Genomic DNA, 72,089 nt, shown 5'->3' on the forward strand with positions numbered 1-72,089 from the left:
GCTGTATAACAAGAAGACTGAGCCTGTTCATCCTTGGCTCAGCCTGAGGCCTTGAGTGAGTTTGTATGGTAGATCCAGGACAAGTCCAGTATGTTATTTAATATATTCTTTGCTTTATTTCTTTTGTTAATTTAAATTGTATTTTTGTAAGCTGTTCTGAGATCCCATTGAGGAGAAACATGGGAGTCAAAATCAGCCTCCAAAGTATTCATTATCCCATATGTATTGAGAACCCCCTGAAACATTCTTCAGGCTTTGAGAAACCCCACAAGTGGTGCAATCATGAAGAATATGTTTGGGAAGCATAGCTGTGTTCATGCCCCCCATCCCGCTCCATCCAGGCCCATCATTGGCCATTTTGGGAGAGGGGGGCAGATTGACATGACCATACATGGTCATATCATGATTAATGTTTAACAAATGTAAAAATATATATTAAAAATTAATTAATTCCTACCCATTCAGTAAACCCTTCAGGAAAACCCAATATTTCATGAAACCCGGTTAACAAAGCCTGACATAGGGTCAAAAAACTGAATGTTTTAGCTTTTTGTATACACAGCTTGCAGTCCAGAGCAATAAGTTTTAAAGAAGAAAAATTTAATTTTATACACACCAGAAAATGAAGAATTGGCATGGAAAAACAAAGAACAAGCGCTTTTATATCATGAAAGCCAATATCTGTAGTTGTGTTACTTAAAGCTAAATACCCAGTTAAAATTATATTTATTCCATATTATGTCTCTTCTACTTGGTTGTCCAGAGCAAACCAATCCAGAGAAAGGAGATAAGTGAGTGGCTGCCCAAATTGGGAACAAAAGATGAAGCAGAATCAACAGCAACAGAATTTAGGGCAAAGAGAAGGGTACCATCATGGGATCACTTGGAGGTGGGGAGATTGGGACCATCACTCCCAATGAGAAAAAGAGCTCTTGATCACTAATTGGACAGGGGGTGGAGGGAGGGATGAGAACTTTTGTATTTCAATCTTGCTGTGTTTAGTTAATGTTATGGTTAAGGTTTTTAAGTAATTTTAGGGGTTTGCTGGCTTTTACTGTTTTTATTGTGAACTGCCATGAGTTCAAATAGAGAGTGGTGGTATACAAATTTGAAAATAAATAACATAAAATAATCAAGATACAGAAAGCTAACAGACTGTAAAACAAGCCAGTCCTGAGTGGGAAATGAAGAAGATAAATTAGATGTACATGATTAATCACAAGAAGGGAAGGAGAGAAGGAGGGAAGAAATCATAATCTGTCTTGAAGAGGAAGGATCATGCAAGATGATTCTGATGGAGCATTATCTACTAAATTTGAGGACTGAAGATACCCTTCTTATGCACTAGGGCATCAATGGAGAGAGCCCACTATTGGATTGTTTGGCGCAAACTAAAAGCAATGTTGGCATTGGACCGAAACTTTAGAACCTAGCTGCCTATTGATCACCTTTGGTTTCTGCTGTGATTAGTAGATTTTTGGATATGGGATCCTATTCATGCAAATTTAAGATCTGAGCTGTGATAGGATATCATAATCCACATATAGCATAAAGGGCACTTGAATATGCACATGGGGCATGTGTCTATGATAGGTGAAATCCCTGACACAGATTTGCTGATAATAACCAGGAGATGGGCAAGTAGTCCTTAGCTTTATGATTGTATCATCTAGAAATATCATTTGCGAAGGAAATTTCAAAGTTTTGATTATTTATACTGCAAATTTGGGTTTGCGTTTTAAAGCCAAAGAGGAGTTAGGATGAGGAATCAAGCACTGCATTCTTAGTACATTCAAGAATCCAAGCTACTTCCTGTTGGGAATGCTTCTTTTACTGCAAAAATAGAGATATTTCTCTCATCCCTAATATCTTAACACAAAGAGTTTCTGGGGCATATTTCCCTCACTCACAGCATCCTAGTGCTTCTAGTCTTAGTGTGAGCTAAAGGCTCATGTGGTTGCACGTGTAACAGGTTTCAGTTGGAGTTAATATACCATGCAACATTCCTTGAATGAAGGGCTCATCTCATCCATTTTTTTCACCCTTGTTCAGGCAAATGTACACAGGAAAGGCCAGGACCAGCATGCTTACTCCTGCTTTCCTACCTGCATGCATTAGCTCTGTACATTATATCATGTATACAGAGTTACTACTTTCTCTCAGTCAGCTATTCCCAAATTCTGACTTTATTCTAGTTTATAACCTTGCTGATGTCCAAGGACATAGCTATATTGCTTCTGCACAAATTATAACATTCAGTAACTGAAGACCACTATGAAATGTGCAGATGATTGATGTCTGTAAGCCATAAATCCCCTTTATTAAAAATACAGAAGACTATTAAATCCATGCTTTTCATATATACATATTAGTTCTAGGGATATATAGGTATAACTTGGTGAGGAAAAGTAAAATCTGTAGTTATTGAAGAATGCCTGTGTTAGTGTGATAATGACTCTAGATGCGTCACTGTCATTGGAAGCCCTAGTCAAAAGAATAGCTCAGCTGGCATTTCTTCACCAAGCTACGCTATTAGCACCCTACCTGTCTCCAGATCACCTAGCCACCATGATCCATGTAATGGTCACCTCTAGACTAGATTACTGTAACTCACTCTATGCAGACCTTTCCTTATCCTTGCTCTAGAAACTGCAATAGGTCCAAAACCTGGCTGTCTGTGTCCTCACTCAAACACCATGAAAGACCCATATAACGCTGGCCTCTGAATTCTGAAACTCACAACTACCTCACAAGAGAGCCAACTACCACACAAAAGAGCCATCTTGGTATAGTGGTTAGGAACCAGGTTTGACTCCCCACTCCTCCTCCACATGCAGCCAGCTGGGTGACCTTGGGCTCACTACAGCACTGATAAAGCTGTTCTGACCAAGCAGTAATATCAGGGCTCTCTCAGCCTCTTCTACCTCACAGGGTGTCTGTTGTGGGGAGATGAAAGGGAAGGCAACTGTCAGGAATTTCTTCCAGATGTTTAGACAAAATAGCTTTGAATTAATTTCAACCGATTAGTTCTGGTCTGAAAACAACTTTACTCCACCTTATATATGATAGCTCTTTAAGGTCTGGGTCCAGGGACCACCTAAATGAATATGTCCCCTGAAGGGCTTTACGCTCTGCCAATGCCAATAGGCTAATGATCCCCAGACCCAAAGAAGTACATGTGGCCTTGACCAGGACCAGGGCTTTTTCAGCCTGGCCTCGGCTTGGTGGAATAATCTCCCAAGTGAGATCAGGGCTCTGTTGGCCCTTGGTTGTGGCTAGCATAGATATAAACAGGTAATAATGGGCCTCCCCCCATACACTCTCACCTTTTTTCATTCTGTTATTAAGTACTGCTCCATCAATTAGTGGACACTCAAATAATGGGCAGAAGTACTAATCCTAGTGTATGGATCATTAAGTTTTTAATAATCATGTTTATAATTTTTATGATGTTTTACTAATGTTTTACCTCACTGTTAGCCACCCCAAGACTTTGAGTGTGGGACTGGATCCAAATTATATCATCATCAACATCATTAGTATTATCATTATATAATAACTTGAATTGTGTAACTTTATTTAGAACTGAACTGTTTATTAATTTAACCATTGCCACCAAAAGCCCAATAAAATGTGATTTCCACATTATATAATGATAACAATGGATACCAGGACTGAAGACAACAAAAATTATAACATCTTATCCATTTGGTGCCTCTTAATAATTGTGAAACAGCATTGGGGGATGAACGGTCCGGCCTCTTCAGGGCCAATCAGGGTGCAGCCAGCCCCTACAGCTCCCACCCTCCCTGTCCGAGTTGGAATAGGGCCAATCAGGGTGCAGCCAGTTTGCCGTCAAGCTAGATGGGTGGCAATCTGATAAATGACTTTGATACTCAGGGCACCAGACAGATTAACTTGTCTTCCTCTAATGGTGTCTTCCACCAATGAGTGAAGGCATTTTTGTTTCATTTGGCATACTCATGATAATTGGCTTTATCCACTAATGCTACTGGTATTGACAGTTGAGGGTGTGAATCCAAGAAACATATTACATATTACAGCTATGGAATACACTTCCCTTAAAAATTTTCTATACTCATATATTCTTTTAAAATATCTATTTATTTATGTTTATTTAAAAAAATAAGCATTATCTGAAAATAACATATTCCCATTAGATCCCACAGACAGATACCAAGAGTATAAAATAGATTTAGACAGATACCAGAAGTATAAAACATGCTTGTTAGAAGTAGATAAAGCTACTGCCATTTATTTTTCCCTTTTCAAATGGATTAGAAGTGCAGTTGCTGCTGTATTAGAAACAACAAGCTTAAAATCCAAAAATGGCTTCCTGATCAGTGATTGAGAAAGAAACTCCTGATGTTGCTTCTGGTTAGAATGCTTGGACCTCAAAGGTTTGTTATTATCCTCATGTTAAAGCTTTGGACCTCAAAGGTCCATTTTCTCTTCAGTGCTCACATGCAGGATAATTTTCCATTAATGTCACTAGGGGATCATGGCCTTACTGGGAGCCAAGTTTACCTTCAGTGTGAAAATGATCAATTGCCATTAGGACTTGGGGAATAGGCAGGAATTTGAAACTCAGGAAATGTGGCAGAAGTGTAGGGCTATTTATCTGCTGAATAACTTAATGCATGAACAGAAATTGCTTTTTATGTGAGACTCAAGTGTTTGACTTAAGCAGTTAACAAGATGTATTAATAATATTTAAGTGGCATAATGGTTCTTGATGCCTCCTCACACCAGCAAAACTTAATAGGTCAAGGGACATTTGTGGAAAATACTGCATCTGCAGAATGACAAGGCTGCCTCTCCAAGGTCTTGATTTTTATAGACTATTTTGCAATTCCAGAGGATCCACAATCATTTATCTCTCGCTGGTAAATGATCTAAAATTCCCAGTGCATATCACAGAGTGAGTTCTGCAATAAATTAATTATATGTTTTCCTGATCAATGTTTTTAATGAGTGGACCAATTCTGTAGTTCAGAAAAAAACAATAACAGATGTGAGTTTATTCTCTTCTATAGCCTTTCCATGTCAGAAGTGATTTATATGAGTAACAAAGTATAATTTTAAAAAATCTCATAACAGAGTGCATCGTTGTAAGGCAGAGGTCACAATCAAACTTTAAAATGGTTATGTGGAAGCTTCTTCCTCTCAAGTAAGCTAGCATTTGAACTCAGATGCCTCACAAATAGACAGTTATATATGTCCATAACTTAACCATGGTTTTGGCTGAGCAATTATCAGGAAGGAAGGAAGAAGTCATGAGACCGACCATCAGACTGTCACACTAGGTTTACTGGAAAAGGGTTTTTATTTAAAAGAGGATTTAAACGGTAAAACACAAACATAGTGAAAACTCCTATAAGGCTAGCTAAGAAGAAATCAGGGAAGAGTGGGAGACTGCAATTTCGGGAAAGGCTTTCAGTCTCAAAGATAGATGTCTGCGGAGGCAGCAGCAAAATTACCGTTTCATGAGAAGAAAAGGCCCACAAACAAATGGGAGTGTGTGGAGGCTCCAAGAATACACACATAGCTATTTCGATTTTATTATTACATTTTATACCTCCATTTCGAAAAGCTCAGAATAAAGCAGGATGCCATATTTTATAGGGCAAAATGCTTCCTGACCAGTGCCTTGATGTGAACAACAATCTGGGATAAGCTTGAAGTGAACTACAGATTTATATGGTGTTTGATGACTTTGTCATTACTGGATGAGAAAAACGACAAGGTTTGATGAATAGCATTAAATTAGGGTAAATGAGTGGGGGTATATTAGGGTATATGGGTGAAGAAAAGTGAGGCTGGGTGTTGTTGAGATTAATAGGTGAGGTTTTCTCAACAATTTTACCACTGAGAAACCACTGAAACATTCTTAAGGATTTTAGAAACCCCAGAAGTGGCACAATCAAGCAGAATATAGTTAGGACGCATAGTGGAGTACATGCCACCTGGGACCCTTCCCTTTCCCATCCCCTTCAAGCCCATCATTGGCCATTTTAGGAGGAGTGGGTGAGTCAACATGAGCATATAAGGTCCCAATAAATGTTTAACAAATTTAAAACAGAGAAATAAAATGAGTTCAAATGGTATCAAATGGTAGAGGAACCCACAAGAGGTTCAGCCATACTGGACTTAATACTGACCAACAGGCAAGAGATGGTGGATGAGGTGAAGGAGGTGGGGACCCTAAGGGGAAGTGACCATGTCCTCATAGAATTCCTTTTGAGATGGGGAGCCAAGGAAGCTTGTAGCCAGACGCGGATGTTGGATTTTCGTAGGGCAAACTTTAATAAACTCAGAGACATGATGAGTGTCATACCATGGACGAGAATGCTGGAAGGGAAGGGAGCATGTGAAGGGTGGGCGCTACTCAAACAGGAGCTATTGCATGCTCAATCAATGACTATCCCAGAAAGACGAAAACACTGCAGGAGCTCTAAGAAGCCTATTTGGATGAACAGAGAACTTCAAGAGGAACTAAGAAAGAAAAGGAAAATGTTCAGGAAATGCTTGGCCCGGTACTTTTTAACATATTTATTAATGATCTAGATGAGGGGGTGGAGGGACTACTCATCAAGTTTGCAGATGACACCAAATTGGGAGGACTGGCAAATACTCCGGAAGATAGAGACAGAGTTCAACGAGATCTGAACACAATGGAAAAATGGGCAAATGAGAACAAGATGCAATTTAATAAAGATAAGTGTAAAGTTCTGCATCTGGGTCAGAAAAATGAAAAGCATGCCTACTGGATGGGGGATATGCTTCTAGGTAACACTGTGTGTGAACGAGACCTTGGGGTACTTGTGGATTGTAAACTAAACATGAGCAGGCAGTGTGATGCAGTGGTAAAAAAGGCAAATGCCATTTTGGCATCACATCAAAATCACAAGATGTCATAGTCCCATTGTATACGGCACTGGTCAGACCACACTTGGAGTACTGTGTGCAGTTCTGGAGGCCTCACTTCAAGAAGGACGTAGATAAAATTGAAAGGATACAGAGGAGAGCGACGAGGATAATCTGGGGCCAAGGGACCAAGCCCTATGAAGATAGGTTGAGGGACTTGGGAATGTTCAGCCTGGAGAAAAGGAGGTTGAGAGGGGACATGATAGCCCTCTTTAAGTATTTGAAAGGTTGTCATTTGGAGGAGGGCAGGATGCTGTTTCTGTTGGCTGCAGAGGAGAGGACACGCAGTAATGGGTTTAAACTTCAAGTACAACGATATAGGCTAGATATCAGGAAAAAATTTTCACAGTCAGAGTAGTTCAGCAGTGGAATAGGCTGCCTAAGGAGGTGGTGAGCTCCCCCTCACTGGCAGTCTTCAAGCAAAGGTTGGATACACACTTTTCTTGGATGCTCTAGGATGCTTTGGGCTAATCCTGCGTTGAGCAGGGAGTTGGACGAGATGGCCTGTATGGCCCCTTCCAACTCTATGATTATATGATTCTATGATTCTGTGAGTTAACTCCTACCTGTTTGGGAAACCCTTCCAGGGCCATCAGGAAACCCCAGGGTTTCATGAAACCTGGTTGAGAAACTCAGTTTTAGATACCTGGTATGCCCTAGTCCTAATTATGCAACTCCCTGATGTGGGGAGGAGGTTTTTAGTTGGTTAATAGCTCTTTCCCAAACTATATGTCTAGTCTTGTCTCTGGCTGACATCCATTTTAGTGTCATTTTGAGCCAGGCAGTATGTTGTTTGTGATATTTGAAATGATATTAAAGGAAGGATGTTTATGGTTTTCTATCTATAAATTGCCCCTTAGTGAGAGGGAGGGAGGTCTGATTGATAAAACTATGCTGATAATGTTACCAAACTCTAGATGGGGTCTGGAATTGTCCTGAAATTACAACTGACCTCTTGACTATAGACATGATTTCCCTAGAGAAAGCAGCATCTTTTAAGGTAGAGTCAATGGTATTCTATGTAAATAGTGTTCTATGTCAGTGGTCCCCAACCTTTTTATCACCGGGGACCACTCAACACCGAGGACCACTCACCAGGGACCACTCAACGCCTTTTACTAAGGCCCGGTGGGGGGGGAAGTTTACTCCTCTACTCTCAACCACTGCCCTAACGCTCTCTGATCACTATGGTAATGTTTAAACATTCCTTCAAAATAAGATACAGACACGCCACAACAATGAAGTGTGTTGTAAAGGGCTGGGGGGGATGAAGTAAAGGTCCAGGGGGGGGAGAAGGCGTCCTTCGGGGCCCACCTCCAATTAGTCGAAGGACCACATGTGGTCCACGGCCCACAGGTTGGGGATCGCTATTCTTTGTAAATGTTCCAAAATGTTTTATGTAAACCGTCTAGAGCCGTAGGGAAGGGCGGTATAAATAAATAAATAAATAAATAAATAAATAAATAAATAAAGATAGATAGATAGATAGATAGATAGATAGATAGATAGATAGATAGATAGATAGATAGATAGATAGATAGATAGATAGATAGATAGATAGATAGATAGATAGATAGATAGATAGATAGATAGATAGATAGATAGATAGATAGATAGACTGGAAAGGGAAATTGCTTACTTGCACGTTATTACAGCACTCAAAACAAAGAATCTGCAGGACTCAACAGGATTCTTATCTCACTACATATGCTAACAATCCCCCAGAAGGACCATATATCCTATTAATTTTTATTTCTTATTTGAGGTTGAAATAAAATAATTGAATTGTTATTATAATGTAACATGATTTATAGTAGGATGCAATGTAATTCAGAATGGGAGATTGAAATTTAATTCTCAGGTCTGGGGACAGAACATAGGGACAGGAAGGCATTTGTCCATTAATCTTAAAATTTTTATTCCCTTACAATGTTTCTCTCACCCAGAGCTGAACCCAAATGTAAGATGACCTAATGAACCAAGTTTGTTATTCCTGTTTGTGGTAAACATCTTCATTATGCTATGTGCTAATCCAAGGCTATGGTCTTCCCAGTTGCAATGTATGGCTCTGAAAGTTGGACCATAAGGAAGGCCGAGCATCAAAGAATTGAGGCTTTTGAACTCTGGTGCTGGAGAGGACTCTTGTGAGTCCCTTGGACTGCAAGGCGAACAAAGCAGTCAGTCCTAGAGGAGATCAGCCCTGACTGCTCCTTAGAAGGCCAGATCCTGAAGATGAAACTGAAATACTTTGGCCACCTCATGAGAAGGAAGGACTCCCTGGAGAAGAGCCTAATGCTGGGAGCGATCGAGGGCAAAAGAAGATGGGGACGACAGAGAATGAGGTGGCTGGATGGAGTCACTGAAGCAGTAGGTGCAAACTTAAATGGACTCCGGGGAATGGTAGAGGACAGGAAGGCCTGGAGGATCATTGTCCATGGGGTCGCGTTGGGTCGGACACGACTTCGCACCTAACAACAACAAAATCTGCGGTGTTCAAAATGTTTCATGTGTATCGCAGCAAAATTCAACAAATAGAAAAAGAGTCACCTATTAAAGTGCTTTTAGGCAATGATTTAAGGCAAACTCCACACACATACACACAAGTTCTACAGTACAAGACACCCTAGTATTGTTTTTCTCAGACAATTACACATGCATTTTAGTTACACATAGAGAGAAGTCCTTACTCAGCCTGAGGCTCTAGAAAACCACTACCAGTTAAAATAGATAGTGCTGAGTTAACTGGAACATTGACCTGATGTCTTCATATTTCAAGCTACATGGAGTACAACTACATTTAAAATAAGTAAATTGAATAATGTGGTCAACAGGCATATTGAAAAGGGATCTTGTAAGTCAAAAAAGACGTAACTTTTTAAAAATCTGTCAAACATTCCAATTAATAAGCAGTGAAGTCATTGGGTCAATTAGTGTAAACCAACACTACTATATTCTTCTTCTAATCATACACAGAGCCAATAAATCCAGCCATGATTGCAGAGATGGATTGTAAGCACTAATTATTGTGTCCCTTTTTCCTTTAATTATGTGCCATATCAAGTCAAGATTAGGGTACAAGCTAATTTTTTGCCCTGTGATGTTAATTCTAAAAATAAAAGTGGCTGCAGTTAAAAAAGCAATAGGCCATTCTGAGGTGAAAAGGGATGCTGATACAAAACTGTTCTTAGCACTAATAATACTGGCAACTTGCTAACTCATAAAAGTGTAGAATTATTTGCATAAATTTTCTTGGAGTAGTGCAGATTTAAATTCAGGATCCTCATTGCTTTATAATATTTTTTCTAATGTATTTGGACTAGTAATCTATTTTATTGTTTTGCATAAAATTTAGATGTGACTGCAATATATAAAAAGGAGTCTATATTTTACACTTTTAAACAATATTATGAAGTTAATTGCTTTGCCCCAATGCCAGAAAATTAGCCTAAATAATAGTGCCATCTATTGAATAGCTATAGTGACTTCCAGGAAAAATTTAAGACTTTCCTACTGGATTAAGTAAATAAAAATATTTGAAAAATATTAACCATTGCCTAGCAGGGTGGCATTATGTGCTAGAAGAAAGACATGAGTTTGAATGAAACAGGCCACAGTTTATTAATTCTCCAACAGGAGCGTTGGCAGGGCATGAAACTGATCATCTTCCTGCAGGAAGCCTCCTGTTGGGCAACATAGATACCATTGGTGCCTTGGGGATACCATTAGCTCCCCTTCTGTTAGTAAACCCATATGGAGAGTTGCCATCTGGTAATCCACTGGGCTTAAGCCTCTGCCTGGATCACCCCGGCCACCTGTCAATGTGAGCCACCCTTGCTTCCTCAGCCGCACTGGCACTGGCTCGCAAAAGTGCCATCCCATTAATGAGACTCCACCCCAGGCAAATCCAATGCGCAGACCGGACAACAAAACCTGATCAATTCTGTGCCTAAGCAATAAAAAATATTTTGAATAATATTTAATAATAAATTTAATAAGTTTAATATTTAATAATTAAAAGGTATTATTTTGAATAATATTTTACAACCTTTCATAATGTGCCACAACATTAACAACAGCTATTATTGATTCTTAGGATATTCATAAGATACTTGTGTATATCCAGCCTTTCTGACTCCATCTTTAAATATGTGGGGTGCTGATTCTGCCTTTCTGCATTTTGCATTAGTTGTGTTCTTTCATCTTGCAGTTGTTTTTCTCATACTGCTCTGGAGATATCTATTGTTATCATCAATATTTTCTCTTCAGCTTTTCTGGATCTTTTTTGGTTTTTTAACAACCATTAGTTTTGTCTTTCACCCTTCTGTTCGCATACAGCATGGTCCTTCTATATTATATTGATCTCCTATTGATCTCATATGTGAATTCAGAACAAGGCAATGATAGTTATACTAAGTTAACAGGGTTTTAATTTGCATGTGATGCCAAGATAATGCTATTCTATATTATTTGTTTGTTTTTTTGTTTACTTATTTAGATAATTATATTCCACTTTTCTCTCCAATGGGAATCCAAAGAAGTTTACAGCATCATTTTCCCTACTGGTTTTATCTTCACAACAGCTGCCATGTGAACCAGGGTAGACTGAGAGATAATGACTGAGTCAAACAGATAGCTCCCATTATACAGTGGGGAGTTGAATCTGGGTGTCCCAGATCCTAGTCTGATGGTCTAACCACAAAACCACACTGGTTATCAGGTATGTGTCATTTATATATGTCAAAACCATGCTGTTGAACATACATGAAGATATCAGAGACAGAAAATAATATTATCTTGACTGTAAACTAAACTAGTTTGTAATTATGTTTCCGGAAGTCTGGAGACCCTCATATATAGTACCTGGGTGAGATTAGTTTCTGAAGTTCAAGGGGGAGTCACCAAAAATACCTTTCCTCCATCATATAAATGCTGGTGCAACTGGCAATATGCTGGCATAATAGTACATTTAAATCCAATTCTGCTGTTTATATGCTTTCCATTTCCTCAATAGGTGAGGTTTCCACTCTGGTACCTTTCCCACATGATGATTAAAGGCTGGGCCAGTGCTCGTCTGATAGCAGTGCTAATCCCTGCTTCCAGATGATGTCAGCACTGGCCCAGGTCTGGGACTGGCCTGAATCAGGCCCTATGTAGATCCATGGCAAGGAAATGTAGATATTTCCTTTTTGTCCCTGGGCAAGGGAATGTGGATATTTCCCTTTTTACCCTGGGTACCAATGGGTCCTATCTCAGGACAGGCCTGCGCAGAAGGGAAAGTGTTGGGCCTTCCAGGCCTGGCTCTTCCCCCACTTACGGTGTTCTGGAAGGGACAAGAAATGCCCCTATTGGCTCTACAGCACTTTGCAGGGATGTGGAAGCAATTGGGGCATTGTAATTTTACCTTTGTAAAAATAACTCCCTCCCTGCCACTGTGAAGCGAGGCAGATCCTCTCTGCACTAGCTGCCTTGTGTAGAGGCAGTAATCCGGGGTGGATTGGGTCCAGTGGGGAAAATCTTCTCCTGTTTGGACCCAGGAAGAGGTAGGGCAAACTTCCCCAGTGCAAAGAATCAGCAGCAGCACCATTGCAGAAATGGTCTGGGTGAGATTTTTTTGATATAAGAGTAAAGTGCAAATAGACCATAAACTGAAGCAAAAAGGCACTCCTACGAGACAGCATACCTTTTATTAGAATCCCAGAAAAGTGTGTTATCTCCCACCAAATCACAATGATTCTTTCTCTGGCTGCCCCACTCCTTCAGCTGGAATGTCCATCAGGAAATATATACAGCTATTAAAGAACATTAACATTTCCTGATCAAAGATCTACCAGGTGACGCTGTAGGTGAAATTACAGAGCCATTCACAATAATCAGACAGTCCCACAGAACATTGAATGCCTGCCAGCAGATATATTATTGGGAAAGAGGGGAAAGCCTTAGTCTTAATGTGAGGAGAAAATCCAATTCATTATTGTAGTAAATTTTCTGATCCAAGAATTAAACTCCAATTTTAAAGATATGATAAAATGACACTAGTATTGTATAGAGTACTGCATACATTTAGAGCACTTATTATGGGACATATATTTATCTTAAGATATAAACTCTAATTCAAAATATCTCCAGATTTCATTTTATGGTAACTTTACTTCCTATTATACCTTTCCAAAGGTGTATCATCATGGATACATTTCATGGACATAATTTGAATTATCTTTATAACAGATCAATTAATAGGTATCATCTCATTTATTCATTGTTACATGCAGTTTTAAATTAACATTATTTCAGAGAGTATGACAAAACTTTCTTTACATTGCAAGAATTTCTCAAAATGAAGGAATACCATGTTAATTGGTCCCAATCATCTGCACAGTTAAATGATTAGAAATGGTTTTATAAACTTTCCATACAAATTTCCTATGGGATCTCCCCTCCCTGTATATTCCCCAAAGAGCTTTATGATCCAGTAAGCAAAATTTCTTCAAGATCCCTGGCCTGAAGGAGATTAAAATGGCCTCAACCAGGGACAGGCCTTTTTAGCTCTGACCTGGCCTGGTGGAATGCTCTTCCCAAAGAGATCAGAGCCCTTCAGGACCTTGGATAGTTCCTTAGGGATTGTTAACCAGCTGTTCAACCATGCCTGTGGTTGAGCTTCAAAATAACATCTAAGCTAGGATTGATAAGATCCTCCCATGTCCTCTCTCCTTCTCTTTCAGAAACTAGAAGGTTTAGACAACTGATGGCTGTAATGTGTTTTTAGTTTTTAATGGCATGAATTTAGAATTTTGATATGTTATTTGTATATCTACTGTGTTTATGAATTTATTATAATATAATCCACCTCCATTCCAAGGACATGGGGCAGAAAATAAATTATAAATAATGATAACATTTCATATTAATATAGTGCTTTGAGTTTTCTAACTTCTTAAAACATCATATTGCTGTAATGTTCATTCTTGCTCTAATATATATTTACCTTGCTTTTTGGATACTGGTTTTTGTTATTGTTTTAACTGAGTGTTATAAAATGTTTCAAGAATATTTTGTTGAGTAAGATATGTGTATTGAAAATAACAAACAAATAGCCTGTCAGGTTGGTCAATATTATTATCATTATTTCTCAGCTGGGATGGTGAGAGAATAGATAGCCCATGGTCATCTTGCAGGTTTATGATGAGATTTAAACTAGGGAATTTCTGAATCACAGGCTTTTTACTGTATACTATATAGTATACTATACTATATACTATATAGTATAGTATACTATATAGTAGAATTTGGACTAGTAAAACCCAAAGAGAAATCAATGGGGGGAAATGCACACTAACAGATTCTGTTCATATGAGAAGCAATTTTTATAAATCTCTTCTCACATTATGTTGTTTCCTTGTGCTTTATTCACATTCTTAGTTTTCCCACCTAATGATTATGTAATAAATCTTCCAAATCCAATTACCCTCCATCTTTGTTGTCTCCAGTTACTAGCCCTAATTTTCCTAGTCAACATGCACCATTAATATTTGTGAATATAAAACTATCAGCAATTTATCATATTGGATAAATAAACAGTGCACAGGATTGCAAATGATACTTCTCCCTCCTCCACCCTGTCCCCCAATGGTAAGTTATCTGTTCACTTTTACATAAATGCTCTTAAAACCATAACATTATTCCATTTCAACACTAAAGGCTTCCATTTGCAAATATAGGATGACGTGTGTATACTACACTTGGGATGGCATACATAAACCTAAGCCCTCACAACATCACATCCCTGTCAATCCAATATAAAAACAGACATTTCAATAATAACAAATAACAGTTTTGAATATTGTATTGGAGTCAGTTAATAAAGGGACAACAGGAACTGTGGTGCAGGCTTGGGAGACTTCTAATTAATTAGATAGCTATATTTGCTTTCTCAGAGGGGAGAACCGATGTCACTGAAATTGATTATTCAATTAAGAAATTAATTACCAATAGGCATCCAGTCAAGTAGTTAGTTATTAAATTCAGTAATGTACCAATTTTGTGATATGACTGACCAAATCATCTGTTTCACCAGTACAAAGGAAACATGAGTAGGGAGATAAGGCCAATATCTAAAACATCTAATCTTATGACCCCATACAAAAAGGAAAGCTAAGGCTGCAATTTTAGTAACACTTTCCTGGGAATAAGCATCCATTTAATTTTTTTTTTAACTTTTGTAGAGCAATTTTCCTATGTCTTTTTCCCCAAACACATATAACAGCTCTCTAGTCACATAGCTGTTTAACAAAGCCAAGTTCTGTGGTTTCAGGGAAACATCAAGATACAAAATTAAACTTTGCAATGTTGAAAGGACATTTCTCCAAGTTATTGTTTTGGTGGTGGTAGAGTGGTAGATATGTAGCTTTTTCATTTATTTGATACATTTTATATATCTCCAGAACCTTCTCAAGATTGCTCACTCACAGATAGCCAAGAGTGGATCAAAAAGTTTAAAAGACTGTTATTTCAAGATCTCCTGAATGACATTCTGTGCAAAAGGAGATTAGAAATTTTTGGATGATTCCCTTCACTTTGGAAGTAATACTACCCACTGGAAGGAGGACAATCAAAACACTTCAACAAGCACAGGACTTAGTTACACTGAACTTCATGACTAGCAAGGAATACACTGAAGCCACCTGCTAGCAATGGTGAGCAATTTGATTAATGAAAATCAGCACCATTTTTTGTAACCAGTAAACAGAATATCATCTAAGCTGATAGGTGTCCTAGGATCCCTAATTAGGATATTGAGAGTATTTTAGAGGTGTGTTTTGGAGAAACTCTATATAGATTTTCTTATGTTTCTTCATCATGAAGATTTCTTTGATAAATATTTCAGCTAATCACAGAGTGACGAAGGGAACAAACTAATTATTTCAAAATCACCCTTTGAGTTCTTCCTAAAATAGAAAATATTCTACACTTTGACTTTTAGATTATCATAATTCTTTTCCAAAACAAAAACAAAACAATTCAATATGAGTTTATCCTGTGGAATTAAGAAAAGAAGAAGAAAAAAACATTAGAAATGCAAATAGTGTAGCCCAAAATATCCAAGAAGATTCAAGAGTCATTTACCAAAATGTCAAGAGAGAAAGGAGAGCCTGTAACCACTCTGAATGCAATTTAGCAAGTTTTGATTTTTTATTTTATGTCCCAGCTAAATGTTTTTGAGCTAGATTCCCTAATAAGGTGTGCAACAGGATCTTGCACATTTAACTGGCAGTTAGTATAATTCTATTTTAAGCATAATGGAAAACCAAAGAAACAGTATTTTTCATATTATAAGTCTGAAATCTTTTTTCTGTACAGGCTTTTTTCTGTACTAAAGACTCAGGAGACAAATATGAGAACTTTTATGCTTTCATTATTCCCCACCATATACTGCATCTACTTATATTATCATACGAGTATACAGTCCAAATATTCATGAGTTTTGGGTGGTTTATTGGGTCATAAAGCCTTTCAGAATTTCTTTGTGATATAGAACTTAACATTAAGGCTAAATCTATAATGTTGGAGTCTTTATGGAAATCCTGTTTTAATATATTACAAGAGCCTCTGCAATGGATTAGACCCTTGAAAATGACATGATGGAAATTATTCTGTTAACAATGTGTACATCCTGACATAGAACTGATATAGTCTATTACTCACAGATAGTGATTGTAAGGACCTAACATTTAACATGGAGGTTGGATGCATCAGAACAGTTGGAATTCATTCACTGGTGAACGAAAGATGTCTGTGCATGCAAAGTTCTCTTTATCTTCTTTGCCATTGTGTTAGCTATGGGAGTCAGTCTAGAACCCGGCCATCTGGTTAGTCTACCTTACACAATGCTTACACAGCTGCCCTGCTGACCTTGCTAGAGGAGACAATGGTCACCTGGGTATTGTTGTTTCCCAGACTTCTGGTTCTGAGGGACTTCAATGTTCATGCAGAATCATCATCACCAGGACTTGTTTTGGACCTGGTGTTGACCATAGTGACACTGGGTTCTCATAATTTGTTGCTGCTCCCACCCAACAGGCTGGCTGCACCCTTGACTTGATCTTTGGTACCAGAGTAGTGGTGGATCTGATGGCAGCTAATGCTATCCCATGGCCAGACCACAATGCCCTAGGCTCAACTAAAGGTGTCCCCCTCCCTTTTTGTGCAGAGGATGTATTTTAGCTCACCCATAGAGACTTATGGATCTAGAAGGTTTCCTGAATGATCTGTGGGACCCAACAGCTCCTGGTGACTCTCTGGCAATTTTGGCAAGTCTGACTATCAGACACCATTAATGAGATTACTCCCAGATGACCTCTCTGCCCTTGCATTAAACTGGCTCCTTGGTATTATGAGGAGCTAAGGGAGAAGAAGAGGAAAGTCAGATGGCTTGCTAATGTGAGGAAAGAGTTCTTGAGGAGATTTAAGGAGGTGGTGGTTCATTTATTACTAAAGAAACCATTGCTTGATCCCTGCAACACAGCCAAATACTACCCAGTTTCACATTTGGCATTCCTGGGAATGGTGTTTGTAAAAGATGCAGTGGATCAGCTCTTGACATTCTTGGAAGAAACTTTGGCCCTTGAACCATGTCAGTCTGGCTTCCATTCTGGCCATGGAATGGAGACGATCATGATCTCTGGGAAAAGGTGGTTTGGCTTTTTAATTATTTATTTATTATTATTTATTTATTAGATTTTATCCCACTGCTCTCAGCAAGCTGGCTCGTGGCAGCTAACAATAAAATATCATATCATAATTTAAAACATCCCATAAAACAACCACAATACCTCTAAAAATTAGAAATTACAATTAAAGTGGTGATAATAAATGTAAAAACGTCTTTCCCAATGACTCAGCTGTAGCTACTAGTATGATCACACAATGTCCTAGGTGTAAATCGGCAAAAATTGTTATCATCTAAGCCTGGTCTAATACCAAGCCCAGGAAGCCAGGGGTAGGGAAAATCTGATCAAATACCCTAGGGCTTCAGCCTGGCCTCAACCAAATGCCTATTGGAAGAGCTCCATTTTGTAGGCCCCACAGAACCCTGAAAGCTCTGTCAGGGCCCACAGCTCTTCTGGGAGCTCATTCCACCAGGTAGGGGCCAGGACTGAGAAAGCCCTGACCCTAGTCAAGGCCAGGTGTGCCTCCCAGGGCCCAGGAAACCACCAACAAATCCATATCCACAGAGTGGAGGGCCCTGCAGGGGACATAAGGAGGTAAGAGGTCCTGAAAGTAAGTAGGACTCAAACTGTGTGTAGCCTTAAAGATCAAGACCAAGCCTCTCAGAAAAGGCTAGACATGAGCCCTCCAATATGACTTAGTGAGGACTCATGCATTCTGTACCAGCTGCAATCTCCGGGTGAAGGACAAGGGTAGGCCCACGTAGAGCAAGTCTAATCTGGAAGTGACTGTTCATGGATCACAGTGGCCAGGTGTTCAGAGGATAGGTAAGCCACTAGTAGCCAAGCTTTGCACAGATGAAAAAACACAGACTGGGCTACCTTAGTGATCTCAGCCTCCATGGATAGTGAGACATCAAATTAACCTGCTGAAATTGTTTTTTTCCCCATCATTGGAGTCAATGCTGAATTTAGTCACCCTCTTTGGGAGCCCATAGGATTGCACCCCTTGGGCCAATCTTTTTGAAACTTGCAGGGGAGCTCAGGGAGGGTCTTCCCTGAGTCCCCTGCAAGTCTCAGGAAGATTGCACCAGGGGGTCCTATCCTAGGGGCTCCCAAAGACCATTCCCCATAGAAGTCTATGGGGAATCAAGATTAGAATAGAGAATCCGAATCTCCGTTAGCAGAAGGAGGCTAGGAAGCCAAGCGGTTGCCTCTGAATCGAAGTGATTTGGCCATTTAAAATTTAAAGAGACCGCGATTTGGATCATTTTGGCAGCCAAATTGGCTGAATTGGCATCGATTTGGAAGTTTCCGAGGCCGAATCACCCATCCCTAGCATGCACATTAAAGCTTATACCCAGAATTAAACTTTATTCATCTTTAAGGTGCCACTAGATGCAAACTTTGTTCTAATATAGATAGGTCACCCTGATATGTCCAGAATCTATATGGTTGCCCAGAAGTATAAGAGATCATTACATCTGAGACAACTAAACGGAATCAGGATTAACTTTCTGTTTCCCCTCTGCTATAGGTATTTGAGCCTGGATAGGGCCACAGCCCTGAGCTTTTGTGTGGTGAAAGGCAAAAGCTAAAAGTCTTTTACTCTATGGCCCTCAGTGACCTGGCCTAGTGGATCATGGACTAGCTCAGGAATTAGAATTTCCTTTTTGACTTATACTGTTATCCTTGCAGGCTCTTCTTAGTCTGCAGTGGGGATAATGGGAGGTGAAAAGTATTTGTTGTGAGAATTGAGATCTGCCAGCAGCTCATCAAGAGGGCCGTATAGAAATCAAAGAATACAAATATATTTATATTTGAATGTTATCAGCCACAATTACTGGAATACTAAGAAAAATTAGGCTTCAAACCATTCTAAACTTCCCAACACATTCTATTTTCCATTCATGTTAATGTTGATTGCTAATGCATGGCAAAGACTCACCACAGCCACCGGTTAATGCTGGACGGCTAGCTGGAGGCAGATGTGACTGTCCCAAAGGCCCAAGTGTGCTCTGTGCATGCAGCGCATGCAGTGTAAAAAGGGAGAGGCAGGATCGTGGCACCTATAAAGGCACCATGTGTATGGGTCCCACCCTCTTCTCCAGGACACCGTGAAGTAGCTTCCCTCCCACCCACCCTATGTCAATGTTTGAGGTGGATGTTTCTCTGTTAATATTTTGTCACTGTTGTGTGTTCACATGGGATGGAGCCTGTAGGCAGGGAGTCTGGTGTGCGATTGGACTCCCTGGGGTTCAGGACAACCATAAGAGGCGGCAAGTAAACGAGCACAGCTTGCCTGGCTGGGAGGCAGGGGCTTGTTTTGTGAGGCCACCTGCAGACAGCCAAATGAGGTGGGCACCCCTAGGCCCCCTGTGTAGGTTGCTTCCCTTAGGATGGACTTCAGTTGGCAAGGGGATCTGCTCTCCCAACTGGGAGTGGTGTGGATCTCCAGGACACCTCTGGACTCCACAGATTGTGGTGCAATCCGCTGACTGCTAGGTCAGGCTCCCTTTCCCATGCTGCACCAACCCTTCTGTGGGGTGGTAATAAAAGCTGTGGCCTTGTTTATCCCAACATTTGGTGTGCCGTGTCTTATTCCAGTCCAAAATGCCCTCCTGTGAGTCAATGAACAAACATACTTTACAAAAATCTATAAAGTGGAATTTATTTTAAATGAGGCTGTGAAATCTTCCACTTCTGTCATTCTCCACCTTAAAACATGTCTTATGACACAGTATGATCAGTAATGAAACACATACATTCATGCACATCTGGTACGCAGGTGTGGGATTTATGTTTGTTAAGTTGATGAGCTGCTTAATCACCCCTTTATTTCCTTGCTCATATCAGACCTGAGCTGCATGAATTACAGCAGCTTTTCTCAACTTTTTTAACATTGAGAATCCCCTGAAACATTCTTGAGATTTTAGAAGTAGTGCAATTGTGCAGAATATAGTTGAGAGGTATAGCTGTATACCTGCCTATCCCAAACCCCTCCCTACCCTCTCCAGGCCCATCATTGACCATTTGGGGGGATTCAACGTGACCATATATAGTCATATGGTGATAATGTTTAACAAATTAAAATGTGTATATATACAAAATCAATTAACTCCAACCCAATCAGTAAATCCTTCCTGGGCCATCAAGAAACCCCAGGATTTCATAACGCCCAGGTTGAGAGAGCCTGAAACAGAAACAGAAGTTTAATGGGGGAGGTAGGTTTTCATTGTTAAGTTTGTACATAATCAAAGGGGTCCTCAGTGGCAGGTAAACTTGGCTGATCATCTTGTGCTGGAACAATGGCACTACGTAAAATGGGTAGAAAGGATGAATGCTGCCATGAGGTCTAACAGCACGAGCAGCACCAGTCCATCTCTATTCAGCTGTCATTGGAGGTCATTCATCAGGGTAACCAAAGCTGTCTCTACACCATGGCCAGGATGGAAGCCAGATTGAAATGAATTGAGTACCAAAGCTTCCTCTAGGTGTGCCAAGAGTTGGTCTGTGGCTGCCCTTTCTACCACCTTTCCCAGAAATGCCAGGTGTGAGACAGGATGGTAGCTGGCCAAGTCCCAGGGGCCAACGATGTTTTTTTTTTTCAGTAGAGGACAGAACACTGCCTACATTAGTCCCCTCAGGAATTCCCCAATAGTCAGGGAAATAGTAACTATCTCCCAGAGAGGGCCTCCAATCATCTTGTCACTCATTTTTAGGAGTGAAAAAGATAGCGATATAAGAGAAAAGATGTCAGTATCACTGACATTAGCAGCCTATCCACTTTGGTCAACAAGAACTGCCTGAAGCCATCCTGCAGAGATTCTTCTCTGTGCATGAAGGAGGGAGCTGGCTAGTCCATTGCTGTCTCACCAAGTCACCTCTGATATGTTGATGTGGCAATGGCAGGTCCTTCAACAATCAGGTCTCTGAGGTACTGCAGCAACCTGGCAGATCGTGGAGGCTCCCAGGCAGCAGTTCTTAAAATGTTCTTTGGCATTTGCCAAAACTTATGATATTTAGTATTTATTTATTAATATATTTACCTGCCTTTCCTCATGGTTCAGTTTGGTTATGCTAGGACAGAATAGCCTGACTTCCTTAATATTTACACACTTATTTAACAAATTTATATCCCACATTTCTGCCTTCATCAGGGCCACCAAGGCTGCCAACAGACTAAAAACATGCATAATAAAAACCAAAGAACTACATAATTAAAACATGTAAAACCAAGCTAAAATACACATACACAAAAGCAACAATTAAAACATAGAACATGAAGGAATGTCAGATTTTAGAAAGTCTTCACCTGCTTGTGGAAAACATCATCAATAGGGGATAGATGAGATTTATAGGAAAGCATTCCAGCATTTAGTGTCATGCCTAATAAGGACCTCTCCCTAGTTGCCACCCACCTAATCTCTGAAGGCAGGTAAACCCAAAGATGGACATTATAAGATGCATGTTGTAGACTGATTATACACAGGCCAGGGAATTCAGGGTAGCTGCACCAGGGCAGCCCTGGTGGTGCACGAAGCTGCCGCCATCCCAGCCCTGGCCCAGCACAGTGCTCCAGAATGCCTGCAGCAAGGGAATGCAGAATCTTCCCTGGGATGCCGCGGGCACCTGTGGGGGTTGGGTCACGCTAACGCCATGCATAATCGGCAGGGCCGGGTCCAAAGGCCCTGCAGGAACACTGCACACCACTGTCAGCTCCGTGGAGTTGCGGAGCTGTCCGGGGAATCTCTCCACCCCCATCTTGGTGGGAGAGGAACATACGGCTCCTCGCCATCAAGTGGTGAGGGCCCCATGCCCCCTCTCCCCCCCCCCACTGCTGAGGCCCCGGGCAGTATGCTGGGCTTTCCAGCCCTGGCATTTTGTGCGCGTGTGCTACGCCAGGGCAACCCGCATACACCGGGGGATTCCCTCCCCTTTGAATATGCAGGAAGCACCGGGGCATGCTGCTCTGGCACCATGCCCAGCAGCAGCCCGGTGTGGCTGCTGCCATGCATAATTGGTCATAGTGGGGTAGAATCATAAGGGAGTAGGCAATAATTATGGTGTGTTGGTCCCAAGCTATATAGGGCTTTAAAGGTCAACACCATCACCTTGAATTGTGCCTGGAAACAGATTGACAAACAGTGCAGAGGAGTTGAACCTCGGGTTCATTCCTGTCTGCTGTCAGAGTTTGAATATGGAAGGAGGTGTAAAGCACCAAGCTTTGTAAAAGCATAAAATAGTTTTATTTAGAAGAGAAACAATTTTTTTATAGAAAGAAAGAAACTCCTCATGTCTTCATTCAGTCTGTTCATTCTAGAGGTAAGCAGGGAGTCTAAAACAACTAAATGGGCCTCCCTTTCTTTTCCTTCCCCCATCCTACACCACAGTCTACACCAATGGGCCAGAAATGTTTAATTGGTACTGACTATCTACAGTATTACCATTTTTAAAAAATTAGATTGTTTTTTTATTGATTTATTGCTGAACTTGAATCAAAAGTAAAGTTTTAATCTGATGCTCACTGCACCAAGATGGTGAGTCTGAGACGGGGGGTATTAAATTATAAATAAAAATAAATCAGGACACTGGGGATTATTTGAAAAATATCAGGAAGTTCCTAATCTAGCTGTGCTAGACACATCTCAACCGATGTCCGCTGTAAGATATTCTTCCTATTCTCTTGACTCATGCACACCACAGATCTTGCATATTCCTAATAAGTCAACATTTTAGCTGCAGCATTCTCCATAATGCAATGGAGCAATGCCATATGCCTTGATGATAAGATGTTCAGTTTAGGATAGTAAGATCCTTCATACCCTACAACCTGGACTCACTCAGTGGTTTGGGAACCACATGTGGCTTTTTGACATGTCACCAGTGGCTCTTTTGAGTATTGTTCCCCAATATGGAACGTGGGTAAAACCACTGTCCTTGTAGTTGGCGGGTGGGTCCCTCCTTGAAAAAGGTTCTGTTTGAGGGACTGGAAGATCAGTAGACTGTGAGCATGTAGGCCATGTATCAAAGATAGAAAGGGCCTGTCCTCTCAAACAACCTGCAGCCTCTGTGTCTCATCACAGCATCAGAGTGGCTTTTAACATAGGGAAGCATTTTTAAAAACACCTTGTCTGACAAGGGTTTCTGGAGATCCTGAAACTTCACAGAGTTTGGTGTCAAAACTTGCAAGTTTCCTAGCTTCTAATATTCAAGAGCTGGCTAAGGTTCAGTACCCTGTGATATCTATATAAACTCTTTTCCCTTTATGCTTTAGAAACAGTTAAGAAAGCAAAGGATGCCAATTGTCTTTGCTAATATAAGTTCCAGCATATTGGTGCCGTCATAGGACTGACTGACTTGGTTAAGAAGAACTTTTGTTTTTGAATCTGTTGTCAAGATACATGGTGCACTGCAGCACTTTTCATGTGCATTTTTTCTCTTTTTATTTAATTTTTCTTGTGCTAGGTAGCATAAATTCCAAGCACCCTGACTGATTTGATGGGGCTTCCTAAGGCACTTGCAGTTTAACAAACACTTCCAGGTTGCAGCTTGTCATCTACAGAGGTATGAAATGCAGTTCTAGATATACAATGGAACTCTTTTTAAAGTACAGGTTCTAAATTTAAGCTCTCACAGCTGCAGGAAATGATTGTTCAAGAAGCCTTAGTTTTGAGTTTTCAAAATGCAAATCATTCTTAGAGGTAACCTTGAAATCACAGGTGCATTTTGGCCTCTTATAAATTTTTGAGTTTCTTATGGTTTGAAATAATGAGCTCTATGTATATATTCTGCGAACTTAAATGGACTCTGGGGAATGTTAGAAGGCAGGAAGGCCTGGAGGATCATTGTCCATGGGGTCGCGATGGTTGCACACGACTTTGCACCTAACAACAACAACAACAAATGTATATATTCAGAACATAATCTGATTTTATTTGCCTCATATTAAAATGTAAAACCTGGGTCACCAAGTTGATAAGGATTTTCTTGATCACTTATTTTCATTTCAGTGTCACTATACTCTGCCACTATGCCAGATTTTACATTTGTTGGATGTTGGACATTGCCCCATAAAAGTTTTGAATCCAACTGATTTCAGTGGGAGAACCAATCTTTCACCTGCTTACATGAATAATACTGATTTGTCCCCTGCATGCTTACAGTTAAAATTAACAAATGAAATAATGGAGATGAGCCTCAAGGGATATATTAAGGATGGTAGTGGGAGGTCAATGAAACGAACGAGAGTTGTCTAAAGGTATGTTAGTGTTGTTGACCCATTCCTTTTAGAGAGTGTGTGGAATTAAATGCTGAATTCACAAAGGGAAAGTAGCTAAAGCAAGAATGCTTGTTTGCATATTTGTATCACTGAGGTCTTGTACGTTTTCTACTTTGCGATTTGTCCAAATTATTCTTATCATTTTTGTAAGATGTATTTTTCATGACATCCTGCAGGTAGCCTCTACAGCAAAATTTCAAGGGTTGATATCTATTGCATTATTTATTAAGCTGCTTGCTTTAATAACCATTGTAAGAAGTGTCCTTGATTATAATTATTCTGTGCTTACACACTTTTTCTGTCACTCTTTACAAGACAGAATAACAGCATTCACTTATAATCAGTAGAGAACTACCTGTGCTTTCAAAGCTCTCTCACTGCAGTGTTTCAGGTGTACAGTCCCAGCATGAAAACTACCTGTTGTTTATCTGGCCCCAAGGAAGTACACCTGGCCTCAACCCAGGCCAGACTTTTCTGATCCTGGTCCCAACCTGGTGGAATGAGCTCTTGGGAGAGCTGAGGTCCCTGATGGAGCTCGTGCAGTTCTGCAGGAAAGAGGTTTAATGGCAAAGTTCCCCAGGGTCTGCAAAACAAAGCTCTTCCCCCAGGTTGAGGCCAGGTCAGCAAGAGCAATGGGCCCCCTTCAGGCTGTACTATACAACCTCTAGCGCACCCCTTGTTAGTTGATTGTGGGAGGTAGGAGGGACCTGGCCATCTTGGTACATTGGGAGTTAATGCTGGCTTAGGGGTTTTATGGAATTATATATTTGTATGTAACCCACCTTGAGTTTTAGGAGGAAGGCGGGATATACATTTAATTAAATAATCATAATGGAGTTTTATACATTCTATAAGCTACCTTGAGTCCACAGAGAGCAGAAAATTTCTCAGCATTTTTTTAAAAATGAGTTACCACTATTATTATTATTATTATTATTATTATTATTATTATTATTATTATTATTATTATTAGATTTATTTCCCACCTCTCCCAACAGGCTCGAGGCGGGTCACAACAACTAACCCCATTAAAATTCCCATTAAAACATCAATCTACTAACATGACAGCTAAAAATCCCATCCCTCCACCCATTATTAAAGAGGTGAAGAGGAAAGGTAGGGGAGTAGCGTACACTCCAACTCCTAGGGGGGGAGCGATGTCCCTAATAAGCTGTTTCTGCTGGCTGCAGAGGAGAGGACACGCAGTAATGGGTTTAAACTTCAAGTACAACGATATAGGCTAGATATCAGGAAAACGTTTTTCACAGTCAGAGTAGTTCAGCAGTGGAATAGGCTGCCTAAGGAGGTGGTGAGCTCCCGCTCACTGGAAGTCTTCAAGCAAAGGTTGGATACACACTTTTCTTGGATGCTTTAGGATGCTTAGGGCTGATCCTGCGTTGAGCAGGGGGTTGGACTAGATGACCTGTATGGCCCCTTCTAACTCTATGATTCTATGATTCTCCATCTGGAGATACCTCATGTCAGATTTGTGCCCATTTACACTTTGGTGTAGGGTCTGACTTTTTTCTCCTATGTAGAAAATGTTTGCATTTGACAGAATATACAATGTTAGAGGATCAGCATGTGAATAAGCCTTTAATGGTGTTGTTGATATTGTTGAATATAGTGATTATGTTGTCTGGATGTATGTGGCAGAAAAGCTGGCATCTGGGTTTGTTGGTACCAGTGTCCATGTTCAAATTGTTGCCAGATCTTAAGTGGTTATGGTTGAGAACTATAATACCCACTTGATGTCCTCTATATTTTATTTTACAGAGCCTCTTGTGGTGCAGAGTGGTAAGCAGCAGAAATGCTGTCTGAAGCTGTCTGTCCATGAGGTTGGGAGTTTGATCCCAGCAGCCGGCTCAAGGTTGACACATCCTTCCATCCTTCCGAGGTCGGTAAAATGAGTACCCAGCTTGCTAGGGGGTAAACAGTAATGACTGGGGAAGGCACTGGCAAACCACCCTGTATTGAGTCTGCCATGAAAACGCTAGAGGGCGTCACCCCAAGGGTCAGACATGACTCGGTGCTTGCACAGGGGATAACTTTACCTTTACCTTTATATTTTATTTTAACTCTTATTTTGAATTATTGATTTGAACAAGTAGATTGTAAAGTAACAATGAATAGTGTAATGCAATATAACTTGGAATGTTGGATTGATATGTTTTTCTTTCGTCTGGGAATGTTGTAAAATGTCTCCATGCTTGAGAGAAGATGTATAGAGCACAAGGGCAAGGTCTCAGCTAATTGTGTCTGCTATTGATTACATATCTGCTCAACACTCTCCCATTTTGACATATTTATTGACCTCTCTGTTTCCCCTGGAATTCAATCCCCTGGAAGTGAATCCAGCTGTTTGTCTCCAGAATTTGTCAAACATTATTATTCTGCTGCATGTTAATTTATTGCTTATGTTTTGCCTATAAATATGAACTGATTACTCATACGTTGAATAAAACTTTGTTGGTCTTAAAGGTGCCACTAGACTCAACATTTGTTCTGCTGCTTTGGACCAATATGGCTACCCACTAGATAGACTGGAAAGGGAAATTGCTTACTTGCAAGTTATTACAGCACTCAAAACAAAGAATCTGCAGGACTCAACAGGATTCTTATCTCACTACATATGCTAACAATCCCCCAGAAGTCCTCTTAATTTTTATTTCTTATTTGAGATTGAGATAATATAATTGAATCATTATTATAATGTAACATGATGTATAGTAGGATGCAATGTAATTCAGAATGGGAGATTGAAATTTAATTCTCAGGTCTGGGGACAGAACATAGGGACAGGAAGGCATTTGTCCATTAATCTTAACATTTTTATTCCCTTACAATGTTTCTCTCACCCAGAGCTGAACCCAAATGTAAGATGACCTAATGAACCAAGTTTGTTATTCCTGTTTGTGGTAAACATCTTCATTATGCTATGTGCTAATCCAAGGCTATGGTCTTCCCAGTTGCAATGTATGGCTCTGAAAGTTGGACCATAAGGAAGGCCGAGCATCAAAGAATTGAGGCTTTTGAACTCTGGTGCTGAAGACTCTTGCGAGTTCCTTGGACTGCAAGGCGAACAAACCAGTCAGTCCTAGAGGAGATCAGCCCTGACTGCTCCTTAGAAGGCCAAATCCTGAAGATGAAACTCAAATACTTTGGCCACCTCATGAGAAGGAAGGACTCCCTGGAGAAGAGCCTAATGCTGGGAGCGATCGAGGGCAAAAGAAGAAGGGGACGACAGAGAATGAGGTGGCTGGATGGAGTCACTGAAGCAGTAGGTGCAAACTTAACTGGACTCCGGGGAATGGTAGAGGACAGGAAGGCCTGGAGGATCATTGTCCATAGGGTTGCAATGGGTCGGACACGACTTCACACCTAACAACAACAAAATCCATGCTCAGTTTTCTCCTTATTTATTTGATCTGGTTATTACCATTTCATTATCTGATGAAGAGTACTATACACACAAAAGCTTACAATTTGAATAAAACTTCCTTGGTCTTAAGAGTGCCACTGGACTCTAGCTTTGTTCTGAGACTTCAGATCAACATCACTACCTACTTGAATCTATCCTTTGCTAGAATATCAAAGATGGAGGTTCAAATCTTCATGCCATGGAAGTTACCATGAAGGCTAGCTGGGTGACTTTGAGCTGTAACTTATTTAACCTAACATATTTCACAGGGTTGTTGTGAAGACAAAATGCAGAGGGGATAATATTTTAAGCCACTGCAGGTTTCCATTAGGGGATAAGTAAACAAACGAATATTCTATTTTTGGACCATTTATTTTTTCCTGCTTGGATACTTATCCATTGAGTTATCTTTATATGCACAGGATTAGTCTTTGGTACATGAAGAGATACACATTTCAGACAACAGCAGGTTACAAGTCAATTGGCCAGGAAATATATGAATTTAGTAACCAGGAAGGACATCCTAATTTTCATTCACTCAACAGTGGAGCACTTTTTAATTAACAACTGTAATGTACTCATTGTATCATTAACTTTCATTTGAATGAAGACATAAGACAACATTTCATGGGGTTAACTAGGTTTCAATATATGTCCAATCAGCCTCATCAAACTATTCACTTGGTTTTTAAGTGTGGATTGCAACTGAGGCAATTAGTATTTAGGTAAAACCACCCTAGTTCAAACCTTGATCATCATTATCACCTTTTTGATTCTAGCCTGCAAGTTACATGTGCGGAGAGGTGTCAAATCTTCTTTTCCCCCAGTGTGCAGCAGTGGTACTGTTCAGCACTGTGGACAGTGCCTCCCTAATCCAAAATTAAGAGTGAGCCTTCATCATTAGATGTCTCAGGGCAATTACCACATACACAAACGCACATGAAGATGATCCATACAGAATCAGACTGTCTGTCCATCAAGGTCAGACTGACAGTAGCTCTCCAGGGGCTCAATTAGAGATCTTTCATATCAGCTATCACATGATCTTAGTAAAATTGAAGTTACAAGGGGATCTACTTGGCACTGAGCTTTAGCCAATTATTCCTACCAGTTTTATTAGCAACCTGCGTTATTCCTGCTATCCATATGATAGCCTAGTCAACCACAAGACCGGGTGCATTTATGACATCACACTTCAGGAACAACACGAAGCAGATGAAATTTCAGATCTTGACTTGTACTACATTTGAGATGGAGGGGCTAGCATGATGACATATATGGCTCAAGAAAAACAAGGCAAATATATCACAGTAAGAAATTATGCTATATATTCAGCCAAAGACAATAATATATTTTGTTAGGCTCTGTAATTAATAGTTATGGTTGTATTAATCTGGGCTAAGCTTTGACCAGGTTGTCTGTGAAAGAACTGAGATAAAGGCCATGCTCGTGAAGCCATTAAAGTTTTTTTTTAATCACTGAGCTATTAGTAGTACATATTGAAGACTTCAGAAGCTGAAATGCAGAACATCAAAACAAAATGCTTTTTCTTCCCATTTTAAATTTTGAATACAAGCTTACAGAATCATTATCATTTTTACATTGCATGGGCATCTTTAATAACTTAATTAGCTATTCAACAACTGATGCCAAACAAAATGGTGCTTTTTTCTTTATTTATCTTAGTCTGGAAATCAGTGGCTTGTACAATTAGGATTAATGATAAAACTAAAAGGTATGCTAGTGAATGATTCTTTAGCTAAATTTTCAGTGAAAGCTGATGATTTTTGGTTACAGCTAACAGATCCAGAAAGCTCAAATTAATCTTCATTTCAATCAGGCTACTGAATTCCTTTGTTATCTTCTGCATGGCAACTTTATAATGAGGAGTTCTGGCCCAAATTCATGTTCTTCTAGATCTTGACACTAGGATCTTAAATAAATTAAATATTTTCTAATGCTCACCTTTGCAGTTTCATTGCAATGTTGCTATGAGCCAATGTTATCAGCCACAGCAAATTCAATGATTTCCTCAATGTCAATCGAATAACCTCTTTAGGAACATTTTTCTAAACAAAAAAGCCAAGGAATTATTTTCTACAAGCCACAAATGATTTTGATTCTACAAGAAAGGAATAGTATTAATTTATACTAGTCTCTGTACTGCTTTTAGTAAATTAGACTGATGTAGTTTTTAATAATTATTTGTTCTAGCCTTCAGGTAGGTGCTGTTGTGAGTCTATTAAATGGAAAAGAAAAACAAACAGATTGAATGAGTGGAAAGGACTGCAACTGCAGTAATGCAACTGCAATCTATAATTATTTTTCCTGTAAACTTCGACCTCAAAATCACTTTACAACTCAACATTATTTTCCACCTTAAGTGTTGATTGCTGATAAGGGTGTGTCATTTGGATTCAAAATCTTCAGAACCATATAATAACGCTATATTTGGAATAACAAATAATTCCAAATCCAAATTTTATGCTTCCAAATATTCAGAATACAGCCTAACAAATAGTAACCCACAAGAAATTGCAGGAGGCATCTCATTTGCTCTTTTTCTATTATTTCCTCTTTCCCCCTTTTCCTGCTTCTTTCTCAGAGTTGCCAGTTTCAGGTTGGGAAATTCCTGGAGATTTGAGGGTTGAGCCTTGGGATGTGAAGTTTGGGAAGGGGAGTAACCTCAGCAGGGTATAATGCCATAGAGTCCACCCTCCAAAACAGCCATTTTGGCCAGGAAAACTGATTATCATCTTGAGATCAGTTGTAATTTGGGATGGTCCACAAACCCTCATGCTGGAAGTTGGCAACCCTAGTTCCTCTTGAGGAAGCAACTGCTTTGGAGAGTGGTATTATACTCTTCTCAAACTATCCTCAGATTCTGCCCCCTAAACCTCCAGATAGCCCTAATCTTAAAATGACAACTGTATCCCCTTCTTGCTCAGCAGCCAAAATCATTTAAATGCCCTTCTGTCTAAACCAGGGGTAGTCAAACTGCGGCCCTCCAGATGTCCATGGACTACAATTCCCAGGAGCCCCCTGCCAGCATTCGCTGTCAGGGGGCTCCTGGGAATTGTAGTCCATGGACATCTGGAGGGCTGCAGTTTGACTACCCCTGGTCTAAACTATCCCTCTCTGACTTCATCAGCTTAAGTCTAGGGAAACAATGGCCCAACTGTGTGGTGCTCTACTCTGAAGCTCAAACTGCTATACTACACTGGCTTTCATAGGGTGGTTGCTGTTATTTTTTATTTCATATTTCTCTGCAAACTTAGGGCCCTTTTCAGGTTATAGAAAGAACTGTCTTACCAGTTCTCAGCTGACTTTGCTATTAGAATATAAGATCTTGGAAGCAAGGCTGCTTGCAAGAGTAGGAGAGGGGAACCTGTTCTTCATACATTTTGACAAGGCTTCTTGAGAAAGGAAACTGAAACATTCTTCAGACAGCTCTGCACCAAGGGTTCAATTCCCTGACTGATGTTGCCATGGCTTGGCCAAATGGAAGGCGACGGGGTGAGATCAAAGTCTGTGAATGATGACTGTCCACATTTAAGAAATCTTGACGCATATACATACAAAATACCAGAAAGTACATTCACGCTGGTTCTTTCCAACAAAAAGGCGGGCATAGCTGCTTATATAACTTCCCTTCTGGACCCAGTTTTAGATAGTATTTGAAAACTGATGATGATGGTTTATTGCTATATTTAGCAGAGGAATCTGTAGGATTGCTTATCTATGCTAGTGATATTTATTGTTTAATTATTGTCTTAACTGACATTTTAGTTTAAACGTGGATATTTTCTAAGTTTCTTCATATTTTGGAAAGCTGGGATAAACTTTTTTTTTTAAAGCAAACAAACAGAAGATGAAGGCCAATATATTGTATTGGATTATTATGTTTTTTCAGAGATTTTATTGTGGGGTTGTTATTATTGTTTCCTGCCATGAGCCGGTTATGGGAGTGATGGGATATAAATTAAATTAAATTAAATTAGTAAGTAAGTATGCATGCAGATAATACTGTTAACAACCTAGATTGTCAAACTACCATGTCTTCTAAATGCTCTCATGCTTAAAACATTTACACAGCTTTATACAAAAGTACACAGCTGAAACATAGGATACCCAAATGTCTGGCACAGACAAACAATCTAAGAGATTATGGGTTGCATCCAGTGAGCAGAGCTCTGTTTCCAGAAAATTTCATCTTGTATCACCTACCACAGATCACTTTATCCCCAGAAAAAAATGTTCCTCAGCACTGAGGGGGCCTCTGGGAGCAGTGCTGAGAATATGAAATAGTAATCTACATATATGGGTAGTATCAGTGAGAATCTTCCCTTCATCACTATAGCAAATAACAAATTATTTCTAGGTACAATTCCATTTAAGCAATAGAAGTCCATCAAAATTGATGGCAAAAGTTTCCTTTGTATTTAATTGCTGTTATAATATATTAAGCAATACAATGACTTTAACTGGCAAAGTGCAATAGAATAAACTTTGCCTTTGGATTCAAATGAAAATGTAATTGTAAAATTGAAAGCCATCACTGCTGATTCAGAACCCAAACCTTTCCTTTCTGGTCACTTAGAGTTTTCAAACTGGAAAGCCAGTTTGGTTTAGTGGTTAGGAGTGCGGACTTCTAATCTGGCATGCCAGGTTCGATTCTGTGCTCCCCCATATGCAACTAGCTGGGTGACCTTGGGCTCGCCACAACACTGATAAAACTGTTCTGACCGGGCAGTGATATCAGGGCTCTCTCAGCTTCACCCACCCCGCAGGGTGTCTGTTGTGGGGAGAGAAATGGGAAGGCGATTGTAAGCCGCTTTGAGCCTCCTTCGGGTAGGGAAAAGCGGCATATAAGAACCAACTCTTCTTCTTCTTCTTCTATTATCAAGAAATGACATAATATATGAATGAAGCATATATATATATATGTCTTTGTGTATCTGTGATTCATGCTTGCCTTGAAGCATTAGCTGAGACAAGGTTTTCTATTCTGGCAAATAAAAGCCAGGAAAAATGCTTTGAATAGTGCCCAAATTTGTAAAGGGTAGGAATGGACTATTCAGCTCAGATAAGCCCCAGAATACTCAAATCACTGCTAGGGCATGCCGAGGAACCATCTCTCCAATTACACCCCCCAAGTGTGCTTTGTTCAGCTTGTTCTAGCTTAGTAGTGGTCCCAGAGAAGGGTTCCTGGCCTCAACCAAACCTAGGACCTTCTCGGCCCTGGTTCCAGTTTGATGGAATGAGTTGCCAGTAGATTAAAGTTCTGAAGGGCCAGTAAAATGGTACTCTTCTAACCATTTTATGGTAGAGGCCAAGACTAGCTCCTTGTCATCTGAATACCCCCCTGCTTTCTCTACCCCTACCACCATAAGCCTGGTTAAATCTGGACCATCTGCCCCCCAGGTTGTAGTGACAGGGCATGTTTTTAGATCATTTTTTAAAAAAAACTGACATGTTTTAAAATGTAAATGCTTATATTTTTGTATGGAATTTTAAAATGTTGTTAACCACTCCAAGATTGCCATTTGAAGATGTGTGGTCTAGATATATAAAAATCAGTCTAAACCAGAAGAATCACAGAAGCCCAAGTAGATTTGGATATCATTTGGCTAGTTTAAGATTCAGATATTAAGAAGGATCCCACTAAACAGCTGATCCTGAAGATGGGCTATTTCGCTTGGTATTTAAATTCCTTTCCTACCAGGTTGTGGAGAGCTCACTTTCTGCAGCCTGAAAGAGCTGCTAAATTTATGTTGAAAATCACCTGTTTGTTGTCTTTTTAAATGACTTCTTGCCCCACCAGACTTCCCAGGCAGCGAAGAGCCATCAAAAAGATGATTCTGATGGATCATCTATTTGGCGGTTCTTTAAATGCCTCCTCGGTCCCCCCTCCCCCAAAGCCTTCCCAGGCAGTGAAGAGCTGCTCTTCACTGCATGGAAAGGCTGGGGGGGGGGGAGAAGAACCACTACGCAGATGATTTTAGCTCTGGATGCATTTAAATGGACTCAGATCCCTTTAATGCCTCTGGAGCTGCCAAACAACTGATTATCTGGAGATCAGCTGTCTGGCTGTTGTTTTTGGCCAATTTGTTTTGAGGTTCCCAAATTGGACAAACTCAAATCAATATACTGAATCAATGATTCAGTTGATTTGAGTTGTACTGAATCAGTAAACCTCAAATCTAAAAAGTGCTGATTTTTTTTTGTGTGTGTGCACATCCTTATAAAGAAGCTTGGTTTCAGGGGAAATTTTCAAACAATTAAATAACTATAATATTAAATGTTCTCCAAATACAGTTGTTCCAGTCTACCATAGCAATCCATATACAGAAACAGGCTGTGTAAGAGAAGCCTTGCTGGACCCATTTAGGTTCAAAACCTGCCATGCAGGATAATCTAAAATAACCACAATGAATTTGTGAATTTAAAATTTATATTTTATATTTACACCCTACTTGTCTTAGAATTTGTGACCCAAATCAGTGTACATCACTCCATTTTATCTTAACTAGTTTGCGTGAACATTAGCCAGTGACATGAATTTATAAAAGTCCAAATATTGAAAGTACATCTTTTAAAAGTATTATGTCAGCTTCCTTTTACTTATTTGTTATAGTAAACAGGACTTGTGACTTTCCTTGGTGGAGTCGCTTTTGAAATAAATGAATATAGTTATTGCTTTCCATTTGTGATATTCATTGAATAATATACATTTTCAGACACATGGGATATTTTCATGTGTTGTGAGCAGTATGTTTTATATGATGCCAAGTAGATGGAGTTGTAACATTAAATTATAGTTCTTTAGCTCTATTAGTGGGCTATTTTGCTGTTCATATCTTTCTGTGTGCATGCTATTCTTTTTTTCCAAAGCTCAGTTATACATTACAAATCTATTTTCTTGTTCACAAAGCCTAAATGTTACTATCATGCTGTGTGTAACCTGTCATGTATTTGGAAGAGCTTTCACCTAGTATACTCAGTCTAATACAAGCACCTGAGCGTGAAAGTTCAGGAGTATATTTGATGAAATATAAAAGGAGTAGGAAATGAGAATGGTATTATTGTGAGGATCTGCTATAGACCAACAAGCCAGTCAGAGGACTTGGATGAGATACACCAAGACCAAATTACACAATTCTTAAAGAGGGGGGAAACAGTGGTCATGGGTAACTTCAGTTATCCAGATATCTGTTGAAAGACCAAATCTGCTAAAAATACAAACTCCATTAATTTCTTAACTTGTCTTGCCGACAGCTTCATTTCCCAGAAATTAGAGAGGGGAACCATAGGGTCTGCTATTTTAGACTTCTCATCAGTATTGAAGAACTGGTAGATGAGGTTGAAGTAGTGGGTACACTTGGTAGTAGTGGCCATGTGATTTTGGAATTTTCAATTGTGGGAAAGAAAAAACCTTGATGTAGTTGGACGTATAGACTGGACTTCAAGAAAACAGATTATAACAACTTAAAGATATGCTGCGTAGTGTCCTGTGGTTAGAAAGATTTAAGGAGATGAGAGTCAAAGAGGACTGGGAGTTGTTTAAAAGTGAAATACTGAAGACTCAGTCACAAACTAGGGGGTGGCAGGTTACATTGTATGAGCAAAAGCATTGTGAATGTCCTGCATTGTGCAGGGAGTTGGACTAAATGACCCAGGAAGTCCCTTCCAACTCTATTATTCGATGATTCTATGATTCTATAATGCAATCCTAGAGTTATTGCAGACTAAGGACCAAAATGCACAATACACTGGACAAATATCAAGTCACAGATGTGCATGCAACTGGACTCACAGTCAGATGTATATCAGGGAGACTCACCTTCTAAAATGGTGAGTTATTTGGCACTATGAAGGAATGCTGCAAGGGGAAGAAAGACAACCCTTGCAGCATTCCCTCCCACATTGCAATGCTCCCTTGGAGTCCTAAACGAACAAGTGCTTTTAAAGGTGAGTTCCTCAATCTATACCATGCAATGTGTCCGTTCAATTAATTGCAACCCAACATGTGTCAAGTATATTGTGTAGTGATGCCTGAATGTGTGAATTCCTGTGCATTTAGACTAGAATAGCTCTGCATGTGATCGCACTTGAGATCGAAATCATAAGCAGGTCTACTCAGAATCGTACTCAGCTCTCTTCAATGGAACATGTCTTAGAAAGTGTTGTTAGGGTTATATTGTTAATCCCTCTTCAGTAAATATTTTGAACAAGGACTTTTCATTGTTATGACAGTATCAGATGAGAAGCTGCCCATGATACTGGTGTGAATTAAAACCTTTGAAGGGGGAAGATAGACTTTATGGTTCCTGAAGCTACTTATTTTTTTTCTAAAGAGTCTTGGGAGCTACCTAAAATATGGTGACCTAGATATAATATGTCTGCTTACAAAACATTACACTTTAGAGTAGGTCTGCCATTCTTGAGTGGGGAAATTTTCCATCCACTGTTTTCTCAATAAAAACCACTCTCCTAAATCGTAACATGCCCTGAAGGTTGAAAATATAAAGTTACCTCTATATTGTATATGGAAGAGGCAAATAGCAGATTTTATGCAAGGGAGAAAGTCAGTGGCATGCTCCTTTTCTATCCAGAACAAGAAGAATGAAAAGAGGAAGATGGGAAAGGATGTTAATACTGTCATTTAACTATTTAGAAAACTGCATGTGTGTACCACCTTCACACAGACACACACAAAAAAAGAAGCTGCTATGGTAGCTTTAAAGGGAAGGGGAAGAAACTGGTTACAGCTTCACTAGAGGAGGGGCAGACAGGTACTTTTAATTGTTTGATAAATGACTAACTCCTAGAGGTCTTCTGTCAACCCCAGCCTATTCAAATAGTAAGGAGCTCTGGAACTTTTGTTTGGACTGACTTTTTCTCAGCAAGCTTTAAATTGCAATTGTAGCCAAACTGAGTGCATAAGCAGTTTCTATGATCTTTTCAACTAGCCAGCTTACCACAATTCTACTTTGAGCTGATTTTATCAGCTACTGAAAGATTCTTCTGCGATAGTTCAGTAAACTGACTCAGATATGCAGTTTGCAAAAGTATGCTTCGAAGTGCAATCACATTTCTAAACTGTGTAGGCCAGATACTCTAGAACAGATAAGTACATGTACAAGTATTATCAGGAGAGCCATTCTTTCCTCACAATGAAAAAAAACATAGCACCCTATTGACGACTGACATATTTTTATTGTAACTGAATTTTGTTAGAAATGAATTGCAGTACTGCTAAGCTGCTAAACTGTTCTGTCAAACCTGAACCACTCTCAATATAAAGATGGCACGTTCTGCACTTTGATAAAAATGCTTTTGGACAACATTTCCTGGTTGTTGTCCATAAACTTATGATGTGGTAGCATGTAACGAGATAGTGAAAAACTGTACTGAACTGCCCAATCTCACTTGTAAAAATTAACTTCCACATAACAATTTGATCATGCTGTTATAGGGGAAAAAAGACTTCCATAATACAACTTGAGCATTAAGAAAAAGAGCCATGCGATTAAAATTTCTAGCATGTATCAGCAATGCACTTCTGCATTCTGACATAAAACATATTTGATATATATTCGATTAGATCTCTGTATGCATCAGCACTTCAGCTATTCATTAATGGAGAAATAATTTCATTTATTCACAATGTCACATCTGAGGCAATTTCATATAGATAGGAACTTAGCTTTGCTAAATAAAAATGAGTAGGGAAGAGGTGGTTATAGAATTGTTGTCATGGTTTCATTTTTTCTTTCCAGGTCAAAAGATTGTTTTCTTTATGGGGTGAGTTTGGAAGCAGAAAAATAATGCCTTGAGATTAGAGGAAGAAGAGATTAGAGGCTTACATTTGCCTTCCTTTTCGTCTCCCCACAACAGACACCCTGTGAGGTAGGTGAGGCTGAGAGAGCCCTGATATCAGTGCTCGGTCACAACAGCTTTATCAGTGCTGTGGCGAGCCCAAGGTCACCCAGCTGGCTACATGTGGGGGAGCGCAGAATCAAACCCGGCTCACCAGATTAGAACTTAATAAAGCTGAATCCAATTTATACCCTGATTTTCAAATTCGGCTCAAGGTTGCTTGCCACAATTATCAAAACAATAAACAAGAAAAATAATTAATTATGAGAAGGAAACTAATTTTTAAAAGAATCAACAGACAAAAAAATCAGCACCTCAAATAATAGCACACTGAATATACCAATATCAGATTGACTAAAGATAGATCTTGGAGCAACTTGGAATTGGCACAAATTGGGAAACTATGCTTCAGGTTGCTTTGTGGTAGACTAACAAACTGAACTATAAACCATCATGAACTAAAATTGGTTCATACGAACTGAACTGGATGAAACCTGTGATGCAGCCTCATGTGTTAGAGATGCCAAACTCACAGGGGCTATCTAGATGACTCTCCTCTAACTGTCCTCCAAGTCCTCCAAGAATTACAATGTCCAAGTTATCCCCTCTCCCCAAGAGGATACTCCAAGGAAAGTGCTTTCTGGGGAAATGAAAGATGCAGGTTCAGAAGTGTATAGAATAGAACCTGTGCAAACAAGAGATACCAAACCCACAGAGGACCTTTGGCTGATTCTCATCTACATGCCCTCCAAAATATGTTCCTATTGGATCTATGGGGTACAAGTTACAGCCAACACCCAAAAGGGTGCCCCTATCCTTGATTGTTTGCAATGTAAGGAAATAAAACAGAAAAAAGCAAAGGCAACGGAAGCCCAGAAGAAGAAAAATAATTCTCTGAGAATCTCTACAAAATAAACTGAAAATGGGAAACATTTTTTGCAATCCCAGAAGAACCAATGCAATGTTCCCAGCAGTACCAGTGGCAGAATAAAACCCAAAAGGATTAAGGTCAAACCAGAGAATCTGATTTGAAAACTCATGGGGAGGATTTTTGCAAGCCCAGAAGAACAGCATGCAGAGTATCCAGAAGTACCAATGTAATCAAGAGATGCGATGCTAGCTAAACAGTATTGATGTCTAGCATTGAATCACAATCCAAGCAAGGCTGTAAGTGCAGTAGGATCAGTGCAAAGTATTAATGTCTACCAGAGGGATGTACTAAAAGGAATGACAGGAAACAATGGGAGAGGTTTGAAACCCCATTGGATATAATAGGACCCAGGAATGTCAAATTACCTGCATGGGCTCCCTTGAAATACATTACAACACAAAATAGTTGCAATGAAAATGCAAATAGATTTTCAGTTAATGTCTCTGGGCCCAGTTAAACAGCTCTGGGACTGGTATAACAGGTCCCAGAGAGGAAAGACTTTTCCTAGAAATAGAATTAGTGCTCTAAGATAGGAATGACAACTGCTCAAATGGAATGATGCCCCCCCAACAGTATCCTGTTCTCGGACAGGCATGGCAATCCCCCCCCAGTGGAATGACAGGCACTGAGAGTAGGAATGGGTGGCTTGGCTTGGAGAAGCCAAAAAGAATCAATCAAATTTTATTATAGCAATTGCCAGCCATAACAGAAAACTATACAACAGTAAGCTTTGAGTAAAAATTAATGGTTAATAAAACATATCAACAAAGATATAAAAATTATACAGCAGCTATACTTAGTTGCCTGATTTTAATTAAAATTGCACAGTACTTTGCAGCCTGGAAGGTGGTGGTGGTAGTGTAATCTCCCATAAGAAGATTTTAAATCCAAACCTCTTCATCCTCCACATTCATATCCAAATCAATTCCCGTTTTCTGCATTCAAACAATCCGTGGCCAAATAGCAATTTGAAGATATGGCCAAAATTCAGCCGGTTTAAATACACCCCTTTTGCTTTCTCAGGCAATAACTGAAAAGGTAGAAGGAAGGCCATGCACCAAACAGCGGATAATAACAAGTACCATGCCCACTGCCTTTAAATACTTCCACATACTTCCAATTGTTGTTGTTGTTGTTGTTATGTATAAGCTACTGTATTATAGTGCTCATATAGTTTCATGCGCAAAAATAGATGTGTGCCTGCTTCCAAGTGGGTTACAATCTTAAGCAAGCAATAAGGGAAACAGAAGAGGAAGGAGAGGCAGAGATTAATGTGGGAAAATACGTTCCACTTCTAACTTACAGAGAGGAATGAGAACTGCATGTTTTTATTAAAGGACTGCTGGAAAAGGTAAACTTTGAGGGGGGGACTTAAATGAAGAGGAGAAGTACATAATGGAGAAGGACAGTTACACCTTTATTAATCAACATGTAGTTCAAATCTCAACTCCAAATCAAATAATTATTTTCAGGCATTCAGAAGTAACCAAAAACTTTTGACCGTTATTTGGTCACTTTACAGATTTAAGACATCTTGTAGCAACATTCAGTTAAAACTATAACACAGAACCAACACAACAAATAAAAAGATGTAGCAACAGATATAGCATACCAATGTTAAAGTCCCCACAAGGCCACAATAAAACAGCAGAATCTACATTGTTTGTTTGGTTATGGTCCCTACCAGTCATCCAAGGAGATCATCACATAATACATGGTTCTCACCACACCTGTGGTGGGCTCATAGCAACCCTGTGGGGGTACCTAAAAAATAGTGACAAGCCCAGGTTCATTCAGTCAGTGGGATGGCAGAAAGGGAACTAGAATGTGGCCCATCCTGATTTCATTCCAGCGTTCTAACCACTTCACCATATCCTTAACATGCCCGCGGCGCCGCGGGCGGCGCAGACTAAATAATTCGTTAAGCCCTTGGGGGGAGGGATTTGTCCGTGATGAGGAAGGGGCATGATTGGCTCCTTCCTCCGGACAGACCATCGGCCAGGCCAATTGGCAGGCGTGAAGTGCCTGCCGATTGGCCCAGCAGATTCCCAGCCTGCTGACAAGGAAGCAACTGCGAGCCGCGCAGAGCGCGGCTCGCAGTTGCTTCCTTGAGGGTGGCCTGATGCATCGGGAGGCGCAAAGCACCTCCAACGTGTCAGGCCGCCGGCAAGGGAGCCCCCGGCAGCCGCGTTCCCTGCCCGGTGGCCTGACGCGGTGCCTCTCGCCGCTTCAGGCCGCCCACAAAGGGAACCCCCGGCCCGCGGTGCCTCTCACCGCGTCAGCCCCCCGACGAAGGGAGCCCCCGGCAGCCGTGCTCCGCGCGACTCTCGGGGGCTCCCTGGTCTAGCGCCCGCTGTATTTAGATACAGCGGGCTTGATTACTAGTTGCATGATAAAAGGGAATTATTTACTCAACAGAACAGACTTTCTCACACCTCATGAAAGCATGTAAATCAGGGAACAGATGAATTTCTATAGGGAAGGAACTCAATGATCTCTACACCACTATATAAAGGGTCCTTTTCTCTGTGCTCACTCTCACTTAACTATACTCTGCCAGAGGAGGCACGACCAGGGCCTCTGAAGAGTGTCTTAATCAGCAGGCCAGGATCATATAGGAGAAGATGTCGTTTTAGACACCATAGTTCAATTCTGTGTTGGGCTTTATAGGCAACAGGGGAGCAGTGTAAGCAGTGTCTGGAAGCAAACTGGAAGCCTTAAGATAATACATGGAACTACCTTGATCTTTCCAGGTCAATACTGCCTACTCAAATTAACAAGCGCTCTTCTGAGTGTCATTCACATGACCTGCTACCTGATCATTTTAAATAGAGAGGGCAAAAATTGAAAATGGGACCTCCTTATATTATTGAGGCAAGGGTTTGAGTCATTAGCACTGGTGAGTATGCCACATTTTGAACCACCTACCAGTTTTCAAAGGCAGTCTTGTATAGAGAACATTGAAGTCCACTGGCAGCCCCCTGCCTGGTTTCATCTTCCTAGTTAGTAGGAGTTGGAACAGTAAGGGGAAACAGTGACAGTAAATATATATGCCTGAGAGAGATACTGTCAAACCAGAAGACTAAACTGATCTACCTGTCAAATAGAATAATCCCAGCTAGAATTTCTATGCATCGCATTTCCACTGGTTTTGAGAGGGTTTTCTATTATTTTCTGCACAAAGGACCTGCCTTTTGTGTGCAAGATCTTTCATTCTCTAAAGATGCATGGTAAGCATGAGCTGTTACTCTGTTTCCCCATGCAACCTGCAGACAGGAGCAACAAACTGGAATTGGGAATAGAGCCAGAATGTAAAATTTCCCCAATTTACAACAGTAAAGAGACTGATGGAATCTGAGTAATTCCCGAAGGCTCTTCGGGACACGATGCCCTCCAGAGTCTTGTTGGCGGCCATGGTGGAGGACTGGCTGTCCCATATGTTGGCTACCATTGACAAGATTGCTCCTTGGCACTTTCTCTGCTCTTGATTCAAACAGGCTCTGTGTTACTCCCAGGAGCTTCAGGAGAGGAAGAAGGAAGTGACACGGTTTGAGCGGGTATGGTGGAAGACTCGCGACGAGGGGGCACGGACATCTCATGCTTATGAAGGCATATGAGAATGCATTGAAAGCAATGAAACAAGACTTCATTGCCGCAGAAATAGCATCTGCAAGCTCTCACCCAGCACAATTATTTAGAGTGATTAGGTATCTTACCGCCCTCAAGGAAGGGCGCCAAAATATACCAGCAACGTCTGCCAGGAATTTGAGTGTGATCTTCGATGCCTCCCTTTCCATGGAGGCGCAGATCACAAAGGTAGCCTAGATGCCATTTTTCCATCCATCCACTACTGGCACCATACCTGTCCCTGGACCACTTGGCCACATTGATCCATGCAATGGTCACTTCCAGACTAGACTACTGTAACTCACTCTACGTGGGCCTACCCTTGTCCCTGACCTGGAAATTGCAGCTGGTACAGAACGTGGTTGTGAGGGTCCTCACTAGGACACCTGTGCTGAAACAACTGTACAGGTTACAGTCTGTTTCTGGATCAAGGTCAAGGTGTTGGTTTTGACCTTCAAGGGCTTATGTAGCTTGGGTCCTGCCTATTTGCAAGACCACCTGTCTGGCTATGCCCCCTTTGGAGCACTTTGCTCTGCGGGTATGAACCCAGGAAATCCACCTGGCTTTGACCAGGGCCAGAGCCTTTTCAGCCTTGGCCCCAGCCTGGAAGAATGATCTTCCAGGCGAGCTAAGGGCCCTGATGGAGATGTCAAGGTTCTGCAGGGCCTGCAGGATGGAGCTCTTCCACCAAGCATTAGATTGAGGCCAGAGAAAGAGTGCCTGGAGTTTCAATCTGGGGTCCTGCCCTATGGTTGGTTGCTATGGAAGATCTCACCACATGAGAACTGTGGTAGGCAATGGTGGCTGATGCGGCAGAGCTATGGGGTTCTTTTGTGCTGTTTCCACCATCTTGCTGTTACAGTTGTTTTAATATTAGGTTCTTTTAACTGGGGCTGGTGATGTTTTATTGTTGATATTAATTCTTGTTTTTATTGATTTATTGTGAGCCACCTTGGGCTGACAGTTGCCAGGAGAGACAGGGTATGTATGTATGTATATATGTATGTATAAATACATACATACATACATACATACATACATACATACATACATACATACATACATATCCAACACATATACATTAACAGGAGAGATGTGAAAGATATCAGTGTTAGCAGAAATAAATGGGATTTCTTTGTCTTCACTATTTAGTTCCATAGAAGTAGAAAAAGTAGGTAGGAAAGGTGATTTAGAAATGGAAGAAAAACATATTCAGGTGGGTAGCCATGTTGTTATGAAGTAGCAGAACAAAGTTTGAGCCCAGTGGCACCACTGACACAAAGTTTTATTCAAAGCATGAACTTTCATGCGCATGCACACTTCCTCAGATGATGAAACAGGAATCAAATTTTGTTCTAAAAGAGAATAGAGACAGTCTTATAAACACCGCCTATCTCCAAGTGCTTTGGGTTAAAGAAACATGAAGCCACACAAGGCTGCAGATTTATAGCTTTGGAAATGTTTACCAAGAGCCTTAAGGGTGTTGAAATGCTGTACTTACAGGGTGGGCCTTTTACAGAGCCATCTTCAGAGAACTTCAAGAGGAACTAAGAAAGAAAAGGAAAATGTTCAGGAAATGGAGGGAAGGACAGAGCTCTAAAGAAGAGTATCTACAGGTTACTAGGCACTGTAGATCAATCATCAGAAAGGCCAAAGCTAAGAGTGAGCTAAGATTGGCCAGGGAAGCCCACAGTAACAAGAAAAGATTTTTCAGTTATGTGAGGAGCAAACATAAAGTAAAGGAGGCAATAGGCCCACTGTTGGGTGCGGATGGACAAACTCTAACGGAGGATACAGAGAAAGCAGAAAGGCTCAGCGCCTATTTTACATCTGTTTTTTTCTCACAGGTCAAAGGGTTTAGGCACATCTAGAGATGGCAGTAGCCAAGAGATAGTGTCTGGGTGGCAGGTTGACATGGACAAAGGGATAGTTGGGAGGCATTTAGCTGCAATGGACGAGTTCCAATCCCCTGGGCTGGATAAAATGCACCCGAAAGTGCTCAAAGAACTTTCCAGAGAACTTGCAGAACCCTTGTCCATCATCTTTGAGACCTCTTTAAGGACTGGAAATGTCCTGAAGGACTGGAAGAGAGCAAACGTTATTCCAATCTTCAAAAAAGGGAGGAAGGATGACCCGGGAAACTACAGACCAGTGAGTCTGACCTCTGTTAAGGGTAAGATAATGGAGCTGATATTAAAGGGAGCGGTCTTCAAACATCTGGAGGACAATTTGGTGATCCAAGGATGTCAGCATGGATTTGTGTCCAACAGATCCTGTCAGACCAACTTGGTTTCCTTTTTTGACCAAGTAACAGGTTTGCTGGATCATGGAAATTCGGTTGATGTTGTTTACTTGGATTTTAGTAAAAGCTTTTGATAAGGTTGCCCATGATGTTCTGATGGTTAAATTGAAGGACTGCAATCTGGATTTTCAGATATTTAGGTGGATAGGGAATTGGTTAGAGAACCACACTCAAAGAGTTGTTGTCAATGGTGTTTTATCAAACTGGAGGGAGGTGAGTAGCGGGGGACCTCAGGGCTCGGTGCTCGGCCCGGTTGAGCAGGGGGTTGGACTAGATGGCCTGTATGGCCCCTTCCAACTCTATGATTCTATGATTCAATGATTCCATCACCAAAACATCATGGAGATCCCACATCCGGCCGATACTCCAACAACTCGGCCAGCTCCCAGCTGAATTTCGGATTAAACTTAAGGTTTCGGTAACCACCTTTAAGGCCATATGCAGTTTGGGCCCGGTTTACCTGAGAGACCGCCTCCCTACCTATACCCCCAAAAGAGCCTTGCGCTCCACCACCTCCAACTGGCTGCAGATCCCTGGCCCCAAAGAAGCATGGTGGACCTCAACAAGGGCCAGAGCCTTTTTGGTCCTGGCCCCCACCTGATGGAATGAGCTCCCTGAAGAGACCAGAGCCCTGCCCGAACTTCCACAGTTCTGCAGGGCCTGCAAAAGAGAGCTCTTCCACCAGGCATTCGCTTGAGGCCGACCAACTGAGAACATCTGCTAGGCCCCCCTCAGATGCCCTTCCATGACTGAATAAATTTGATCTCCCTAGTGTTGTTATTTATGTTGTTACTTGGTTGTCATGATGTTGTATTGAAACTGTATATTATAGATTAAATTATTATAATTTTCCATGTAAAATTTCATAATGTACCATGTAAACTGCCTAGAGCTGTATAGAATGGATGGTATAAAAATACAAATAAATAAATAAATAAGATGCTAATTTTGCCTCATTTCCTTTCTGTAGTCATATTGTCCATGTGGATCCCAATGACTACATGATTCAATCTCAAATTTAAAGTGTTTCATTAAGGATGTGGTTTTATTGCACTGGCTCACTTTATTCTAAATGGACATATATTAGAATCATAGAATCCCCCTGCTCAACGCAGAATCAGCCCAAAGCATCCTAAAGCATCGAAGAAAAGTGTGTATCCAACCTTTGCTTGAAGACTGCCAGTGAGGGGGAGCTCACCACCTCCTTAGGCAGCCTATTCCACTGCTGAATTATTCTGTGAATTTTTTCCCCTGATATCTAGCCTATATCGTTGTAGCCAGAGGAATATATTACTTTAAAATAAGAATTAAGAAGATATAGGCAAGTATTATACTATGGTTACCTTTATATAGCCAATAGTATTATGCAGAGCAGTCCCCTCCCACCAAGTATAGTGTTATGCTGTATTCCAATTACATTCTGAATATGATTTTTTAAGCAATAGTCTGAAAACCGGAAGAGTAAGATTTAAGTAAACACCATTCTAATAGTCTTTCTCTTCAAATATAGCAGAACAAAATAAAAATTGATTTGGTCTGATACATGCACCATATAATGAAGAAATAACAGAGATAACGTTTAGCATAGCACAAAACTGTTCTTTTGTGCTGAAACAATATGCTGTAGCTTATAATCACCAGGAAATAAATTGGTTATAAAAATGTGCAAAAGAATGATAAAAATTGAAAGCTTTGGTTTCCAATCTCTTAATAATCAGAGGGTCCTCTATTATTCTACTTCCAAAGAAATAAAAAGTTACATGCTACATCTTTTGATTCATAAAATGGAATGTATTAAGCCCTTCATTAAGATCACAGCAGCTATTTTCACTTAGATCTCCACAAAGTTAGTACCAAACTGTGACCAAGTAAGGGAAATCAGAAAGCCAACTAGAAATTAAATAACATTGTTAAGAGCATACATTAGAAGGTCATGATGTTTCATTCACTCTCATACTAAATGAATGGGTACAATGGGTTTTATGTGGGGATTTTTATAGGGGTTTTTATATTGTAAGCTGTCATGAATCTTCGGAAAGTGGTGGGATATAAGCTTAATTAATGATGATGATGATGATGTTGATAAAACGGGTGTTGGAGTGAGTGACTCAAAATGCCTGGACATTGGGAGGGGGGGGAGGTGCTACATCTAAGTGTGTTTTATCCTCTTGAATGAGATGATATCTATCTTAACCTAGGAGTTCCTATCTGACCCCTGCTCTCTCTCTCTCTCTCACACACACACACACACACACATAGCTTGCAACTTCTGGTAAAGTGTTAAATGAGGATTTAAAAATTGGACTGTTCTTAACTTCCCTACCTGAATCTTATTGTGCATTTGTTTTAGCATTTAATGAGAAATATTCTAAACTGGAAGACATTCTGGGGCTGATGAGCGCTACAGTAAACAAAAGGGCTACCAGAGCAGCACAAAAGCAAGGATTACTTAAATTAAATAACCTGAGAGGCCAGGTCAAGGAGGTGGATGGGAACAAAGCCAATTGACTACAGAAAGCCCAACCCCAAAGACAAAACAAATATCCCTCGCCACTTCAATTGTAGCAAGACCGGTCATATCTAGGGGTTGTGTTTGAGCGATAGAAATGCAACTTCATACTCAAACATAGACGCAGAAGAATTTCTCCAAAAGAAAGCAATTTGATTTAATTTAATTATTACACATCTCATTTAACACAAAAGTATTAAAATCACAATCTTTGGGTAATTGATAGTGGTGCTTCCATATATATGACATCAGATATTAATTTGTCTGATCACAAATGCTTCAGGAATAATGCATCTGACCAATGGAGACCAAGTAGACAGAAAAGGAAAGTCACACTATATTGCCAAATAGAAGATGGGGCAACCAAAATTACTGCAAGATGACTGCAAGATGATGTTTTATATATCCCTGTAAGTATGCTCACACTTTCACAAAACAGATTTGCCATACACTTCAAGAAAAGCCTATGTACTGTCTTGCACCACGTTGAGTTATATTCCTTGGATGCTCTCAGAAAAGGAGTCTTTGAGCTAGTCTGCCAGAAATCAAAAGCCCGTACAGTTAAGACAATTGCTGACCAGAAGTTCCTGGAGCTTTGGCACAGAAGATTTGCTCATCATGATTTACAAACCATCTTGAAACTATAAATTAAGGATTTGGTAACAGATGTCAGTATAGGCAAATATGCCAATGATAATAGGTTGTGTGTAAATCTTATAAAGGCAATGGTAAACTCAGCCTTCCATTCCCAAACAAGGTATTTTATCTTCTGTTGACAATTTTTCAAGATATATTGTTGTTATTTGCTGAAAAAACTGAGCAAAAACATGTTCAAATTGAAACCCCAAATCATCCAGTTTCATCATGGTGATGAGTACATGTCTAGATCAGTGCTGTCATTCTTAAAGGATTAGGGAACCCAGAACATACTAACTGTACTCCACAGATGAGAACAGAATAGTGGTGCCGAGCACAAGACTCACTTTGTAAAGGAAGATTCATGCTAATTGACTCAGCCCTTCCATCCAGGAACTGGGGAGAAGCTTACAGTGACTGCATTCGACTTTCAAAACAGATTGCCAATCAAAGCCAGAGAGTGTATCATAACAGAAAGCCAAGCACAGAACATATTAAGGTATGTCATTCTTAAGCCTATGCCCAAAATCAAAAAGAAAAGAGGCCTAAACTTGAACCCAGAGCTGAAGAAGGCAGCTTTGTAGGCTATTTTCCAGAGAGCAAGGGATACAGAATTCTAGACCCAACCACTAACCAAATTATTACAGAGTGGTGCAGTTCAATGAGCTACCAGGGAAAAGGAACAAATGCTGAGAAAGATGACTGTCCTTGAGGGAGATGGCAACAACAGCCAGCTGCTGATGCTTTATCCAGAGCCAATAGATGCAGCCTCTTTGCAGACACAACCAGATGTTCAACCAGAAAAGAATATGAAGGCAGAAGTTCTTGAAGCAGCAGGTGAGCCATAGGAGCTGGAGCTACAGAGGCAGATGAGATCTTGGACCTCAGACACTCATTGTGGGCCAACAAGGATGATCCAGCTGAGAAACTAATCTACCTTTCAAGAACACTGCTACCACATGTACCAACATCACAGGCTGAATTACAGTGCATGTCTGAACTAGAAGCAAGCAAGTAGAGGAAAACAGCACAAGAAGAAATGGATATACTGCATAAGAACAATTTGTGGACTCTAACTGAACTACTATATTGGGAGTAAGTGGGTTTTTAAGGCTACGCAGGATGCAAACAGAGTGGCAAAATGATTCTCTCAGATTTATGGATCAGATTATGTTGAAAATATTCAAAAATTAGGATGCTCCTGAGCATTGCAGGTTCCAGAAACATGCACACAGTATACGTATACATTGACTGCCTTTTTACTTGGTAAAATAGAAGAATAATTATGCATGAAACGGCCACCAGGGTTTACAGATGAAAAGAATAAACATCTCGTCTGTAAATTTCAAAAGGGGCTTTATGGGCTTAAACAAGCTGCAAAAGCATGTTGAATAAACTGACCAAGACCGTTTACTCACTGGAGGTTTCATGACAGGCTGCAGGCTGGACCTTTAGTAGTGGCAGGTTGTCCCACCTCTTCCTGCACCCACATGGGGGAGCATTTGGCCTGGTGCACCTCATCTGCCCCTGATTTGTGCTCCTGCACAGGAGCTGGGGCAGTGAAGTTCCCAGTACATAAACGGTCCAAGACTCTATTTAATTAAAATTTTCAGATAACAGCCCACTCAACACACATTAGATAATGCACTTTCAATGTACTTTAGAAAGTAGATTTTCCAGTTATTCTGCACAGGAAGTTCCAGGTGCCAAAGCACACTGGAAGTACATTATGCAATATGTGAAGAATGGACCAAAGCAAAGCTGACCCCCCATCTTTACTGTCGGTGGACTGCCCCTTGCACTCAAACAGTATCTTTGAATCCAGCCCAGTGTTTTTACTCATTATAGTCTCTACCAAATGGTACTTCTGATTATATCTTACAAGAAAAAAAAAGTATTTCATAGAATATAACATCAAATTGTAATTTATTATTTTCTCACATGATAGGTTTTGTTAAAAAAAAAATGACATAATAGCTGTAACTTTTCCCTACCTTCCTCAAATGTTTTTCCAAATGAGAAACCTTCAGATTTACCCAAAATTTTACATCATAAATCAGCATTATCTGTGGCATTATATCAAGAACTACCACTGAAGATTTAACTAGATCTGAAACCTAGGATAGCTTCATTTGGACTGGTTCTTAGAACTTTTGCACATGTTTTCCTAGACATTTTTTAGACAGGATAGGTCATCCATGTAAGACAGTGGTCCCCAACCCACGGCCCCCAGCCCGGTGCTGGGCTGTGAAGGCCTTGGCGTTGGGCCGTGGCTCCTTCTTCCCTCCCCCCCCGAAGCGAGAAGCTCGCCAGGCCGCGAGCAAATCGGCCGCCAAAGCGGCCGATTAGCTCGCGGCCCAGCAAGCTTCTTGTTTCGGGAGGGGAGGGAAGAGAATCTTGCCGAGCTGCAAGCTAATTGGCCGCTTTGGCGACCAATTTGCTGGCAGCCTGGAGGGGCCAGGTGGGGGAGCCGCAGCCGCCAGCATGGCGGCGGTGCAAACGCACATGGGGCTGCCATGCATGGAGCTGCCGCATAAACGCGGGCCCCCGGACCACCCTCTCCACCCACTCTGGAGCAACGGTCCGCAGCGGCCGAAAGCTTGCGGACCACTGATGTAAGAAACAGTAAAATTATGGATATACACATATATTAAACTGTGTATACACCACTGACATTATTGCAACATAAATGGACCCAATAGGATAGAAAATGTAAAGGCTGAAACAAAGCCAAGCAAACGTCTCAGCTATAAGATCACTATCATGTATAAAAGCATCCTAAGCCATATGAGTTTCCATTTTAAGCAATAATGCTACATTATTTTGTGTTACTTTAAGACTTTCCATGGCAACATGTGCATGGTAATATTGTAAAGAGATCTATGTTCCCCTGGAGAGTCCAGAGGTGCCTGTGATTTCTGCTATACTGATGTCTATATACAGCCCCACAACTTGTGGGAACAGTCTGGACAGAATGTCTACAAAGCAATATGTATGTCTGGAACTTGCAAAAAGTTAATTGTTGCTTTACGCTGCCTGTTCCTCCACTAGTTTAGCAAGTAACCACCACAACAGCAGGGAATCTGAAATACTCCCATGCTTTTTGCCTAAATAGCCCACAGATTTATGACACTACAGCTTTAGCTATTTTAATAAAGAACACTGAAGGAAAGAAATATAATTTTGGTCCTCAATCACTGAGTCAACATCAAAGGATTTAAGTCTTTTCACCATTTTTTGGTTACTGAACTGTGTTGATAGTTTTACATTTTTTAAAGTCTATTTCATTTATTATATTGAAAAAATACTTGAAGTGTGGCCTCGCCACTTACTGCCAGGCTGGAAAATTGTCATATTGGAGGAATGGGCCAGAAGGAAGACACGTTTTTTGCAGCCTTTGCACGCCCATGCCTGGAAGCTGAACGCTGGTACATTTTATGCTAAAAGGTACTTAGGAAGGAGGAGCTAGCCCTTGGTCCTCTATAGCAGGGGTAGTCAACCTGTGATCCTCCAGATGTTCATGGACTACAATTCCCACAAGCCCTGCCAGCGTTTGCTGGCAGGGGCTCGTGGGAATTGTAGTCCATGAACATCTGGAGGACCACAGGTTGACTACCCCTGATCTATAGGCATGCTGCTCTGCCACTCGGTCTCCTTCTTCCCCTGTGCTGCTGAGGGAAGCTACTTTATATTACTGATGCAGTTTGAAGCTTTCAGACAGATTGGTTTCAACAAGATTTTGTTGAGATACCAACCTGTGGAAGAAGAGTGAGGTGCAGGAGCATATAAGGATACCAAGGCCAAATCAAGTTGAAGAGAAATAATTCAACACCCTGAGACTATTTTGATACAACTGTGTGCATATTGTTTCCCTCTTCCATGTCAGCAACTATAAGGGGAGAAAAGGGACTGGCTCAGCGCACCAAGATGGTTGCTGCACCTCTGTACACTCTTCTTGTACAGATATGCATGATATGCTCTTCAATTTACTTCAGCATGGGGGAGAAAATGGGGAAAACTCAGGGCAACAGTACTCTTTAAAAACAACAACAACAACAACAACAACAACAACAACAACAACAGAAAATCACCCAACTGAATGTTTGCTGAGCCCTAACGGCTGAAAATTCAATGCAGAAGCCAGGCTAAAATGCAGAAGTAAAAGTAAAATGATATGGGAATGCGCTGTTAATATGAGGGAAAACACCAGTGAAGAAAAGTGAAGAAAACACTAGTGAAGCAAAAGCCTCTACTGAACTTAAAGTTTGACTAAATCCAGTAAAAATGCAGTAATTACTGAGCCGTTATCTGAAACAAGCCTCTAAGCTGTGGCAGATGCTCATTACCAAAGAGCCAGTTTAAAGGTTTATATACAGTGGTCTAATCCAATACACATATATGCCAATACTCAGCTCAGTATTGAAACACATCTATGCCCCCAGCACACTGCTACCTTTTTTGGTGGTGTCTGAATAATTTTGTCACCAAAGGTTAGTGTGCCATTATAGTGAGGAGAAATTAAATTACCTGTCCTATACCAAAGACAAAAAAAAAACCTCTCACATTTTGGGGAATGATTAAAGCTGCATAACCTTGGCCAAAGCCAGAAGTAAAGAAAGAGAAGTGTATGTGTGTTTTTAAGTTTAAATAAAAATCATTCATTCCATTCTGTACTTATTTTCTAGTTTGCTGTCTGAATATATATCCAAATGTACACTTAAATGCATGTTCCATACATCTTCCCTTCAAAAGAATCTGGGCTTCACCAGCTAAAAACGCCATTGCATTTTATTATAAGAACAACTCAGATTGGAATTATATATTCTGGGGTGGCTTCCTACTGAGAAAGAATCCCTGTTTACTGAATTTTCTTAATAAAAATGCAATGACTGAAGAGAATCCTTAAGGATCAGAGTCATCCTGATGGCAGAAACAGAAGCAACTTTCCCCAGATGCACTTGAGAAGCCTTGCCAGATGGTCTTCTTGAGCTGGCATTGGTTAAAAGGAATCCAAGGTACAGCTCAGGCATCTTAAACATTCTGTCCTAGTTAGCTAGACCTTGTTTCTCTCTAGAACTTCAAAACACCTGTCATGTACTTCTGCCATTAGTTGTCACAAGCAGTGTTGAATTGCTCTGAAAATGCCCATTTATAATTCATCAATTAAAGTTAGTGATTATTGTACAGTGTTCTTGTTTTAGTATATCACAAAATACTGTCATCTTTACTGAAGGGCTGTCATGTAGAGTAATTTGTTTCTAATGATCTGGCTTATTATAAAGACAAATGAAATCGAACTCTGCTTATTCAGCTCACACATGAGAAGAGAAAACATTCCTATTATTTTAAGACTGTGTGTTGTGTTTTATATAATTTTTATTTTCCTCAGTGGGATCTATTATATTGTGCCTAATAAAGAACAGCCAGAGATTGCTATGGAATCTATACTGCTTGTTTTAAAAAAGCATTCCTACTCTAACCTGGGGAGCTGAGCTGACGTTTTTCTTTGACTTTAATGGGGTCTACATGAATGTTACAGAGCAGTGGGTCTCAAAAAGTGAGGCAAGCTGTCCCTAAAGAGGCATAGGTGGCTATTAAGGGAGATACAGAAAGAAGCTATAAACTAATTTTCAAATTTGGACACACTATATTTCAGCTCTAATAATAAAACGTGGCTTATTTGTGTTAGCAAAGAAAAAAAAAGGTAAACTGGTATGTTCTCTAGAGGTGACAACTCTTGCAAGGGGGAAATTTAAAGGGTGCATGGAGCAGCTTATCTGTCATGATCTCTGCTGCATGAGAAAGTGGGGGGAGGCATTTAAAGGGCATGCCAAGCAGGGATCAGATAGAGAAGTCCACCCTAACCCCACTCTCCCTATGCTTTTGGAAGCTATCCCTTTCCCTCTACCTTCTCAAATGCTGCCTGAGAAAATGGGAAGAAAAGATTTTCAGAGGGCAAGTTGTAATCATGGGCCCTTTAAATCACAGTTCAGCCACCATTGATTCAGCCCATTTAAACTGAAAATATGGATGATTCAGATTTATTAATATACAGCTCCAATTCAGGTAGAAAACACTTAAAAACCCAGAACAGCACTCTAGTTATTACAAAATATTGTAAATCAGTAAATAGTCATAAAATAGGGAATATAAAATAATATTAAACAGGAATGGTTTAAAAGAGGATTTAAATCACCTAAATTCATGAAAAGTTTCCAGTGCTCAAGGAAATCTGAGGCTGTGAATAAATGGTTCCAAATCCATATGTTGTCCAATTAGTTATTATCCAAAACTTTCGTTTTCAAATTACTTTGGCAATCAAAATGGGATCCTATGTATTTCATTCACCAGGTTTCCCTTCTTCTTCAATGATTGCTCCTATTAGTTCTGTAATATATAATCTAAATAATGATATATTTCAATAAGACACTTGTAACATTATGTAAGTATTAAAATGAACAGTTCTTTCAGCCATACCTCAATTAGGAGATAGCTTTTTCCCAAATCAAATGTATAGGATATCATATTGGCATATGCTCATTTTTATGGGGTTGTTCTCAAACATGCCAAAGAACAATCAATCATGTATTTAAAGCTCACCATGCATTCACAGATGCACCATAGGTGTTCTCAATATACTCATATTCAATATACTAAATTAAAGGTATATAGGTATAATGGTTACATAATTTCATAACAAAACAACTCAAATCCCAATTTGACTTAAAACCTTTAGGATTTGGAATAATGTATTCACAGCCTCAGATTTCCTTGAGTTTCTGTGCTGATTTCATGTGAGGAATTTATGGTTCATTAATGTTTCCAGTGCTAACATATATTTGATGTAACTTGTAAGCTACAGAACAATATTTAGCTCACCAGGAGCTCCCCTGCCCATGCTGTTTTCAGGAACCAGAACAGCCTCTGCGCTGCAGGGGGGCTACAGAACAATATTTAGCTACCTGTTTAGAGCTGTCAATGTTTTCCTGTGAGAGGGACATTTTATTTTTCCTTCCTCTGATGATCCAGAAGGCCAAAGCAAAAGGGAAGCAATGAGTTTAATGTGGTGTACCACTTACAGTGGGCACCTAAAGAAAACATGTCCAAGGGTCTCTAATTCTCCTTACTTTAATAGAGCCATAAACTTTAATGATGCCATATTGCTTCAGCCAGCTCCAAACCTGAATCAGCTGAATCAGATGGACCAGGATCAGTCCGTATCTATTTTTTGGTTTTGCATACGCCTACTAGGAGCTCATGGTTGACTAAGTCAAACACTGCTGTGAGGTTGAATAGCACCAGCAGCACTGACCCATCCTGGTCCAGCTGGTGAAGGAGGTCATCCGTTAGGGTGACCAGTGCTATTTACACCATGTGGCCAGGCCAGAAACTTGATTGGGATGGACTGAAGCTTCATCTAAAAGTATTTTCTCCCTTAACAGTATAGACAACCAGCTATCACAATATGTATTGCCTCTAAAGATTCAGATAGGAGATAGTATTCAAAAATCCCTGTGTTTTACCTGAGATATCCTATTGACATTCCTCTTTCTTTCTTTCTTTCTTTCTTTCTTTCTTTCTTTCTTTCTTTCTTTCTTTCTTTCTTTCTTTCTTTCTTTCTTTCTTTCTTTCTTTCTTTCTTTCTTTCTTTCTTTCTTTCTTTCTTACTTAGACTTGTATACCACCGCTCTCAGCAAGATGGCTGGCAGCGGTTCACAGAAAAGAAAAATAATATACAAGTCACATCATAAAAAATATCTTAAAACAATCCCCAATAATCCTAAAATTGAACCCAAGCATCATAAAATTGGTGGTATACATAACATAATATCAACCTCTACTCACGCATTGGTCCATTAGGGCCGGTACCGATGATGGTGTTGATCTGCAGGTTTTTTCTGGAACAGATGACATAAGGTTCCTGATGCCATCTAATACTATGCACAGGAACCAAAGGGGGGAGAAGAGGAGGGATCAGATCTCACACCCTGCAATCAACCACCCAGCCCTAACCAAATGCCTGGCAGAAGAGCTCCATTTTGCAGGCCCTGCAGAACTCACACAGTCTCATCAGGGCCTGCAGCTCATCTGGGAGCTCATTCCACCCGGTCAGGACCCACGCAGCCACATTCTGCACCAGTTGCAGAGACAAGGGTAGGCCTGTGTAGAGCAAGTTATAAAAGTCTAATGTGGAAGTGACTGTTGCATGGATCACAGTGGCCAACTATTCTGGGGACAGGTAGGGCTAGTAGCCAGGCTTGGCATAGATCAGTGGATCTAAACCTTCCTAATGCCACAATCCTTTAATACAGTTTCTCAGGTTGTGATAACCGCCAACCATAAACTTATGCAAGTGTTCTTTCACAGAAATTAAACAGAAATTGACCAATTCCTTGAAGATCAATTTTTCATGATTGTATATAAATTGTTTTTTTTTTTACAGGGTTTCTCAGTTCAGTTCTGCCTCTTGTCCCACCATGCCGATTTCACTCATTTCTGCTGCTCCAGACAGACAAATGCTCTATCTCGATCTACCCAAGGGGGTGCCCAGATGTTAACGTGGGGACCTGATCCCACAGAGGGGCCCCATTGATTTTAAACCCTGCCCTCACCCAAAGACCTGGTGAAAGAGCTCCATCTTGCAGGCCCTGCGGACAAGTGAAAGCTCAGACAAGGCCCTCAGCTCCGACAGCTCAAGGCCAGGGACCTCCAGCAGGTTGGCACCCACAGAGCAAAGAGTCCTGTGGGGTGTGTTTATAGATAAAGATTAGAGACAGACAGACATTGAGAAGTTAAAGATGGTTCTATACATTTTAATTCCTTTTTAAATCAAATAATCACCTTTAACTTCTCAGAGTCTACCTTGCTGGAAAATTTTGTATACAAAAACATTCAAGGAAGATGGCAAACAAGTGAACAGGTGATTGCAAATGCTAAGTATGGTATGTTTGGTTTTTGAACATCTAACTGCTAAGTTTGTACATCCCAAACAAGGTTCAAGGATTATTAAATTTGTGGAAATAAGACAGCTAATATTTAAATTTACCTTGTTTGTAATGCTCAATTTTGCTTGAGTTGAAGAGTACATATTGATAAATTGCTAATAATCTGAAACAAGCAGTTATTTGAAATAGGTTTTTTTTATCTGTGCGCTGGTTGCAATCAGGTTAGCAACTGGATAACTGCTATTTGTGCATGCTCACAGTTTACTGACTTTCTGGGGACATGAAGTTTCCTTATCTTTCTGAGGCATACATATCCCAGAAAGTAAATTGTGAAAATGCACACAATAGCTATCCAATCAGTTGCCATGCTGAATACCACCAGTGCAGAAATGCAAACTGCCTGAGATACCACCAGTTTTAAGTATTAAACTTATTAGTGCACTTAGATCCTTTACTCAAAAGGAAACAGGTACAATCAAGATAGTAAGATTAATTTTCCATCAACCTACATGGGCAACTGATTCATCATCTATAAATAACTACAATTAAAGTGTATATACTATTTTTCTACTTGTACAGTCACTGATGGTGTTAATCAGTTGGTGCCATTCATCATATTGGCACATACTCAGAAGTACTACATTTCCTTGGCAGAAAATAAACCATCCAATCTCCCATAAAGGATAAAATAAAAGAATCAGTTTTTTCTACTGAACTACAAATACTATGAGATCAACCAAATGCTCTCAGATAAAATTGATTTGCACCATTTCCTAAGGCTCAGGCCTTCCTTCCTTTCTTAGACAGCCAATTCCACAGTGCCAGTGGAGAAGGTCATCAACCGTGCAGAGAGAAAATGAGCCAGCGATGCTGAAAGCACTAAAATAAGGAATTGTTTGGGTGATCAAAGTTGACATATGAGTTCATACAAAATCAAATATTCACATGCCAGATTAACCTAAAACATTTTAACTTAAAGACTTTAACTTAAAACCAGCAAAACAGATTGACATACTAGCATTTTAAAAGAATAAACCCTACAGCCTCCCCAATCCCCAATCCCAGCAGTTTTCTATCCATTTCCTCTATGCATAATTTCAGGGGTATGGAATGGTATAGCATAGCCCAGTCTTGTCAAATCGTGGAAGCCAAGCAGATTTGGTATGTGGACGGGCGGCCACCCAGGAAGACTGCAGAGGAAGGCAACGGCAAAACACCTCTGCTTAACCACTTGCCTTAAAAACTCAATGGAATTGCTTTAAGTCAGTTACCATTTGACAGCACATGCATATTTTTATGTGCTCTTATGTTCCACTCCTAATCATGTTGCCTAATTTAAAAAGTCCCAAACTATTCATTCTCCACAGGGAAAATATTTCAATCTCCTGGACATTTTGCTTGCCTTTTTTTTTCTACAGTGGTCTGCAGTGTTGCTAGCCTCTATAGACTTGACCTAGAGCCGCTTGTTATACTCCCTCCAGTTGAAAAAATAGTTTTCCATTTGCCAGAGGAAGCTGCTGGAGCATAAATCATCCCCAAAGACTCTTATGTGTATTCCTGCATTTCTCTTGTTCAACAACAGGTAGTGATAAGGAATGTAGCTACACATGTAGCAAGACTAGAAATATCCAGTGCTGCAAAAAAAAAAAAAAAAAGTTGTTGGACAATGGCCAAACTTTGAAGACTGGAAAACTGTACAACAAAACACTGCTTAAAAACTTGCTATTCACAGAACTATCTAGAATTGGGCAGGAGGACATTTTGTGCTGGAATAAGACGCAACACACCATTGTTGGGATAAACAAGGCCACAGCTTTTATTACCTCCCCATGGAAGGCTTGATGCAGCATGGGAGAGGGAGCCTGACCTGGCAGTCAGCAGACTGCACCACAACCGTGTAGTCCAGATGTGCCCTGGGGACTCGCACCATTTCCAGCCGGGAGAGCAGATCCCCATGCCTGCTGATGTCCACCACTATGGAAAGTGACCTATGCGGAAGACCCAAAAGGCACCCACTTCATTTGGCTATCCCCAGGCAGCCTGGCAAAACGAGCCCCTGGCCTCCCAGCCAGGTAAGCCACACTCATTTACATGCCACCTCTTATAGAGGTCCCAAACCCCAGGGAATCCGATAGGACACTGGACTCCCTGCCAACAGGCTCCATCCCATGTGAACACACAACTGTGATGAAATATTAACAGAGAACATCCACCTCAAACATTGACAAAGTGGGTGGGAGAGAAGCTTCTCCATGGCGTCCTGGAGAAGAGGCTGGGACCCATACATGTAGTGCCTTTAAATGCATTGCATTTTTTTACACGGTGCATGCTGCAAGAACGCACTGTGCCAGGGCCACTGGGGCAGTTGCATCTGCCTCCAGAAAGCCCGCCACAGCATCAACTGGCGGCTGCAGTGAGTCTTTACCGCGCATTAACAAATTACAAAACTTCTTATATATGCTGAATATTAACCTGCATTATTTCCAGGTTAAACCTGTACTGCAAGAGGGATCTTTTAAATCTTACTCTGGGAATAACAATTGAACACCAGGCTATATGGTTTAATAGGGGTTTATTAGTACACTAGTAATCAAGCCCGCTGTAAAATAAATACAGCGGGCGCTAGGCATGGGAGCCCCTGGCAGTCGCGCGGAGCGCGGCTGCCCGGGGCTCCCTTGGTTGGTGGCCTGATGCGGCGAGAGGCGCTTTGCTGCGCGCAGCTCACAGTTGCTCCAGCGGGGACTCGGAGGGAGCAATTGGCAGGCGCGAAGCGCCTGCCAATTGGTCCCTCCTGTAGTCTGTCCAGAGGAAGGGGCCAATCGGTACCCTTCCTCATCACGGACACATCCCGCCTCCCAAGCCCTTATCCTTTTATTTAGTCTGCGGCGCCCGCAGCGCTACGGGCTGTGTTAAGATAAGTTCTAACAAGAATCACATTGGGGCATCACCCCAAGGGTCAGGCATGACTCGGTGCTTGCACGGGGGATACCTTTACCTTTACATATGGCTTGGAGTCACCTTCTTCCATATGAACCTGCTCATTTGGTCATCTTTGCATACTCCTGCCATCTGAGGCTAGATGGGTGCTGATAAATACCCTTTTCAGTTGAGGCATCAAAATCCTGGGATTCTCTTCTTAAGGAAATTCTTTTGTCTCCCTTTATTGTTGTGGTCTGCCAGTGGGTAAAGACATTTTTATTTTGTTTGAAATACCCCCAGTTTTGTTTGCTCCTCCTCCCAGTTTGTGGTGTTATGTGTGTTAGGCCCATTATGCACAGGCCGGAACAGCCACGCTGGTGGTGGCAGGGCTTCAGGATAAATCCCCGATAATGCATGCCGCTGCCGCCAGCCTGGGCATGTCCCGGCTCAGGCCCTCAGAAGACACACTTTAACGTAACGTGGGTTCTTCCAAAGTCCCAGGACTCCTGAGGACACAGGGAAGCGCCAAGCAGCTTGAGCCCCATGTATAATCAGAGGAGCCGGGCTTTTGGCCTGGCTCCTCCCCTGACCTATGCTGTCCCTGCAGGGATGCCTCTCGCCTCTGCTGGCCCCGCGGAGCCAACAGGGGTGACCCCCACCCCTGCCACAGTGGGAGAGCAGCATGCTGCTCCCCACCATCCTGCAGTGGGGGATCCCTGTCCCCAATTCCCCCACCAGCCACTGCTTACCTGTCCTCCCAGTGCTTCCAGCCCCGAGTTGCTTGTTCTGGGCTGTTGTGCCGGGACAACTGGCGGAGCTCCGCCCCCATGCATACACGGGCGCAAGGTGGCAATGTAGAGTAGCTGCCGCCGTGCATAATGGGGGTCTTAGTGTGTTTATATGGTTGTATTAGATTATTTTATATATTTTAAATGCTTTTTTAATGTTAAATTGTTTTAAAGTTTTGATGTTCCCCCCTTTGAGGATCCTCTTTGGATAATATAGAATTTTTCTTGAATTTAATTTATTATTACTACTATTACCATTACTATTATTTCCTTTTTATGGTCATTTATATTTTACCATTGTTTTTTGATCTTCTGTTTTCTGCTCTAAATTCTGTAGATCCTTTCTGAATGCATTTTTAATAGTTTTCATATACAGTTGATACAGTTTACACATTCAGTATACAATTTAAAATGTTATTTTTTACAGGGTGGATTAGTATGAAATGGGACATCCACAAAGAAATGGGACATCCAAGGAAGAAGCAAGATCAAAATGGGGATTTTGGAATCAAAACAACAGATATAAGAAATTTAAAATCCATGTCTTTTGTCCTGACATTAAGCCCTAAGATATAGGTAAGGAAGAAATAAAGCGTGGAACTGCATGTTCATTCTCCCCTGGATATTGTTAAAGGCCAGCAGGCAATTATTTGCAAAATGCATTCAGGATTAAATGGCTAAACAAACAGAAAAGTACTTCACCTCCCACTGTACCAGTAGTTTTTCTCACTATAAATTCTAGACATACCCCTCCCCCCCACACACACAGCATTTCAATTGCAGACATGGTTGTTTAATTTGGGGCACAGACCCCAGTTGAGAAAAGTTGCAAGGGAGAAACAGCAAAGGACTAAGTGTCTTCTGTTTGCCCAGTTGCTCTTGCACGGGCCACGCTTTGAGCCTCATAGTGACAGCAGACTTTATAGTTCTTCCTGTAATGCTCTGCTGATAGTCACCCAGTGAATTTCTCCACCCAGAACAAATCTAAACTAGGTTTCTGCACAAATAAGCCATTCTAATGCACTGCCTCTGTCTGGCTGTAAATGAAAAGTCACAGGAAGAATGAAACTAGGCTTCTGTGCATTATGTGCTTGTCAAAACTCAAAAAGGATATATAAAACTACATCCTGCTGTTTCATTTGCTAAAGGAACATACTGTCACTTTTATCTCATGGATTTCTTCTCTTCATGCTGCATAGTTTTATTAAATATCCTAGAGGCAATATTCTTAGTACGGCTGTTACCAAGAACTAAGAATGTGATGTTACCAACTCCATGGTTAAAACTAAAAGAAGAAAGCCTACAGTAGTATCTAGGAATGCAATCCAGTTTCATGCATCTCCTTATACCTGGGATCCACTAGAGCAGGGGTAGTCAAAACTGCGGCCCTCCAGATGTCCATGGACTACAATTCCCATGAGCATTCGCTAGCAGGGGCTCGTGGGAATTGTAATTCATGGACATCTGGAGGACCGCAGTTTGACTACCCCTGTACTAGAGTGATTCCATGCCTGAAATGCTGAACATTTACTGTTAGAGTTATGCATTAGCCTAGCAATACCCAACCTGTGGGCCATGGAACTCATGTGGTCCTTCGACTAATTGGAGGTGGGCTGCAAAGGATGCCTTCACCCCCCCCCTGGCCCTTTACTTCACCCCCCCAGCCCTTTACAACACACTTCGGGTGTCATTGTCTCCCATCACTCACAGATGGGACTATCTCGTGGCAGAGAAACAAGCTCAGGGTTCCCATTGATTTGTCATTGTCATGAGTTAAAATTTCCATGAAAATAAAATGTTCCTTATGTTCATTGTTGTGGCGTGTCTGTATCTTATTTTGAAGGGATGTTTAAACATTACCATAGTGATCAGAGAGCGTTAGGGCAGTGGTTGAGAGTAGAGGAGTAAACTACCCCCCCCCACTGGGCCTCAGTAAAATTGTCAAGCGTTGAGTGGTCCCCGGTGATAAAAAAGTTGGGGACCACTGCATTAGCCAACTCCCAAACATTTTGTGATTAGTGCCACCTCCTGCAGTGACAATTTTGCGATTGGCTCTGCTTCCTGTATCAGAATTGCAAAACTGCTCAGAAACTTAAAAAGGTAGGGGACCCTGTTCTAGTTTATAACAGTGCAATGTTTTCTATGTGGGCTGCTATTGAAGAATGGCCAGCAACTATGGTTGGTTCAGAATGCTCTCTAGGCTCATATTACTCCAGTCTTGCTCTGTCTTCATTAGCCTGTGTGATGCAGTTGCACTCTCATTCCACCTACGGATTACGTAATTTGAGTATTAGAAAATCTAGGCAAGATGCATTTGACTTTGGGAATCATAGGTGTATGTGGACTTGGAGATCACGCATCTTTCTCTCTCAAGGTTTGGCAGTGGGACATATTAATTAGGAGTCATTTTTGAAAACCAGACATGGCTGTGGTTAAAGGATGGGAGAGGAGGGATATTTTCTGGAATATTCCAAAAGGGATAGGATCGAATTGGTTGGAGTGCATAATCTGATCCTGTAAGGCAAACCCTATAATCAGATATTCAAGGTCCTTCTCTATTATTATTTTTCTCTTTGCCTATATACCTGAGACATGCATTTGATCCTTAAATTGGTATGCTGTGTTGGGCCATAATCTAAATTATTCTTCTGCTATTATCAGATTGCTCACAGAAGATTTACCATCTCCATTGCAGATGTTGTATGTTATGTAGAGAGACATTTCTGTAATTTTTTTTTTTTTTTTGCTTTTAGACCTAACAAAGAACCTATTAGAATTTTAATTACACTGCTTTCTTTAACTTTTAGAAATAAAAAACTCTTAATATATCTGTTTTGATTACTGGATCACTTTGGAACTCTTGATGAAGTGATCTGACAACTTTGCTTTGCTGCCAAGCATATCATTTTTGAAAGGTTGGTTTTAATGTTGTTTTAATGGTTTCCTCACAAGAAGGCAAATGGTGTCCCTGCAGGGTAGTGTCGGGCCAGGAAATGGCACCAGAAGGAAGACTGAGCCCCTTACCCTGCACTGCAGTGCCAGTCTGAAACAGGCCCCTGAGGCACCGTGGAAGTGAGTTTGCAAGAGGAACTTGCATCTGCTTTCTGATTGAGCCATCATGGCAGCCACAAGTTAAATGGAATTTTTATTTTGCCTCTCATAAATTGTTAGATCCTTTATGAATAGGCAGAAAAAATGCTGCTCCCGTTACTCCCAGCATTGCCTACTTCAATTGTCTTTTGAATTTCTAAATATTGTGTGTGTATGCACTGTTTGTATATTTTTGTATGCAAATAAGATGAAATGTCCAGCATATGGTCTTAGTCAAATAACTAAAAGAATATTAAAAGAATGTGTTTTCAGAAACAAATAATGTACATATGGTCCTTTCATATGTCTCATTAAGTCTAGCAATGCTATGTATTGATTTCTCTTACATCTTTCCCATGATTAAAATCAAAGTTTGTTTCTTGAAAGTATGGAAAACATCTTAGAAATCTGAAAAAGTAACATCAATATGAATGTTATACTCATTTTTCTGTGGGGGGAAAACCCAATGCGTATTCACTGTTGTCTTTCATCTTTTGTTGATACTAAGAAATCTGAAGGTCTGGATTGCAGGCTCTTTTAAATCACTGAAATATGATTGCATTTTTCTAAGTTTGTTTGCAAAGCCCTCTCACAAAATAAGCCAGATATGTAATTAATGGTTATGAAATTTTCGATGTACAGTTTTCTAAATAGCTATCACATCCACCGTACCAGGTCATTTTGGGCAGCCATATATATGATTATTCCATGTAGAATACAGACATATATAGAAGGCTAAAGAAAACAAACATCAGAGCTGGTCCTGAGTCACAAAGTTCACACAAATGTTGTCCCTGGACTGTGTGCTAGCTCCACTTTTGATGGGCACAAATGGAACCACAAAGCAAAATGCATCATGAATTTTGTCTTGGTTGTGGTTTGCAAATACAAGTTCATTATGGGTCCATGAATTTTTATAGCAGTGGTTTGTGGATGGAGCAAAAAGGAAGGATTTAAAAGAACTCTGGATCACTTTAAACTATGTTTTCTGTTTTCTGTTCTCTAAAAAAAACTGCAAAAACAGCTGAGCAGTGGGGAGGTACTCCCCATTTCTCAGCTGATTTGGGCTGCCTTTAATGTTTTAAAGGATTGTACAAGAAGCCTGAAACAGCTGAGCAGCAGGGAACACCTCCCCATTGCACAGCTGTTTTTCAGGTTGTCTTATGCTGTCCTAACATTGAAAGGGACTGCATAAGACAGCAGAAAACAATGGAGCAGTGGGAAGCAAGCTACTACCTGCCACTCAGCTGTCTCTGCAGATTTTTTGAGCCCTATTTTTATAATGGAGAAATTAGAAAACAACTGTTTAGGAATATGACTAGTAAAAAAGCCCACTGTAGTAAAAATACAGTGGGCCCTAGTGCCCCCACCTTAGGGGGGCAGGGCAGAAAGGGTGCAGGCAGCCACAGGTCTTGGGGGGAGGTTGTAATAGCTTCCTTGAGCAAGGGGGAATAGAAGGCACCCCCCTAACCCCTCCCCCCGTAGCTCCTGTTGGCACCGGGAAGCTCTCACATGGTCCTTGCAAGGCAGCTTGACTGCTTCCAAGGGGAAAGGGGGAAGGGAAGCCACACCCCTCCTGCCAACTGGCTGGGTGAGGTGGCTTCAAGCCCCCCCTTTTTAGTTAGGGAGATCAGGGGGAATTATGGCACCCCCTGGGGCCCCTAAGGGGATCGGGCCAGGAGGGCACCATCTCCCCCCAACTAATTAAAAAGGCAGAGTGGCCTGGAGCTTGCAAGCCAAGCCAGCTCGAGGCTGAACCACCATTTTAGTTAGTTAGGGAAGGGCAGGGGGGATGGTGCCCTCCAGGCCCCTGCTGAAGGGGATCAGTTAGGGAGGTGGAGATGATGGCACCCTTCTGGCTCCCCCCTTCCCTAACTGACTAAAATGGCGGAATGGCCTGGACCCGACTCAGTCGGCTGGCAAACCAGCCCCCCCCCCAGCCAGGCAGCCTCCCCCCCTTCCCTAACTCACTAAAATGGCAGTGCAGCCGAGAGCTGTCTTGCTCAGCTGGCAAACTGCCAGATTGCCGAATTGGGTGGGCAGGCCTGTCAGGACTGCATACCTCCCTATTGGAGGGTAGTCCTGTGTGGCCGGGGTGTGTCTGAGGCATGGCCCAATCAGGAGGTGCTTTGTGCCTCCCAATTGGCCATGCATCAGAGAGGCCCTGCCTACTCTCTGCCCACCTACCCCTTCACTTTTTATTTTAACAGCACAAGCTGTTACAGATATCTTTACGAAATACATTATACTTTATACATGATAGCTACCACCATTGCATCCATAGGCTCAGGCCCAGCACAATTCTTAAGTGTAATTCGATCACTTACCAATCTTGAGGAAGGATGCTCTAATCATAGTGAAATGGATATAGGCTGTGAAGCATTTGCAAGCTATTTTATAGAAGGTCTTGCAGCTCTGCCACAACCTTCCTCCAACAATTAATACAGTATGAGAGCTTAAGACCCCATGGCCATATTCAGATGAGACTTTCAATCACTTCAGGCCCCTTACCCGAACTAAGGTGGACAGGTTGCTAGCTTCAATAAGGCCTACCACCTGTCCTCTAGATCAGGGGTAGTCAACCTGTTCATGTTCATGGACTACAATTCCCATGAGCCCCTGCCAGTGTTTGAACATCTGGAGGACCACAGGTTGACTACCCCTGCTCTAGATCCCTGCCCCTCGTGGCTTCTTAAAAAACATAATTTGGATATCATTACAGTTCCCTTATATGCCACTAATTTACCTTTTCTTTATATCTGTTCTCTCATGATCCTTGTTCCATTTTGTCTGAGGAAGAGTGCATGCACTTGCAAGCTCGCATCTTGAATAAATCTTTGTTGGTCTTAAAGGTCCTATTGGACACAATTTTTGTTGTGCTACTTCAGACAACACAGCTACCCACTTGAATCTACTAGGTCTTATAAAAACTCTTGAAACAAGAAGTTGTAAAGATGACAGCAAGCTTAACACATCTTAGATTAAGTCTAAATCATTAACTTTGATCCTACCACTCTACCATCCTCGTTTTAGTTCCATTTCATTACAAGCAAGCTAGTAGAGTTTGCAACTACCTATCAAAGGATACATGAAGACTGAAAAGGCAGAATTCTCACAGGTTCTGGGACTTTCAATCCTTTTACTTCTGAGAAGTACGAGGATAGGGTAATGATAGGCCCTCAGAAACCTCAAACATTTTCAAAGCTGGCAGACCCTAAACAGAAAGGTTTACTACTGTCTTATAAAGAAGCACTGATCAAAAAGTAAAAATGTTACCAAACCTGTCTTTCTCATGGACTTCTCTACATTTCCCTTGGACAGATGCAATAACATAAAGGTACCTCACTTCTCAGAGATGAAGACAGATGTGTGACTTAATTTCCGTATTCACTGTTTGCTTTGAGACCCAGGGACTGCAGAACCCCAGACCCACAGTATCTTCCCAGTAATACAAAACTACATGTTGCTCTTCTTATCACTCATCTAATAGCTGGTCTTATTTGTCAGAGTTACAGGTATTCACAGGAGCGGTTTAAGCATTTGTGTGGCCCATAGCACCAGAGCCAGTTAAACATTTCGCAGGGCTCTAGCAGAGTAAAATTGCAGTGGGATCAGCCAGACGGAAGGCAGTCTGAGAGATTTTAAAGAAGGAAAAGGGGGGAGGCCCTTGATCCTTGGGGAGAAGTTATCATGTGGGGCCCCATAAGTGCAAGGCCTATAGCACATGCTACATGGATAAACCAGGCCTGGGTATTCACCTATGACCCAAGGAAAGTTTACTTTCTCAGCAATCATCAGCACATTATGGAGATTTCCAATAATGAGTTTCAGGCTAGAGTAAAAGTCCTAGGCATAACATGATTTTACATATAACCAGTCAAGGGGATTTCTGTTCTGCTTTTATTATGGAACCCTATCCCATGCAGTCTAGTTCTCATGGAATCTCAACTTATTTTAATTCAGTTGTCAAAAATAATATATACTAGTTTTTTTGGGCTTCATCAGCTGAATCTACAGATTCTTCCAATTTCAGCCACACAAAATAAGATCAAAAACCCAGCAATCCATGCTCTTTCTCATCCCATATCATGCTGGGTCAAGCAGAATTGAGGTCATTGGGTAGAAGGGGAAGTCTGTTGTACTTCATCCATTGTACTAGGAGGTCATTGGTAGGCTGTGGTCAGCAGCAGTGTCACCTGACCGACACATGCTGCTGGCAGAGCCTCATGGAAAATCATACTTCATGGGCTTTCTCTCTTCAGCCACTGATGTAAGACAGCTAAAGGGAGGAGACAGAAAACGCAGTAACATTTATGCACACCTGGATAACATTTATGCACACCTGGAACGAGCTCATAGGAAAGAATCATAGGAAAGGAAGTTGACAATACTGTGAGGAAATGAAGCAGAAAATGCCATGAATAGTGCAATGCATAATCAAAGATACTGATTGGCTTTCTGTGGCAAAGCCACTGCTACATGCAGAATTTAAAAAAGAAAGCAATTTATTTTCCCTGTGGCAAAGGCACTGCCACATGTAGAAACAAAAAACAAATGTCTTTTTTTGCAAAGTTTTTGTAAAGTTTCCTGTTTTGCATAACTAACTCTGGTCTACTTATTACTGTTGCTGAAAATTCTCAAATTTCTCTATTTACTTCAAAACACAAATGTAACTTTGTTGGACAAATGGCTTAGATATCTATGCTACCTTACAATTTCTAGCTTATCATCTAGCAAATGCTTGTAGATTACTGTGGCTCAAGGGTCAGACCACTGTTGCTATGATATTTGCAGTGGAAATATTAATCTCATTATATCTCACAGCTATACACTTGAATCAGCTTATGTTATCTATACAGCAGTAATTAAAACTAAAGTATTATGATTTTTACTATACATCACAGTTTGGGACTTAAAACCACACACACAATCATGAAAGGGAGCATCTCACAAGATCAAATGCTAGAGTCCAGCACAAGCCCTTGGGCTTGGGTGCAGGATTGAGAAAGTCTGACCCTTTCCAATTGGTTCTGAATCACTTGGAATCTTTGCTTTCACACTCCACTACCGAAAGCTTCTATGCTGAACACAAGTAATGTCAATTTTCTGCTTGTCCTCTTTGCAACATTTGTTCTGTCCTGAGGAAATCTGAAGAAAGGGACTTCAGAAGAAGTTTCTTACAGAGACTATTTTGACAGTACACATCTTGACATGAACCAATGGGTCTTTGACTGACTCTAATATGCCTTTTATCTCTTGAAGCCAGGCAGCGTCATTGACAGTAGTTCACTTTATTGTAAATCCTAAGGATTCCTTCAGTAAGAGAACACCTTGGGTATGACCTTTTGTTTCTTGCACTGTACTTAGTGAAGCTAGGCTCTAATTACAGCACTTTTTCCTTTTAGAATGTAGTTTCAGGTAATAACATCCACTGTGAAAATATTTGATAGCTAGATTCCCAGGAAATTGTATCCAAAAGTTAGAAAAATATCCATTTCTATCATAGGAATGATTGAAAGTTTTAGTACTGACAAGTATGCTTTCAAAGATGTATCTTCCAGATACTGTACATGTATGTAGTGTATGTTTAGAGAATGCATCAACAGGAGGTTTGAGAATTTTGATCCAGACTTCCCTGTTTCTCCATTTCTGTTGATCTGTACAGTTTGTTCTTACCAAGTGCAAAAGCTGATTTCAACTTACCTTAGCCATAAAGTTTAACCATGAATAGAATTTTGAATTCCAGGCTTTCACTGCAGTATTTAGTGTAGCATACAATAAAGCATACAGTACTAAACAATTAAACACAATACCAGTACTACACAATAAAACACCCTAAGAATAAAAATGGATATAGGCAGGATATTTATTTATTTTATTTATATTTGGATTCCTCCACCACCAATCCCAACCCAGCCGGCTCATGGCGGTTTACAATAAACAATAAAACCCCCATAAAAACAGCAGCAACAATAATCCTTGATAGCAGGTAAAAGAAATCTGTATCCCTTCCACTGCCCCAACTGCAGTCTGCAACACCAGGCATTATCCATTATCCAAATAGATGGTATATTTCTTGTGCAAGGTAAAGCTTCCAATTGATACTGATATCCCACCGCAGGAATCTACTTTGCTATATCCTGCATCAACCAGGGAGTCCTTCAGGAATGTAAAACAATAAAATAAGGAAATATTCAAGTGGGTAGCCATGTTGGTCTGAATTGTTCAGCTCCATTATACCCTCCATTCTAGTAAATGGTCCTTATAGGATCATTCTGGGGGCTATTGGTTTTAAATTATGATTGCTTTTTGAGGAAGAGCTGCTAATTTTTCAGCATAGTTTATGGTGGCTCTCCTAAAAAAACCACCCACATTTCAAAAAGATTGAACCAGGGGGTCCAATTCTATTGACATCCAAAGAATTGGATCCCCTGGTTCAATCCCTGAATATTTACCAAATTCAAATATTATACTGTATTGAGATTGGGATATACATTTTTTTTTGGGGGGGGGGGGGTTCAATATGTCCAAACCTGAAAAATACCATTTTTGTTTTGTTGTCATGACATATATTTCTTCAGTACTTTTGGTCTTCAAACCTATCACCATAAAATAAAGGTAAAGGTAAAGGTATCCCCTGTGCAAGTACCGAGTCATGTCTGACCCTTGGGGTGACGCCTTCTAGCTTTTTCATGGCAGACTCAATACAGGGTGGTTTGCCAGTGCCTTCCCCAGTCATTACCGTTTACCCCCCAGCAAGCTGGGTACTCATTTTACCGACCTTGGAAGGATGGAAGGCTGAGTCAACCTTGAGCCAGCTGCTGGGATTGAACTCCCAGCCTCATGGGCAAAGCTTTCAGACAGCTGCCTTACCCACTCTATGCCACAAGAGGCTCATCTATTTTTTTCCTAATTTAGGAGGGTTAGTTTTGCTGAGTTTTTCAAAAACACAAGAGAAACACTTTCTTCATTTAACAGTTTTCAACCTTGGCACACTTCTGTCTAACTCAAGTATTGTCCATGATAACATATCCCTAATCTTGTTCCTGTAATGCTTGGATAAACTTTGACATCTGCAGACAAATAAACAGATATACATTCAAGAATCAAGGCTTACCTTTGCCATTGAAATGTAAAACCTATACTGATGGCATATATTTTACTAACAAGGTTATTGAGGAACAGGGGAAGACCAAGGCCAAGAGGATACATGCATTGTATATTTCAAGAGTGTTATTGAAACAAGGTGCTAGAATATCAGAAGATAGAGTGGTGACTAATACAAGCTTCTGGAGCATAAAAAGAAATAGGGGGGATTTTAACTCATTCATTCCCTACATGTATATCCCACGATTTTGCTAAGAACTTTAGGATGCTATCACATGGATGAGATCATCCCCCCCCCCCCCCCCAATTTAAAGGAATATTGTAAGATCGAGTAGCCTAAAATGAAGTAACTGGCCCACAGTTATTTAATGCATTTCAGAACTGGTCAGGAATTTGAACCCATATCTTCCAAATCAAAACCCAACACTACTGTAGGCCCTCACTGTAGCTTTTCTTAGGAAATATACACAGCAACTGTTTCCCAAAGTTTGTAACTCTTGTAGTATGTGTAATTTTTCAAGGCCATTCTTCATAAAAAATGCATACCATTGTTAATATTTCTACTCAGCAAGATTTTCTCAATAATACACACCACTGATGGGACAGAAAATTACCTTCTCTTCCCACATTTCCCATTAGGCAGGACTCTGGAATTGACAGACTGGCCACCATTATATCTGGAAATTTACCCCTTCTGTGCTGGGGGCTCTCTACCACCACCGCTACTCAGCAGCCTCTCCAAGGTATGGTTGCTAAGGTTTTAACTGAATAACACATGGCAAGTATTATGGATGAAGATACAAGAATCAAAGTAAGGCATCTTGCCCGAATCAGCTTTATTATTACAAGGCATACACTCAAGAGTAAGTACAGTACTGATCTAGAATGCAAGTTAAGAATATAAAAGAACGGGCGGGGGGGGGTGAGATTTACCACATTATTTTATAGAAGTTAGGTGAGATTTACCATGCTTGAACATCTGAGGTTCTTAGGCCTAAAACCTGGCAAACCCAGTTTACCCATTACAGAAGTGCTAACATA

This window comes from Paroedura picta, chromosome 6, assembly GCF_049243985.1.
Source record: "Paroedura picta isolate Pp20150507F chromosome 6, Ppicta_v3.0, whole genome shotgun sequence".
Classification (NCBI taxonomy): domain Eukaryota; kingdom Metazoa; phylum Chordata; class Lepidosauria; order Squamata; family Gekkonidae; genus Paroedura; species Paroedura picta.